General features: G+C 43.7%; 3 protein-coding genes across 3 annotated transcripts; 1 reads left to right on the top strand and 2 right to left on the bottom strand.

Annotated features, from left to right (window-relative positions):
* Nucleotides 1-31313: 31313 nt before the first annotated feature.
* LOC123104062 (uncharacterized) lies at nt 31314-35209 on the top strand. The gene is made up of 5 exons (XM_044525780.1): nt 31314-31420; nt 31496-31626; nt 33116-33219; nt 34601-34655; nt 34730-35209. The coding sequence occupies exons 2-5, from the start codon at nt 31580-31582 to the stop codon at nt 34944-34946; spliced, it is 423 nt and encodes a 140-aa protein (XP_044381715.1). The 5' UTR covers nt 31314-31420; nt 31496-31579; the 3' UTR covers nt 34947-35209.
* A 6837-nt stretch (nt 35210-42046) lies between these two features.
* On the bottom strand, nt 42047-46232 carry LOC123104061 (transcription factor bHLH49). Its single transcript, XM_044525779.1, has 8 exons — nt 46133-46232; nt 44296-46053; nt 43984-44208; nt 43807-43872; nt 43641-43709; nt 43252-43323; nt 42963-43145; nt 42047-42524 (listed from the first exon to the last, which is right to left on the bottom strand). Exons 2-8 carry the CDS (start codon nt 44827-44829, stop codon nt 42396-42398), a joined length of 1278 nt encoding a protein of 425 aa, XP_044381714.1. The 5' UTR covers nt 44830-46053; nt 46133-46232; the 3' UTR covers nt 42047-42395.
* A 9636-nt stretch (nt 46233-55868) lies between these two features.
* Nucleotides 55869-57914, bottom strand: LOC123104060 (pentatricopeptide repeat-containing protein At5g48910). The gene has a single exon (XM_044525778.1). It carries the CDS (start codon nt 57754-57756, stop codon nt 56002-56004), a length of 1755 nt encoding a protein of 584 aa, XP_044381713.1. The 5' UTR covers nt 57757-57914; the 3' UTR covers nt 55869-56001.
* Between the last annotated feature and the right edge of the window lie 14175 nt (nt 57915-72089).

The following is a 72089-nucleotide window of genomic DNA, read 5'->3' as shown; positions in this document are numbered from 1 at the left end:
TGTCGGTTCCCCTTTTGTCACTAGGATCGAGCACCACAAGATGAACCCAAAGCTAAAGACTTCTACCATCGCAAGAAAAACCAATCTAGTTGGCTAAACCAAATCGATAGTTCAAAGAGACTTGCAAAGATATCAAATCATGCATATAAGAATTCAGAGGAGATTCAAATAATATTCATAGATAAGCTGATCATAAATCCATAATTCATCGGATCTCGGCAAACACACCACAAAAGAGTATTACATCCAATAGATCTCCAAGAACATCGAGGAGAACATGGTATTGACAATCAAAGAGAGAGAATAAGCCATCTAGCTACTAGCTATGGACCCGTAGGTCTGTGGTAAACCACTCATGCTTCATCAGAGAGGCAATGGTGTTGATGTAAAAGCCCTCCGTGATCGAATCCCCCTCTAGTAGGATGCTGGAAAAGGCCCCTATATGGGATCTCATGGGTACAGAAGGTTGTGGCAGTGGAAACGTGGTTTCGTGGATCCCCAGGAAGTTTTCGAGGCATATGAGAATATATAGGAGGAAGATCTAGGTCAGGGGGTCACCGAGGGGCCCACAAGGTCGGGGGCCGCGCCCTCCACCCTTGTGGCCACCTCGTGGCTCTTCTGACTTGCACTCCAAGTCTCATGGGTGTCTTCTGGTCCAAGAAAAATCATCGCGGAAGTTTTATTTCGTTTGGACTCCGTTTGGTATTCCTTTTCTGCCAAACTCTAAAAGAAGGGGAAAAGAGAAACTGGCACTGGGCTCTAGGTTAATAGGCTAGTCCCGAAAATCATATAAAATAGCATATTAATGCATATAAAACATCCAAAACCGATAATATAATAGCATGGAACAATCAAAAATTATAGATACGTTGGAGACGTATCACACAGCCGGCCACTAGAGGCAAGAGTAGGCGGTCCAGTCGGCGCTAGTTTGGGCAGCTAGTGCAAGAAGATCAGATATTGAAGAAGCAGCAGGACCGTTCGATTAAAATCCAACGGTCAGTGCTGCTAGAATTGTTTGTTGACTAAGTTGACAAAGCCCTATGTACACGTCAACTTAGTAGGCCCACAGGTCAGCCTCCGGCATATACCTCCACATCGGAGTAGCCCAGATTTGGAGGGGAAGGGCCCGGCGGAGGAGCATCACATGGACGACATCCATCACAGCGTATCAACCACGACCTTGAGCTTACATTGGAGTACCCCCACATCCTTCTGATCCCCTTGGTTGAGACCTTGTCGGTCCAGGAGTACAGCCTCTTCGATGGCTCCACGGAAATGACCGAGACCTCCTCCGGGTTCCTGGATGGTCGGCCACATAAAACCACTCTTATTGCCAAAGTTTCACTATCTCGATGAAAGTGCCCTTTGGCCAGGTAACTTCGAGGATCTTGCTTATCATGGTGCTGCCACAATCAGCAAGCTTGGAGCCGCTGCTGTGCGGCTTAATATCGAACACCTTCAGCCACAGCCTGAAGTGAGGCTCGGCATGGAGAAAGGCTTCGCAGAATGTTATGAAGGAGGCGATGTGGAGAATAGAATTTGGGGAGATATGATGGAAGTCAAGCCCATAGAAAATAGTAGACCCCTGGCGAAGGGGTGGAAAGGGAAGCCCAGACCTCGGATGAGGTGGGAGATGAAGACAACACATTGCCCATTTCTAGGCATAGGGATGGCGGCAGCTGAGTAGACCTCTCGGTGCCCATGGGAGATCGACATTTTGCCCTTACGAGAAGATACCCATCAACCTAGATCTCGGTTATCATGCCGGTGGTGACATTGGAGGGCAACCACTGCCCCCTCATGCTGGCAGCCTCGGATGATGGAGCGGCAACACCCTTTCCCTTGCCGGCCATCTCTTGTGGTGGAGGAAGGAAGTGGGGAGGAGCAGGAGTGAAAAGCATATCTCAGAAGCACTTGAGCTTGCATAGGTTCTTGGCGATGGAGCAAGGAATGAGAGTGTGGGTAAATTTTGATTTAGTGCTTCCCTTTTTATAGATCGGTAGAAAACCAAGGGTTGCAACATGCGCAGTAAAAAACACCAGTTCCCTATACAACTTGCAATGCGCGCAAGGATTAAAGCATTTTTGATGATGATATCGCTAAAAATCCAGAGCATGGTCTCTTTATTGATAAGACGTGCCAATGGAAAAGTCCTTGGGCCGCGATACGCCCAGTAATAATTGTTGACGAGACGATTCTACTCTGTGTTAAGAGGTGACGATTTGGTTTCTCGGTTGAAAGTTGTTAGGGTTTGACCCAGTTAGTTAACCGTTGTGCCCACATGGTGGCAAGCCTTCATGGCTAAGCTAAAGGGGACTTCAGACCGTTGAAAAATAAGTTATGCCAAAAAGGTTCTGGTTAAAAGATATCCCTTATAGCCTGCAGCAAATCATTATATAAACCCATGGTTGTGATCAAAGAGAATGCTAAAGAAGGCCTCGGATCCGAGTGTATCCTCAGATTCAGGAGCTGACGTAGAAGGTGGAACTCTCCTACGAAGCCGAGACCAAGATAATGAAGTTGTCCCGGGGAAGGAGCCAATTTCCTCGGCTTGAAGACTAGTTTAGGGCCTACTGATGGTGTCCTAGATTATATTAGGGGGTGCACACCATGCCAGCCTATTTTTCATGGGTTGGGCCGAGGACCCACCGACAACTGAAGAATGGGCCACACATTCCCTGGTTCTCGGCGTAATCAAGATGGAGTCCATCGAAGTCTTGGCATACACTTCGAGGCGTATTTGAATGACCGGCATGTTTATCCTTAGATTGTAATCAACCATGTGTAAACCCTAGATACCCTTGGTGCCTATATAAGCCAAGGGGTTTAGTCTGTAGAGGCACGATTTCAAGGTTTAGAGGTTAGAACTCATACATACAATCTTGAGGTAGATCATAAAGTAGTTTGTACCCCATCCACAATCAATATAATAAGAACACGGCATAGGGTTTTACCTCTTCAGAGGGCCCGAACCTAGGTAAATACCGTGTCCCTATTCTCCCTGTTACCATCATACCAAGATCACCAGTTCGGGACCCCCTACCCGAGATCCACTGGTTTTAGCATCGACACCGCCCACTTGTTTGCTCGTTATTCTTGGGGTTGGTTGGTCATTTGAGGTTGTTTTCCCTGTAGTTACCCGATTACAAAGGTTGTCTGTTCCTTGGAGCGGTTGTTGCCAGAGCGCTTGGTTGTTGCACACTGCTGGCACTAACCGGTTGGCATAGTTTGTTTTTTCCGAGTCCGTTGAGCGCTTTCTATTCGGCGGAGGGAAAACACACTTTTTGTCCTTTATCTTCTTCGTTCATGTCAGGAGGGAGGGGATGGAACATGTAACTTTCCTCTACCATCGTTGTTACCCCTCGGTGAACACCCTAAACCATCGGAGTCGGTCACATGAAACATCCAACCACTCAAAAGCATGCAACTGCCTGCAGTGTTGCATCTGTTCAGTCCCGATTCATATTCCTACATTGCTTATCCGGACGCCATTGTAAGACCCCATAGAGTGGTGCAACTGTCGATAACTTGCCGGCGTGTAAGGAGCGGTCAAGGTCGGAGAACCAAATTAAATGCTCAACCATACGAGTCGTCGCCCCAATCCTACCCTTATCTGTTTGCTCCGCAATGCCGTGTCCGACTAGTGTGAGTGGCCTCGGCTTTCCCTATTCAAAGTCCTGATAGTGAACGAGAATGATACATGTGGATAGCCAACATCGAACCTGTTGGGGAACGTAGCATGCAATTTCAAAAAAAATCCTACGATCACGCAAGATCTATCTAGGAGATGCATAGCAATGAGAGGGGGTGAGTGTGTCCACGTACCCTCGTAGATCAAAAGTGGAAGCGTTAGGTTAACACGGTTGATGTACTCGAACATCTTCGCGATCCAACCGATCAAGCACCGAACATACGACAACTCCGAGTTCAGCACACGTTCAGCTCGATGACGTCCCTCGAACTCTTGATCCAGCAAAGTGTCGAGGGAGAGTTTTGTCAGCACGACGGCATGGTGACGGTGTTGGTGATGTGATCCACGCGGGGCTTCACCTAAGCGCTACGACAATATGACCGGAGGAGTAAACTGTGGAGGGGGGCACCGCACACGGCTAAGAGAACAACTGATGTCCTTTGGGTGCCCCTGCCCCCGTATATAAAGGAGGAGAGGGAGGACGCCGACCAAAGGGGGCGCGCCATGGGGGGCGAATAGGAATCCTAGTCCTAGTCGGGCCCCCCTTCCTTTCTTTCGGAGGGGGGAAAGGGAAGGAGAGGGAGAGGCGGAAGGAAAAGGGGGGCCGTGCCCCCTCCCCTTGTCCAATTCAGACAGCCCATGGGGGTGCCGCCCTTGCGGGCTCCCCTCTCTCTACCCTATGGCCCATGTAGGCCCATTACTTCCTTGGGGGGTTCCGGTAACCTCCCGTTACTCCAAAAAATACCCGTAATATTCCGGAACCATTCCGGTGTCCGAATACTATTGTCCAATATATTAATCTTTACCTCTTGACTATTTCGAGACCCCTCATCATGTCCGTGATCTCATCCGGGACTCCGAACAAACTTCGGTCACAAAAACACATAACTCATAATACAAATCATCATCGAACGTTAAGCGTGCAGACCCTACGGGTTCGAGAACTATGTAGGCATGACTGAGACACATCTCCGGTCAATAACCAATAGCGGAACCTGGAAGCTCATATTGGTTCCTACATATTCTACAAAGATCTATATAGGTCAAACCGCAATAACAACATACGTTATTACCTTTGCCATCGGTATGTTACTTTCCCGAGATTCAATCATCGGTATCTTCATACCTAGTTCAATCTCGTTACCGGCAAGCCTATTTACTCATTCCGTGATGCATCATCCCGTAACTAACTCTTTAGTCACATTGCTTGCAAGGCTTATAATGATGTGCATTACCGAGAGGGCCCAGAGATACCTCTTCGATACTCGGAGTTACAAATCCTAATCTCGATCTATACCAACCCAACAAACACCTTCGGAGACACCTGTAGAGCATCTTTATAATCACCCAGTTACGTTGTGATGTTTTATAGCACACAAGGTGTTCCTCTTGTATTCGAGAGTTTCATAATCTCATTGTCGAAGGAATATGTATAAGTCATGAAGAAAGCAATAGCAATAAAAATTTAACGATCATTATGCTAAGCTAACGGATGGGTCTTGTCCATCACATCATTCTCCTAATGATGTGATCCTGTTCATCAAATGACAACACATGTCTATGGTCAGGAAACTTAACCATCTTTGATTAACGAGCTAGTCAAGTAGAGGCATACTAGGGACACTTTGTTTTGTCTATGTATTCACACGTGTATGAAGTTTCCGGTTAATACAATTCTAGCATGAATAATAAACAATTATCATTATATAAGGAAATATAAATAACAACTTTATCATTGCCTTTAGGGCATATTTCCTTCAGTCTCCGACTTGCACTAGATTCAATAATCTAGATCACATTGTAATGATTCTAACACCCATGGAGTCTTGGTGCTGATCATGTTTTGCTCATGGAAGAGGCTTTAGTCAACAGGTCTGCAACATTTAGATCCATGTGTATTTTGCAAATCTCTATGTCTCCCTCCTTGACTTGATCGCGGATGGAGTTGAAGCATCTCTTGATGTGTTTGGTTCTCTTGTGAAATCTGGATTCCTTCGCAAAGGCAATTGCTCCAGTATTGTCACAAAAGATTTTCATTGGACCCGATGCACTAGGTATTACACCTAGATCGGATATGAACTCCTTCATCCAGACTCTTTCATTCGCTGCTTCCGAAGTAGCTATGTACTCCGCTTCACACGTAGATCCCTCCATGACGCTCTACTTGGAACTGCACCAACTGACAGCTCCACCATTCAATATAAATACGTATCCGGTTTGCGACTTAGAGTCATCCAGATCAATGTCAAATCTAGCATCGACGTAACCATTTATGACAAGCTCTTTGTCACCTCCATAAATGAGAAACATATCCTTAGTACTTTTCAGGTATTTCAGGATGTTCTTGACCGCTGTCTAGTGATCCACTCTTGGATTACTTTGGTACCTCCCTGCTAAATTTATAGCAAGGCACACATCATGTCTGGTACACAGCATTGCATACATGATAGAGCCTATGGCTGAGGCATAGAGAATGACTTTCATTTTCTCTCTATCTTCTGTAGTGGTCGGGCATTGAGTCTGCCTCAACTTCACACCTTGTAACACAGGCAAAAACCTTTCTTTGACTGATCTATTTTGAACTTCTTCAAAACTTTATCAAGGTATGTGCTTTGTGAAAGTCAAATTAAGCGTCTTGATCTATCTCTATAGATCTTGATGCCCAATATATAAGCAGCTTCACCGAGGTCTTTTCATTGAAAAATTCTTATTCATGTATCCATTTATGCTATTCAGAAACTTTGTATTATTTCCAATCAACAATATGTCATCTACATATAATATTATAAATGCTACAGAGCTCCCACTCACTTTCTTGTAAATACAGGCTTCTCCAAAAGTCTGTATAAAACCATATGCTTTTATCACACTATCAAAGCGTATATTCCAACTCCGAGAGGCTTGCACCAGTCCATAAATGGATCGCTAGAGCTTGCACACTTTGTTAGCACATTTAGGATCGACAAAACCTTCTGGTTGCATCATATACAATTCTTCTTTAAGAAATCCATTAAGGAATGTAGTTTTGACATCCATTTGCCAAATTTCATAATCATAAAATGCGGCAATTGCTAACATGATTCGGACAGACTTAAGCATCGCTATGGGTGAGAAGGTCTCATCGTAGTCAACTCCTTGAACTTGTCGAAAACCTATTGCAACAAGTCGAGCTTGGTAGACAGTAACATTACCATCAGCGTCAGTCTTCTTCTTGAAGATCCATTTATTTACTATGGCTTGCTGATCATCGGGCAAGTCAACCAAAGTCCATACTTTCTTCTCATACATGGATCCCATCTCCGATTTCATGGCCTCAAGCCATTTCGTGGAATCTGGGCTCATCACCGCTTCATCATAGTTCGTAGGTTCATCATGGTCTAGTAACATGACTTCCAGAACAGGATTATCGTACCACTCTGGTGCAGAATGTAATCTGGTTGACCTATGAGATTCAGTAGTAACTTGATCTGAAGTTTCATGATCATCATCATTAACTTCCTCACTAATTGGTGTAGGCATCACTAGAACTGATTTCTACGATGAACTACTTTCGAATTCGAGAGACGGTACAACTACCTCATCAAGTTCTACTTTCCTCCCACTCACTTCTTTCGAGAGAAACCCCTTCTCTAGAAATGATTCATTCTTAGTAACAAATATCTTGCCTTCAGATCTGTGATAGAAAGTGTACCCAACAGTTTCTTTTCGGTATCCTATGAAGACACACTTCTTCGATTTGGGTTCGAACTTATCAGGCTGAAGCTTTTTCACATAAGCATCGCAACCCCAAACTTTAAGAAATGACAGCTTAGGTTTCTTGACAAACCATAGTTCATACAGTGTCGTCTCAACGGATTTAGATGGTGCCCTATTTAACGTGAATGCAGCTGTCTCTAATGCATAACCCCAAAATTGATAGTGGTAAATCGGTAAGAGACATCATAGATCGCACCATATCTAAAAAAGTACTGTTACAACGTTTGGACACACCATTACACTGTGGTATTCCAGGTGGCGTGAGTTGCGAAACTATTCCACATTGTTTTAAATGAAGACAAAATGCATAACCCAAATATTCGCCTCCGCGATCAAATCATAGAAACTTTATTTTCTTGTTACGATGATTTTCCACTTCACTCTGAAATTCTTTGAACTTTTCAAATGTTTTAGACTTATGTTTCATTAAGTAGATATACTCATATCTGCTCAAATCATTTGTGAAGGTCAGAAAATAATGATACCCACCGCGAGCCCCGACACTCATCGGACCGCATACATTAGTATGTATTATTTCCAATAAGTCAGTGGCTCGCTCCATTGTTCCGGAGAACGGAGTCTTAGTCATCTTGCCCATGAGGCATGGTTCGCAAGCATCAAGTGATTCCAAAAGCCCATCAGAATGGAGTTTCTTCATGCGCTTTACACCAATATGACCTAAACGGAAGTGCCACAAATAAGTTGCACTATCATTATCAACTTTGCATCTTTTGGCATCAATATTATGAATATGTGTATCACCACGATCGAGATTCAACAAAAATAGACCACTCATCAAGGGTGCATTAATACGTGTCCAATGTATCTATAATTTTTGATTGGTCCATGCTATATTATCTACTGTTTTGGACATTATTGGGCTTTATTATCCATTTTTATATTATTTTTGTGACTAACCTATTAAACGGAGGCCCAGCCCAGAATTGTTGTTTCTGCCTGTTTTACGGTTTCGAAGAAAAGGAATATCAAACGGAGTCCAAACGGAATGAAACCTTCGGGAACGTGATTTTCTCAACGAACAAGACCAGGGAGACTTGGACCCTACATCAAGAAAGGAAACAGGAGGCCATGAGGTAGGGGGGCGCGCCCACCCCCACCAGGCGCACCCTCCACCCTCGTGGGCCCCTTGTTGCTCCACTGACGTACTCCTTCCTCCTATATATATCCACATACCCCCAAACGATCAAATATGGAGCCAAAACCCTAATTCCACCGCCGTAACTTTCTATATCCACGAGATCCCATCTTGGGGCCTGCTTCGGAGCTCCGCCGGAGGGGGCATCGATCACGGAGGGCTTCTACATCAACACCATAGCCCCTCCGATGAAGTGTGAGTAGTTCACCTCAGACCTATGGGTCCATAGTTAGTAGCTAGATGGCTTCTTCTCTCTTTTTGGATCTCAATACAATGTTCTCCCCCTCTCTTGTGGAGAACTATTTGATGTAATCTTCTTTTTGCGGTGTGTTTGTTGAGAATGATGAATTGTGGGTTTATGATCAAGTCTATCTATGAATAATATTTGAATCTTCTCTGAATTCTATTATGTATGATTGGTTATCTTTGCAAGTCTCTTCAAATTATCAGTTTGGTTTGGCCTACTAGATTGATCTTTCTTGCAATGGGAGAAGTGCTTAGCTTTGGGTTCAATCTTGCGGTGTCCTTTCCCGGTGACAGTAAGGGCAGCAAGGCACGTATTGTATTGTTGCCATCGAGGATAACAAGATGGGGTTTTCTTCATATTGCAAGAGTCTATCCCTCTACATCATGTCATCTTGCTTAAGGCGTTACTCTGTTTTTAACTTAATACTCTAGATGCATGCTGGATAGCGGTCGATGAGTGGAGTAATAGTAGTAGATGTAGGCAAGAGTCGGTCTACTTGTTTCGGACGTGATGCCTATATACATGGTCATACCTAGATATTCTCATAACTATGCTCAATTCTGTCAATTGCTCAACAGTAATTTGTTCACCCACCATAGAATACTTATGCTCTTGAGAGAAGCCACTAGTGAAACCTATGGCCCCTGGGTCTATCGTTATCATATTGATCTCCTACTACTTAGTTATTTCCTTTGTTATTTACTTTACCTTTATTTTACTTTGCATCTTTTATCATAAAAATACCAAAAATATTATCTTATCATATCTATCAGATCTCACTCTCGTAAGTGGCCTTATAGGGATTGACAACCCCTATTTGCATTGGTTGCGAAGATTTATTTGTTTTGTGCAGGTGCGAGGGACTCGCGCGTAGCCTCCTACTGGATTGATACCTTGGTTCTCAAAAACTAAGGGAAATATGTATGCTACTTTGCTGCATCATCCCTTCCTCTTCGGGGAAAACCAACGTAGTGCTCAAGAGGTAGCAAGAAGGATTTCTGGCGCCGTTGCCGGGGAGGTCTACGCAAAAGTCAACATACCAAGTACCCATCACATACCCTTATCTCCCGCATTACATTATTTGCCATTTGCCTCTCGTTTTCCTCTCCCCCACTTCACCCTTGCTGTTTTATTTGCCCTCTCTCTCTATCCTCCCTCTCTTTCTCTATTTGCCTCTTTTCGCCCGCTTGCTTTTTGTTTGCTTGTGTGTTAGTTTGCTTGCTTGTCACGATGGCTCAAGATAATACTAAATTGTGTGACTTCACCAATACCAACAACAATGATTTTATTAGCACTCCGATTGCTCCTCTTACCGATGCTGAATCTTGTGAAATTAATGCTGCTTTGTTGAATCTTGTCATGAAAGATCCGTTTTCCGACCTTCCTAGTGAAGATGCCGCTACCCATCTAAATAGCTTCGTTGATTTTTGTGACATGCAAAAGAAGAAAGATGTGGATAATGATATTGTTAAATTGAAGATATTTCCTTTTTCGCTTAGAGATCGTGCTAAAGCTTGGTTTTCGTCTTTGCCTAAAAATAGTATTGATTCATGGAACAAGTGCAAAGATGCTTTTATCTCTAAGTATTTTCCTCCCGCAAAGATCATCTCTCTTAGAAACGATATTATGAATTTTAAGCAACTTGATCATGAACATGTTGCACAAGCTTGGGAGAGAATGAAATTAATGATATGTAATTGCCCTACTCATGGTTTAAATTTGTGGATGATTGTTCAAATTTTTATGCCGGATTGAATTTTGCTTCTAGAAATCTTTTAGATTCGGCCGCGGGAGGCACTTTTATGGAAATCACTTTAGGAGAAGCTACTAAACTCCTAGATAATATTATGGTTAATTATTCTCAATGGCATACTAAAAGATCTACTAATAAAAAGGTGCATGCGATAGAAGAAATTAATGTTTTCAGTGGAAAGATGGATGAACTTATGAAATTATTTGCTAATAAGAGTGTTTCTTCTGATCCTAATGATATGCCCTTGTCTACTTTGATTGAGAATAATAATGAATCTATGGATGTGAATTTTGTTGGTAGGAACAATTTTGGTAACAACGCGTATAGAGGAAATTTCAACCCTAGGCCTTATCCTAGTAATCCCTCTAATAATTATGGTAATTCCTACAACAATTCTTATGGAAATTATAATAAGATGCCCTCTTATTTTGAATCTAATATTAAAGAATTTATTACTTTGCAAAAGAATTTTAATGCTATGATTGAAGAAAAATTGCTTAAGATTGATGATTTGGCTAGGAACGTTGATAGAATTTCTCTTGATGTTGATTCTTTGAAACTTAGATCTATTCCACCTAAGCATGATATCAACGAGTCTCTCAAAGCCATGAGAATTTCCATTGATGAGTGCAAAGAAAGAACCGCTAGGATGCGTGCTAAGAAAGATGCCTTTATAAGAGCGTGTTCTTCTAGTTCCTATGAAAATAAAGATGAAGATCTAAAAGTTATTGATGTGTCCCCTATTAAATCTTTGTTTTGCAATATGAATCTTGATAATGATGGGACTGAATATGATCCACCTTTACCTAGAAGGCGTTCCAAGAATTCGGAATTTGTTGATCTTGATGCTAAATTTGATAAAAGTGGGATTGAAGAAATTAAAACCCTAGATGTTGCTAAACCCACTATTATGGATTTCAAGGAATTTAACTATGAAAATTTCTCTTTGATTGATTGTATTTCCTTGTTGCAATCCGTGCTAAATTCTCCTCATGCTTATAGTCAAAATAAAGCGTTTACTAAACATATCGTTGATGCCTTGATGCAATCTTATGAAGAAAAACTTGAATTGGAAGTTTCTATCCCTAGAAAACTTTATGATGAGTGGGAACCAACTATTAAAATTAAAATTAAAGATCATGAATGCTATGCTTTATGTGATTTGGGTGCTAGTGTTTCCACGATTCCAAAGACTTTGTGTGATTTGTTAGGTTTCCGTGATTTTGATGATTGCTCTCTAAACTTGCACCTTGCGGATTCCACTATTAAGAAACCTATGGGAAGAATTAATGATGTTCTTATTGTTGCAAATAGGAATTATGTGCCCGTAGATTTTATTGTTCTTGACATAGATTGCAATCCTTCATGTCCTATTATTCTTGGTAGACCTTTCCTTAGAACGATTGGTGCAATTATTGATATGAAGGAAGGAAATATTAGATTCCAATTTCCATTAAGGAAAGGCATGGAACACTTTCCTAGAAAGAAAATTAAATTACCTTATGAATCTATTATGAGAGCCACTTATGGATTGCCTACCAAAGATGGCAATACCTAGATCTATTCTTGCTTGTTATGCCTAGCTAGGGGCGTTAAACGATAGCGCTTGTTGGGAGGCAACCCAATTTTATTTTTATTCCTTGATTTTTGCTCCTGTTTAGTAATAAATAATTTATCTAGCCTCTGTTTTGGTTGTGTTTTTTGTGTTTAATTAGTGTGTGTGCCAAGTAGAACCGTTGGGAAGACTTGGGGAAAGTCTTGTTGAACTTGCTGTAAAAAACAGAAACTTTAGCGCTCACGAGAACTGCTGTCATTTTTATTTGGAAAGTGTTATTTAGTTAATTATTTTTGCATATGATTAATAGATAAATTACTCACGTCCAGAAGTTTATTTTAGAATTTTTGGGGTTCCAGATCTTGCGCTAGCTACAGATTACTACAGACTGTTCTGTTTTTGATAGAATCTATTTTTCGTGTGTTGTTTGCTTATTTTGATGAATCTATGGCTAGTAAAATAGTTTATAAACCATACAGAAGTTGTAATACAGTAGTTATAACACCAATAAAAATAAAGAATGAGTTCATTACAGTATATTGAAGTGATCTTTTATTTTCTTTTGCTAACGGAGCTCACGAGATTTTCTACTTTAAGTTTTGTGTTGTGAAGTTTTCAAGTTTTGGGTAAAGATTTGATGGATTATGGAACAAGGAGTGGCAAGAGCCTAAGCTTGGGGATGCCCATGGCACCCCCAAGATAATCTAAGGACACCTAAAAGCCAAAGCTTAGGGATGCCCCGGAAGGCATCCCCTCTTTCGTCTACTTCTATCGGTAACTTTACTTGGAGCTATATTTTTATTCGCCACATGATATGTGTTTTGCTTGGAGCGTCTTGTATTATTTGAGTCTTTGCTTTTAGTTTACCACAATCATCCTTGCTGTACACACCTTTTGAGAGAGCCATACATGATTTGGAATTTGTTAGAATACTCTATGTGCTTCGCTTATATCTTTTGAGTTATATAGTTTTGCTCTAGTACTTCACTTATATCTTTTAGAGCACGGTGGTGGATTTGTTTTATAGAAACTATTGATCTCTCATGCTTCACTTAGATTATTTTGAGAGTCTTTATAGCAAGGTAATTTGCTTAAAATCCTAATATGCTAGGTATTCAAGTTAGTAAAATTTTCTTAAGAGTGTTTTGAATACTAAGAGAAGTTTGATGCTTGATGATTGTTTTGAGATATGGAGGTAATAATATCAAAGTCGTGCTAGTTGAGTAGTTGTGAAATTGAGAAATACTTGTGTTGAAGTTTGCAAGTCCCGTAGCATGCACGTATGGTAAATGTTATGCAACAAATTTGAAACATGAGGTGTTATTTGATTGTCTTCCTTATGAGTGGCGGTCGGGGACGAGCGATGGTCTTTTCCTACCAATCTACGCCCCTAGGAGCATGCCGTAGTACCGAGGTTTTTGATGACTTGTAGATTTTTGCAATAAGTATGTGAGTTCTTTATGACTAATGTTGAGTCCATGGATTATACGCACTCTCACCCTTCCATCCTTGCTAGCCTCTTCGGTACCGTGCATTGCCCTTTCTCACATTGAGAGTTGGCGCAAACTTCGCCGGTGCATCCAAACCCCGTGATATGATACGCTCTTTCACACATAAACATCCTTATATCCTTCTCAAAACAGCCACCATACCTACCTATTATGGCATTTCCATAGCCATTCCGAGATATATTGCCATGCAACTTTCCATCATTCCGTTCATCATGACACATTCATCATTGTCATATTACTTAGCATGATCATGTAGTTGACATAGTATTTGTGGCAAAGCCACCATTCATAATTCTTTCATACATGTCACTCTTGGTCCATTGCATATCCCGGTACACCGCCGAAGGCATTCATATAGAGTCATCTTTTGTTCTAGTATCAAGTTGTAATCATTGAGTTGTAAATAAATAGAAGTGTGATGATCATCATTTTTAGAGCATTGTCCCAAGTGAGGAATAATAATAAAAAGAGAAAGGCCATAAAAAAGGGAAGGCCCAAAAAAAGAGAAAGGCCATAAAAAAGAGAAAAGGCCCAAAAAAGAAAAAAATGAGAGAAAAAGAGAGAAGGGACAATGTTACTATCCTTTGCCACACTTGTGCTTCAAAGTAGCACCATAATCTTCATGTTAGAGTGTCTCTTGTTTTGTCACTTTCATATACTAGTGGGAATTTTTCATTATAGAACTTGGCTTGTATATTCCAACAATGGGCCTCCTCAAGTGCCCTAGGTCTTCATGAGCAAGCAAGTTGGATGCACACCCACTAGTTTCTTTTGTTGAGCTTTCATACATTTATAGCTCTAGTGCATCCGTTGCATGGCAATCCCTACTCCTTGCATTAACATCAATAGGTGGGCATCTCCATAGCCCATTGATTAGCCTCGTTGATGTGAGACTTTCTCCTTTTTTGTCTTCTCCACATAACCCCCCTCATTATATTGTATTCCACCTATAGTGCTATGTCCATGGCTCGCGCTCATATATTGCGTGAAAGTTTATAGGTTTGAGATTACTAAAGTATGAAACAATTGCTTGGCTTGTCATCGGGGTTGTGCATGATGAGAGCATTCTTGTGTGACGAAAATGAAACATGACTAAACTATATGATTTTGTAGGGATGAACTTTCTTTGGCCATGTTATTTTGAGAAGACATAATTGCTTAGTTAGTATGCTTGAAGTATTATTATTTTTATGTCAATATGAACTTTTGTCTTGAATCTTTCGGATCTGAATATTCATACCACAATTAAGAAGAATTACATTAAAATTATGCCAAGTAGCACTCCGCATCAAAAATTCTGTTTTTATCATTTACCTACTCGAGGACGAGCAGGAATTAAGCTTGGGGATGCTTGATATGTCTCCAACGTATCTATAATTTTTGATTGCTCCATGCTATATTATCTACTGTTTTGGACATTATTGGGCTTTATTATCCACTTTTATATTATTTTTGGGACTAACCTACTAACCGGAGGCCCAACCCAGAATTGCTGTTTTTTGCCTGTTTTAGGGTTTCGAAGAAAAGGAATATCAAACGGAGTCCAAACGGAATGAAAACTTCGGGAACGTGATTTTCTCAACGAACAAGACCAGGGAGACTTGGACCCTACGTCAAGAAAGGAAACAGGAGGCCACGAGGTAGGGGGGCGCGCCCACCCCCACCAGGCGCGCCCTCCACCCTCGTGGGCCCTTGTTGCTCCACCGACGTACTCCTTCCTCCTATATATATCCACATACCCCCAAACAATCAGATACGGAGCCAAAACCCTAATTCCACCGCTGTAACTTTCTGTATCCACGAGATCCCATCTTGGGGCCTGTTCCGGAGCTTCGCCGGAGGGGGCATCAATCACGGAGGGCTTCTACATCAACACCATAGCCCCTCTGATGAAGTGTGAGTAGTTCACCTCAAACCTACTGGTCCATAGTTAGTAGCTAGATGGCTTCTTTTCTCTTTCTGGATCTCAATACAATGTTCTCCCCCTCTCTTGTGGAGAACTACTCGATGTGATCTTCTTTTTGCGGTGTGTTTGTTGAGACCGATGAATTATGGGTTTATGATCAAGTCTATCTATGAATAATATTTGAATCCTCTCTGAATTCTGTGTATGATTGGTTATCTTTGCAAGTCTCTTCGAATTATCAGTTTGGTTTGGCCTACTAGATTGATCTTTCTTGCAATGGGAGAAGTGCTTAGCTTTGGGTTCAATCTTGCGGTGTCCTTTCCCGGTGACAGTAAGGGCAGCAAGGCACGTATTGTATTGTTGCCATCGAGGATAACAAGATGGGGTTTTCTTCATATTGCATGAGTCTATCCCTCTACATCATGTCATCTTGCTTAAGGCGTTACTCTATTTTTAACTTAATACTCTAGATGCATGCTGGATAGCGGTCGATGAGTGGAGTAATAGTAGTAGATGCAGGCAAGAGTCGGTCTACTTGTTTCAGACGTGATGCCTATATACATGATCATACCTAGATATTCTCATAACTATGCTCAATTCTGTCAATTGCTCAACAGTAATTTGTTCACCCACCGTAGAATAACTATGCTCTTGAGAGAAGCCACTGGTGAAACCTATGGGCCCCGGGTCTATCTTTATCATATTGATCTCCTACTACTTAGTTATTTCCTTTGCTATTTACTTTGCCTTTATTTTACTTTGCATCTTTTATCATAAAAATACCAAAAATATTACCTTATCATATCTATCAGATCTCACTCTCGTAAGTGGCCTTATAGGGATTGACAACCCCTATATGCGTTGGTTGCGAGGATTTATTTGTTTTGTGCACGTGCGAGGGACTCGCGCGTAGCCTCCTACTGGATTGATACCTTGGTCTCAAAAACTGAGGGAAATACTTACGCTACTTTGCTGCATCATCCCTTCTTCTTCGGGGAAAACCAATGCAGTGCTCAAGAGGTAGCATGCATGACCATAAAAGATATTACTCATATAAATAGAACAACCATTATTCTCTTATTTCAATGAATAACCGTCTCGCATCAAACAAGATGCAGATATAATGTTCATGCTCAATGCTGGCACCAAATAACAATTATTCAGGTCGAAAACTAATCCCGAAGGTAGATGTAGAGGTAGCGTGCCGACGACGATCACATCGACCTTGGAACCATTCCCGGCGCGCATCGTCACCTCGTCCTTAGCCAATCTTTGTTTAATCCATAGCCCCTATTTCGAGTTGCAAATATGAGCAATAGAACCAATATCAAATACCCAGGCGCTACTATGAGCAGTAGTAAGGTACACATCAATAACATGTATATCAAATATACCTTTCACTTTGCCATCCTTCTTATCCACCAAATACTTGGAGCAGTTCCACTTCCAGTGACCAGTCCCTTTGTAGTAGAAGCACTCAGTTTCAGGGTTAGGTCCAGACTTGGGCTTCTTCCCGGGAGCAGCAACTTGCTTGCTATTCTTCTTGAAGTTCCCCTTCTTTCCTTTGCCCTTTTTCTTGGAACTAGTGGTATTGTTAACCATCAACACTTGATGCTCCTTCTTGATTTCTACCTCCGCAGCTTTGAGCATTGCGAAGAGCTCAGGAATAGTCTTTTCCATCCCTTGCATATTATAGTTCACAACGAAGCATTTATAGCTTGGTGGCAGTGATTGAAGAACTCTGTTAATGACACTATCATCCGGAAGATTAACTCCCAGCTGAGTCAAGTGGTTATGGTACCCAGACATTCTGAGTATGTGTTCACTGACAGAACTGTTCTCCTCCATCTTGCAGCTATAGAACTTGTTGGAGACTTCATATCTCTCAACTCGGGCATTTGCTTGAAATATTAGCTTCAACTCCTGGAACATCTCATATGGTCCATGATGTTCAAAACGTCTTTGAAGTCCCGATTCTAAGCTGTAAAGCATGGCACACTAAACTATCGAGTAGTCATCAGATTTACCTTGCCAGAAGTTCATAACGTCTGGAGTTGCTCCTGCAGCAGGCCTTGCACCTAGCGGTGCATCAAGGATGTAATTCTTTTGTGCAACAATGAGGATAATCCTCAAGTTACGGACCCAGTCCATGTAGTTGCTACCATCATCTTTCAACTTAGCTTTCTCTAGGAACGCATTAAAATTCAAGGGAACGGTAGCACGGGCCATTGATCTACAACATAGACATGCAAAAACTATCAGGACTAAGTTCATGATAAATTTAAGTTCAATTAATCATATTACTTAAGAACTCCCACTTAGATAGACATCCATCGAGTCATCTAAATGATCACATGATCCATATCAACTAAACCATGTCCGATCATCATGTGAGATGGGGTAGTTTTCAATGGTGAACATCTCTATGTTGATCATATCTACTAAATGATTCATGTTCGACCTTTCGGTCTCAGTGTTCCGAGGCCATGTCTGTACATGCTATGCTCGTCATGTTTAACCCGACTATTCTGCACATGCAAAACTGTCTTACACCCGTTGTATGTGAACGTAGAGCTTATCACACCTGATCATCACGTGGTGTCTCGGCACGACGAACTGTCGCAACGGTGCATACTCAAGGAGAACACTTATACCTTGAAATTTAGTGAGGGATTATCATATAATGCTACCGCCGTACTAAGCAAAATAAGATGCATAAAATATAAACATCACATGCAATCAAAATATGTGACATGATATGGCCATCATCATCTTGTGCATTTGATCTCCATCTCCAAAGCACCTGAAGGAAATATGCCCTAGAGGGAATAATAAAGTTATTATTTATTTCCTTATATCATGACAAATGTTTATTATTCATGCTAGAATTGTATTAATCAGAAACATAATATATGTGTGAATACATAGACAAACAGAGTGTCACTAGTATGCCTCTACTTGACTAGCTCGTTTATCAAAGATGGTTATGTTTCCTAGCCATAGACATGAGTTATCATTTGATTAACGGGATCACATCATTAGGAGAATGATGTGATTGACTTGACCCATTCCGTTAGCTTAGCACTTGATCGTTTTAGTATGTTGTTGTTGCTTTCTTCATGACTTATACATGTTCCTATGACTATGAGATTATGAAACTCCCGTTTACCGGAGGAACACTTTGTGTGCTACCAAATGTCACAACGTAACTGGGTGATTATAAAGGTGCTCTATAGGTGTCTCCGAAGGTACTTGTTGAGTTGGCGTATTTTGAGATTATGATTTGTCACTCCGATTGTCGGATAGGTATCTCTGGGCCCTCTCGGTAATGCACATCACTATAAGCCTTGCAAGCATTGTAACTAATGAGTTAGTTGCGGGAAGATGCATTACAGAACGAGTAAAGAGACTTGTCGGTAACGAGATTGAACTAGGTATTGAGATACCGGCGATCGAATCTCGGGCAAGTAACATACCGATGACAAAGGGAACAATGTATGTTATTATGCGGTTTGACCGATAAAGATCTTCGTAGAATATGTGGGAAGCAATATGAGCATCCAGGTTCCGCTATTGGTTATTGACCAGAGACGTGTCTCGGTCGTGTCTACATAGTTCTCGAACCCGTAGGGTCCGCACGCTTAAAGTTCGGTGACGATCGTATTATGAGTTTTTGTGTTTTGATGTACCGAAGGTAGTTCGGAGTCCCGGATATGATCATAGACATGACGAGGAGTCTCTAAATGGTCGAGACATAAAGATCGATATATTGAACGACTATATTTGGATACCGGAATGGTTCCGGGTGAGATCGGGAATATACCGGAGCACCGAGAGGTTATCGGAACCCCCCGGGAGGTATATGGGCCTTATTGGGCTTTAGTGGAAAGGAGGGGAAAGGAGCAAAGGAGGTGGCCCCCCCCAAGCCCAATCCGAATTGGGATGGGGGCCGACCCCCTCTTTCCTTCCTCCCTCCTTCCTCTTCCTTCCCTCTCCTACTCCAAGTTGGAAAGGAGGTAATCCTACTCCCGGTGGGAGTAGGACTTCCCATGGCACGCCCTAGAGAGGGTCGGCCCTCCCCTCCTCCACTCCTTTATATACGGGGGCAAGGGGCACCTCTAGACACACAAGTTGATCAGTTGATCTGTTCCAGCCGTGTGCGGTGCCCCCCTCCACCATATTCCACCTCGGTTATATCGTAGTGGTGCTTAGGCGAAGCCCTGCGTCGGTAGCATCATCATCACCTTCACCACGCCGTCGTGCTGACGAAACTCCCCTATGAAGCTTTGCTAGATCGGAGCTCACAGGACGTCATCGAGTTGAACGTGTGCAGAACTCGGAGGTGCTGTGCGTTGGTACTTGGATCGGTCGGATCGTGAAGACGTACGACTACATAAACCGCGTTGTGCTAGCGCTTCTACATTCGGTCTACGACGGTACGTGGACACACTCTCCCCTCTCGTTGCTATGCATCACCATGATCCTGTGTGTGCGTAGGAATTTTTTTTTCAATTACTACATTCCCCAACAATGGTATCAGAGCTTGGTTTTATGCGTAGATGTTATATGCACGAGTAGAACACAAGTGAGCTGTGGGAGATACAAGTCATACTGCTTACCAGCATGTCATACTTTGGTTCGGCGGTATTGTTGGATGAAGCGGCCTGGACCGACATTACGTGTACGCTTACGCGAGACTGGTTCTACCGACGTGCTTTGCACATAGGTGGCTGGCGGGTGTCAGTTTCTCCAACATTAGTTGAACCGAGTGTGGCTACGCCCGGTCCTTGAGAAGGTTAAAATAGCACTAACTTGACGAACTATCGTTGTGGTCTGGATGCGTAGGTAAGAATGGTTCTTGCTCAGCCCGTAGCAGCCACGTAAAACTTGCAACAACAAAGTAGATGACGTCTAACTTGTTTTTGCAGGGCATATTGTGATGTGATATGGTCAAGACATGATGCTATATTTTGTTGTATGAGGTGATCATGTTTTGTAACCGAGTTATCGGCAACTGGCAGGAGCCATATGGTTGTCGCTTTATTGTATGCAATGCAATCGCCCTGTAATTGCTTTATTTTATCACTAAGTGGTAGAGGTACTCGTAGAAGCAATAATTGGCGAGACGACAACGATGCTATGATGTAGATCAAGGTGTCGCGCCGGTGATGATGGTGATCATGACGGTGCTTCGGAGATGGAGATCACAAGCACAAGATGATGATGGCCATATCATATCACTTATATTGATTGCATGTGATGTTTATCTTTTATGCATCTTATTTTTGCTTTGATTGACGGTAGCATTATAAGATGATCGCTCACTAAATTTCAAGATAAAAGTGTTCTCCCTGAGTATGCACCGTTGCCAAAGTTTGTCGTGCCGAGACACCACGTGATGATCGGGTGTGATAGGCTCTATGTTCATATACAACGGGTGCAAGCCAGTTTTGCACACGCAGAATACTCAGGTTAAACTTGACGAGCCTAGCATATGCAGATATGGCCTCGGAACACTGAGACCGAAAGGTCGAGCGTGAATCATATAGTAGATATGATCAACATAGTGATGTTCACCATTGAAAACTACTCCATCTCACGTGATGATCAGACATGGTTTAGTTGATCTGGATCACATGGTCACTTAGATGATTAGAGGTATGTCTATCTAAGTGGGAGTTCTTAAGTAATATGATTAATTGAACTTAAATTTATCATGAACTTAGTACATGCAGATAGTATTTTGCTTGTCTATGTTGATTGTAGATAGATGGCCCATGTTGTTGTTCCGTTGAATTTTAATGCGTTCCTTGAGAAAGCAAGTTGAAAGATGATGGTAGCAATTACACAGACTGGGTCCGTAACTTGAGAATTATCCTCATTGCTGCACAGAAGAATTACGTCCTAGAAGCACCGCTGGGTGCCAGGCCTGCTGCAGATGCTGCTGATGACGTTAAGAACGCCTGGCAGAGTAAAGCTGATGACTACTCGATAGTTCAGTGTGCCATGCTTTACGGCTTAGAACCGGGACTTCAACGACGTTTTGAATGTCATGGAGCATATGAGATGTTCCAGGAGTTGAAGTTAATATTTCAAGCAAATGCCCGGATTGAGAGATGTGAAGTCTCCAATAAGTTCTATAGCTGCAAGATGGAGGAGAATAGTTCTGTCAGTGAACATATACTCAAAGTGTTTGGGTATCATAATCACTTGACTCAGCTGGGAGTTAATCTTCCTGTTGATAGTGTCATTGACAAAGTTCTTCAATCACTGCCACCAAGCTACAAAAGCTTCATGATGAACTATAATATGCAAGGGATGAACAAGACAATTCCCGAGCTCTTCGCAATGCTAAAGGTAGCGGAGGTAGAAATCAAGAAGGAGCATCAAGTGTTGATGGTCAACAAGACCACCAGTTTCAAGAAAAAGGGCAAAGGGAAGAAGAAGAAGGGGAACTTCAAGAAGAACAGCAAACAAGTTGCTGCTCAGGAGAAGAAACCCAAGTCTGGACCTAAGCCTGAGACTGAGTGCTTCTACTGCAAACAGATTGGTCACTGGAAGCGGAACTGCCCCAAGTATTTGGCGGATAAGAAGGATGGCAAGATGAACAAAGGTATATGTGATATACATGTTATTGATGTGTACCTTACCAGAGCTCATAGTAGCACCTGGGTATTTGATACTGGTTCTGTTGCTAATATTTGCAACTCCAAACAAGGACTATGGATTAAGCGAAGACTGGCTAAGGACGAGGTGACGATGCGCGTGGGAAATGGTTCCAAAGTCGATGTGATCACCGTTGGCACGCTACCTCTATATCTATCTTCGGGGATTAATTTTAGACCAAAATAATTGTTATTTGGTGCCAGCGTTAAGTATGAACATTATATCTGGATCTTGTTTGATGCGAGACAGTTATTCATTTAAAGTCAGAGAATAATTGTTGTTCTGTTTACATGAATAAAACCTTCAATGGTCATACACCCAAGGTGAATGGTTTATTGAATCTCGATCGTAGTGATACACATATTCATAATATTGAAGCCAGAAGATGCAAAGTTAATAATGATAGTGCAACTTATTTGTGGCACTGCCGTTTAGGTCATATTGGTGTAAAGCGCATGAAGAAAATCCATGCTGATGGGCTTTGGGATCACTTGATTATGAATCAGTTGATGCTTGCGAACCATGCCTCATAGGCAAGATGACTAAGACTCCACTCTCCGGAACAATGGAGCAAGCAACAGACTTATTGGAAATAATACATACTGATGTATGCAGTCCGATGAGTGTTGAGGCTCGCAGCAGGTATCGTTATTTTCTGACCTTCACAGATGATTTGAGTAAGATATGAGTATATCTTCTTGATGAGACATAAATCTGAAACATTTGAAAAGTTCAAAGAATTTCAGAGTGAAGTGGAAAATCATCGTAACAAGAAAATAAAGTTTCTACGATCTGATCGCGGAGGTGAATATTTGAGTTATGAGTTTGGTCTTCATTTGAAACAATGCGGAATAGTTTCGCAACTCACGCCACCTGGAACACCACAGCGTAATGGTGTGTCTGAACATCGTAACCGTACTTTATTAGATATGGTACAATCTATGATGTCTCTTATCGATTTACCACTATGGTTTTGAGGTTATGCATTAGAGACAGTTGCATTCACGTTAAATAGGGCACCATCTAAATCTGTTGAGATGACACCATATGAACTGTGGTTTGGCTAGAAACCTAAGATGTCGTTTCTTAAAGTTTGGGGCTGCGATGCTTATGTGAAAAAGTTTCAACTGATAAGCTCGAACCCAAATCGGAGAAATGTGTCTTCATAGAATACCCAAAGGAAAATGTTGGGTACACCTTCTATCACAGATCCAAAGGCAAGATCTTTGTTGCTAAAAGTGGATCCTTTCTAGAGAAGGAGTTTCTCTCGAAAGAAGTGAGTGGGAGGAATGTAGAACTTGATGAGGTAATTGTACCTTCTCCCAAATTGGAAAGTAGTTCATCACAGAAATCAGTTCTAGTGATCTCTACACCAATTAGTGAGGAAGCTAATGATGATGATCATGAAACTTTAGATCAAGTTACTACCAAAACTCGTAGGACAACCAGAGTATGGTCCGAACCAGAGCGGTATGGTAATCCTTTCTGGAAGTCATGTTACTAGACCATGACGAACCTACGAACTATGAGGAAGCGATGATGAGCCCAGATTCCGCGAAATGGCTTGAGGCCATGAAATCTGAGATGGGATCCATGTATGAGAACAAAGTATGGACTTTGGTTAACTTGCCCGATGATCAGTGAGTCATTAAGAATAAATGGATCTTCAAGAGGAAGACGGACGCTGATAGTATTGTTACTATCTACAAAGCTCAAATTGTCGCAATTTTTTTGACAAGTTCAAGGTGTTGACTACGATGAGATTTTCTCACTCGTATCGATGCTTAAAAGCATGTATGAATCATATTAGCAGTTGCCGTATTTTATGAAATCTGGCAAATGGATGACAAAACTGTATTCCTTCATGGATTTCTTAAAGAAGAGTTGTATATGATGCAACCAGAAGGTTTTGTCAATCCTAATGGTGCTAACAAAGTGAGCAAGCTCCAGCGATCCATCTATGGACTGGTGCAAGCATCTCGGAGTTGGAATATATGCTTTGATAAACTGATCAAAGCATATGGTTTTGTACAGACTTGCGGTGAAGCCTGTATTTATAAGAAAGTGAGTGGGAGCACTAAAGCATTTCTGATAAGTATATGTGAATGACATATTGTTGATCGGAAATAATGTAGAATTTTCTGGAAAGCATAAAGGAATGTTTGAAAAGAGTTTTTTTAAGAAAGACCTCAATGAAGCTACTTACACATTGAGCATCAAGATCTATAGAGATAGATCAAGACGCTTGATAAGTCTTTTCAATAAGTACATACCTTGACAAGATTTTGAAGTAGTTCAAAATGGAACAGTCAAAGAAGGAGATCTTGCCTGTGTTGCAAGGTGTGAAGTTGAGTAGAGACTCAAAACCCGACCACAGCAAAAAATAGAAAGAGAATTAAAAGTCATTCCCTATGCCTCAGTCATAGGTTCTATAAAGTATGCTATGTTGTTACCAGTCCTATTGTATACCTTAGCATGATTCTGGCAAAGGAGAACAATAGTGATCTAGGAGTAGATCACTGGACAGCGGTCAAAATTATCCTTAGAGGACTAAGGAAATATTTCTCGATTATGGAGGTGATAAAAGAGTTCGTCATAAAGAGTTACGTCGATGCAAACTTTTTACATCGATCTAGATGACTCTAAGTCTCGATCTGGATACATATTGAAAGTGGGAGCAATTAGCTAGAGTAGCTCTGTGCAGAGCATTGTAGACATAGAAATTTGCGAAATACATACGGATCTGAATGTTGCAGACCCGTAGACTAAACTTCTCTCACAAGAAAAACATGATCACTCTTTTGGTTCTAATCACATAGCGATGTGAACTAGATTATTGACTCTAGCAAACCCTTTGGGTGTTAGTCACATGGAGATGTGAACTAATCACATAAAGATGTGAACTATTGGTGTTAAATCACATGACGATGTGAACTAGATTATTGACTCTAGTGCAAGTGGGAGACTGAAGGAAATATGCCCTAGAGGCAATAATAAAGTTATTATTTGTTTACTTATATCATGATAAATGTTTATTATTCATGCTAGAATTGTATTAACCGGAAACACAATACATGTGTGAATACATAGAAAAACAGAGTGTCACTAGTATGCCTCTACTTGACTAGCTCATTGATCAAAGATGGTTATGTTTCCTAGCCATAGACATGAGTTGTCATTTGATTAACGGGATCACATCATTAGGAGAATGATGTGATTGACTTGACCCATTCCGTTAGCTTAGCACTTGATCGTTTTAGTATGTTGCTATTGCTTTCTTCATGACTTATACATGTTCCTATGACTATGAGATTGTGCAACTCCCGTTTACCGGAGGAACACTTTGTGTGCTACCAAACGTCACAACATAACTCGGTGATTATAAAGGTGCTCTACAGGTGTCTCCGAAGGTACTTGTTGAGTTGGCGTATTTTGAGATTAGGATTTGTCACTCCGATTGTCGGAGAGGTATCTCTGGGCCCTCTCGGTAATGCACATCACTATAAGCCTTGCAAGCATTGTAACTAATGAGTTAGTTGCGGGATGATGCATTACAGAATGAGTAAAGAGACTTGTCGGTAACGAGATTGAACTAGGTATTGAGATACCGGTGATCGAATCTCAGGCAAGTAACATACAGATGACAAAGGGAACAACGTATGTTGTTATGCGGTTTGACCGATAAAGATCTTCGTAGAATATGTGGGAACCAATATGAGCATCCAGGTTCCGCTATTGGCTATTGACCAGAGATGTGTCTCGGTCATGTCTACATAGTTCTCGAACCCGTATGGTCCGCATGCTTAAAGTTTGGTGACGATCGTATTATGAGTTTTTGTGTTTTAATGTACCGAAGGTAGTTCGGAGTCCCGGATATGATCACGGACATGACGAGGAGTCTCGAAATGGTCGAGACATAAAGATCGATATATTGGACGACTATATTTGGATACCGAAATGGTTCCGGGTGAGATCGGGAATATACCGGAGCACCGGGAGGTTATCGGAACCCCCCCGGGAGGTATATGGGCCTTATTGGGCTTTAGTGGAAAGGAGGGGAAAGGAGCAAGGGAGGTGGCGCCCCCCAAGCCCAATCCGAATTGGGAAGGGGCCGGACCCCCCTTTCCTTCCTCTTCCTTTCCTCTCCTACTCCAAGTTGGAAAGGGGGAATCCTACTCCGGTGGGAGTAGGACTCCCCATGGCGCACCCTAGAGAGGGCCGGCCCTCCCCTCCTCCACTCCTTTATATACGGGGGCAGGGGGCACCTCTAGACACACAAGTTGATCAGTTGATCTATTCCAGCCGTGTGCGGTGCCCCCCTCCACCATATTCCACCTCGATTATATCGTAGCGGTGCTTAGGCGAAGCCCTGCGTCAGTAGCATCATCATCACCGTCACCACGCCGTCGTGCTGACAAAGATCCCCTGTGAAGCTTTGCTGGATCGAAGCTCACGGGACGTCATCGAGTTGAACGTGTGCAGAACTCAGAGGTGCCGTGCATTCGGTACTTGGATCGGTCGTATCATGAAGACGTACGATCACATCAACCGCGTTGTGCTAACGCTTCCGCATTCGGTCTACGAGGGTACATGGACACACTCTCCCCTCTCGTTGCTATGCATCACCATGATCCTGTGTGTGTGTAGGAATTTTTTTGAAATTACTACGTTCCCCAACAGCACCGTCATGATCTCCATCGTCACTGGCTTGACACCTTGATCTCCATCGTTGTCGTCTCGCCAACTATTGCTACTACGACTATCGCTAACGCATAGTGATAAAGTAAAGCAATTACATGGCGATTGCATTTCATACAATAAAGCGACAACCATAAGGCTCCTGCTAGTTGCCGACAACTTTTACAAAACATGATCATCTCATACAAAAACTTATATTACATCATGTCTTGACCATATCACATCACAGCAAGCCCTGCAAAAACAAGTTAGACGTCCTCTACTTTGTTGTTGCAAGTTTTATGTGGCTGCTATGGGCTTCTAGTAAGAACCGTTCTTACCTACACATCAAAACCACAACAATTTTTCATCAATTGTGTTGTTTTAACCTTCAACAAGGACTGGCCGTAGTCAAATTCGATTCAACTAAAGTTGGAGAAACAGACACCCGCCAGCCACCCTTATGCAACAAGTTGCATGTCTGTCGATGGAACCGGTCTCATGAATGTGGTCATGTAAGGTTGGTCTGAGCTGCTTCATCCAACAACACTGCCGAATCAAAATAAGATGTTGGTGGTAAGCAATATGACTATGATCGCCCACAACTCTTTGTGTTCTACTCGTGCATATCATCTACGCATAAACCTGGCTCGGATGCCACTGTTGGGGAAGGTAGCATGCAATTTCAAAAAAATTCCTACGATCACGCAAGATCTATCTAGGAGATGCATAGCAACGAGAGCGGGAGAGTGTGTCCACGTACCCTAGTAGACAAAAAGAGGAAGCGTTAGGCTAACACGGTTGATGTAGTCGAACGTCTTCGCGATCCAACCGATCAAGCACCGAACGTACGGCACCTTCGAGTTTAGCACACATTCAGCTCGATGATTTCCCTCGAACTCTTGATCCAGAAAAGTGTCGAGGGAGAGTTTCGTCAGCACGACGGCGTGGTGACGGTGATGGTGATGTGATCCGCATAGGGCTTCGTCTAAGCACTACGACAATATGACCGGAGGAGTAAACTATGGAGGGGGGCACCGCACACGGCTAAGAGAACAACTGATGTCCTTTGGGGTGCCCCCTGCCCCCGTATATAAAGGAGGAGAGGGAGGAGGCCGGCCAAAGGGGGCGCGCCATGGGGGGGAAACCGACTAGGACTCCTAGTCCTAGTCACCCCCTTCCTTTCTTTCGGAGGGGGGAAAGGGAAGGAGAGGGAGAGGGGGAAGGAAAAGGGGGGCCACGCCCCCTCCCCTTGTCCAATTCGGACAACCCATATGAGGGGCGTGCGCCACCCCTTGAGGGCTCCCCTCTCTCTCCCCTATGGCCCATGTAGGCCCATTACTTCCCCGGGGGGTTCCGGTAACCTCCCGGTACTCCGAAAAATACCCGTAACATTCCGGAACCATTCTGGTGTCCGAATACTATCGTCCAATATATCAATCTTTACCTCTCGACTATTTCGAGACTCCTCGTCATGTCCGTGATCTCATCTGGGACTCCGAACAAACTTCGGTCACCAAAACACATAACTCATAATACAAATCGTCATCGAACGTTAAGCGTGCGGACCCTACGGGTTCGAGAACTATGTAGACATGACCGAGACACATCTCCAGTCAATAACCAACAGCGGAACCTGGATGCTCATATTGGTTCCTACATATTCTATGAAGATCTATATCGGTCAAACCGCAATGACAACATATGTTATTCCCTTTGCCATCGGTATGTTACTTGCCCAAGATTCGATCGTCGGTATCCTCATACCTAGTTCAATCTCGTTACTAGCAAGCCTCTTTACTCGTTCTGTGATGCATCATCCTGTAACTAACTCTTTAGTCACATTGCTTGCAAGGCTTATAATGATGTGCATTACCGAGAGGGCCCAGAGATACCTCTCCGATACTCAGAGTGACAGATCCTAATCTCAATCTATGCCAACCCAACAAACACCTTCGGAGACACCTATAGAGCATCTTTATAATCACCCAGTTACGTTGTGATGTTTGATAGAACACAAAGTGTTCCTCCGATATTCGGGAGTTGCATAATCTCATAGTCAAAGGAATATGTATAAGTCATGAAGAAAGCAATAGCAATAAAACTTTAACGATCATTATGCTAAGCTAACGGATGGGTCTTGTCCATCACATCATTCTCCTAATGATGTGATCCCGTTCATCAAAGGACAACACATGTCTATGGTCAGGAAACTTAACCATCTTTGATTGACGAGCTAGTCAAGTAGAGGCATATAGGGACACTCTGTTTTGTCTATGTATTCACACATGTATCAAGTTTCCGGTTAATACAATTCTAGCATGAATAATAAACATTTATCATAATATAAGGAAATATAAATAACAACTTTATTATTGCCTTAGGGCATATTTCCTTCAAAACCAAGACAAAATTACTTAAAAAGACGATCGCTAGCCCGGTGTGCACACTATGGGCAAGCAGTTGGCGTTCAACAGACGGGTGCAAATAAAGGAGGCGCTAAGAAGAGCCGCTATACATGGAAATCATATGATAGGTACATAAAAATAGGGCCGACCAGTTCGTGTGCGACAACCATGCATAGAGAAAGGAATAGAAGGAGCGCCAACTATCGAGTTCGTTTCGTCTCTCTTTTGAGTCGCTTGTGGTGAATAAGCTCGACCTGGGCCCTTCCGATCAAGCATTGTGGACATGCCCTTTGTTCGGTCGTATCATATGCGCAGTTAATAAAAGAAGATGACACAATGACCATCTAGGGAGCTGGGCTGCCGTCATCATGCTTTGCAGTGAAGGATGGTCATGTTGTTTCATGTGTCCCATGCATTAGCATTCCCGGGATGGGAAATTCCTCTCTGATTATGTATTTCATATTTTGTTTATCTGCGCTTCCGCTTTGTCGTCCTTAGATGACTCTTTTTCACGCAGCTTCTCCCCCTAATCCACTTTTAGGCCAACCGAACCCGACCACCTCCAATGGCATGTCTATGCGAAGGAAGGAGAGGTGTTGCTGCCTCCCACGTTGGTTTCATCGGCGATGAGGGGGGATGGCCAGGATACTTCGGTAGCTCGGTGGGAAAAATCCTTTGAAAGTTCCAATGTACTTTTTTGTCTTTTTCTTGCCAATCAAGCACTACTACCTTTATTTGCTCGCTTCCTGTGAGGTATCCAAATGATTCTTCTCAACAAATGATGTTTTTGTTTTTTGGTACAGTCTAGCATATTGACGTTTCGATATATCTTTTTCTGTTCCTATGTTTTCAAAATATTGGGTAGATATGAGTTCCTTCGTTACTCTTGGTCGCTCGTCTACTTGTGTTCGCCTCTTTGTGTCTCACACCCAAGAACGTTTGGAACGTGTTTGGTTCAAACTTTTGTTACCCAACATTCAATTACATTGTTACCTGATTCTCATAAACATGTTTGGTTATACTGGGCCATAAATGGGCACCGCACAAACTAGCACGACCCTACTCAAGCCCGGATTCCCCCACCCCTCACCGTAAATAGACCGCTTTACCGGACAAGGGTGAGAGCGAACCCGGGGCTGCTCGAGAAAACCCTCCACCGCCGACCCCGTCTTGCCTTGTCCCAGATCTTCTTCTTCGTCTAGGGGCTACTACTCGCCGAGGCCTCGATCTCCCACCCAAGTTTCTTCATGTCATGCCCACCTCGTCATGGGAAGAGCAACGACGGGGCGGGAAGAGCAACGGCGGCCGCCCTTCCCCTTCATAGACAGGTGGTGCTGGCGCTGGATGCCCCTGGAGCTCAGATCTCCCCCTACTCCACAAGCAACCCGCCGCGGAGGAGCAATGACGACGTTGCGCAAGTAGCGGCGGCGACGGCCGATTCCATCAGGTAGCTTTTTTTTTCGTGGATCCAAATTTCGATCTTCGTGATTTCTAATGCATGCGCGTAATATGCTTCAAATTCCGAATGTTGAGATTTCTTCTTAATGCTTGTAATTAAAAAAAACAAATCTGAAGATTTTTTTTTATGATTTTCAAAGTTTAACACACGTCTATTGTACAGCAGGGACGAAAGCTGTCAAAAGAACATTAATTGTATTCAATAACAAACTGCCAATTTAAACAAAATAGAATAAAGAATACGCGCATATACCCCGCTGTCACTTTACTATTTACCATTTATACTTACGTCGTTTCCTTTTATTTTTTACATTACCATTTACGAGTACGCCGCTGGAAACAGACAGAGACGCGACCTCGTCCCGGTGCTGCCAGTCAGACCAGAAGGGGCCACCAAAGTCGTGGAGGGTCAAGCGAGTTCCCAGTTGACTCCCAAACTTTTCCTTCACTCCCCTTCGGCCATCCCCACCGCCCACTTCGCCTCCCCTGCCCCCCCCCCCCCCCCCCCCCCCGCGCCAGCGCTCCCCTCATCTCCCTCCGCCGAAGCTCGCCACCCCAGAGAAATTTCTCCCCATCAGCCCCGCCGTCGGCTTCTTCTCCCCCGTCGCACTGGACTGGCGTGGAGTCGATTCGGTAGGTTTGCTGGCGACGAACCCTAACCGGCTCGCGTTCTGTTCGCGGTAATCCGAGTGTTCATTTTTCTCCAAGGCGTTCAGTTCAGTTTCTTGCGGGCTCGCGTGGCGGCTGACCTTCCAAGAGGTTCGGCGGCGTTCGGCTGGGCATTGAGGAACCATGCTCAACGTCAAGTCCGAACCTGCAACTGCAATGGATGCAGTGGGGTGAGTCGATTTTGCCTTTTATTGTCTGAAAGCCGCAATGTTCTTTGTGCACAACGGAAGGAGCACATCATACCATTCAGTTTTATGGTTTTACTCCAAATTTTCCTCTCCACTTCAGCATATGGAGTTCTCTAGAGAACGAGAAGGATGTCATTTTAGACTTCATGCCTATGCGCTTTATGTTTTGTTCAATTTTGATCCTTCAGATGTACATGTACATGAACCCATGCTGGATAAGTTAATTCTTACAATCTTGGCTAGGTAGGAGTAACATGGTGAGTGAGGGTAGAATACATTGCTGTCGGTTGTAACGAGTGTCTGTCAGCCGTTGGACACGGTTTCATTCGTGGCTGGTTGTTTCGGCCTACTCTTAGGCTTCTAATTTATATTCGTTCTATCAATGCATTGAGACGCAAGCTCTGCTTTTGCTCGGGAAGACGGTGAATTGTTTGCCTGACAATAAATTAGAATTCAGATGTACATAAACCCATGCTGGAGAAGTTAATTCAGATGTACAATTATACTCTCATGCTCCTCAATTTTGATCCTTCAGAATTCAGATGTACATAAACAATTGTACATAAACCCATGCTGGAGAAGTTAATTTTTACAATTTTGGCTAGGTAGTAGTAACATGGTGAATGAGGATAGAATACATTTCTGTCAGTTGTAACGAGTGTCTGTCAGCCGTTGGACGCCGTTTTATTCATGGCCGGTTATTCCGGCCTACTCTTAGGCTTGTAATTAATATTTGTTCTATCAATATATTGAGATGCAAGCTTTGTATTTTCTCGAGAGAGAAAAAAAAGAGTAATACAGTGAATTGTTTACCTGACATTAAATTGTAAGCGCAGATTATTTTGAACACTAATGATATAGTTGTGAAGTTGAATCTATCTTCTGAAAAAGGACAGCCTGCATTTTTGCTCACAGATACCATTCTGTAGGTCTGTGCTGGACTTAGTTTCAAGTCACTCAGGATGTTACGCTTTACTATCATTTGAAATGGCATGTCGTTTCTTTTTTGCGAGTGGAAGTGTCATACTACTTCTTTTACGAGAAGAAGTGGCATATAACTTTACTAGACCTAGGGCTAGAATAATAAGGCAAAACAATGACAAAATGAAGGAGGCTTTGGTTTTTATGTTTCCGACAGTCATGTACTTTCTTTATATCCTAATTAACCTGAATATGCCACCTCTATTCCATCTAATATTTTCTTTGCCATAAATATTTGAACCTTTTCTATCGGGAATCTTGTACCATTAAAAGTTTGAGACAAACTAAATACACATGGGCTTCGGAAAAGACAAATTGATACTTCCATGTCACCTCAGGACCAAAATGATCATGAATTTTGAACATCTAGATCTTAGCCCATCCTTGACAGAGCACAGTTACTCATTTGTTACAGACTTTATCTTCTGCTTGTTGTTGCTGTAAGAAATCATGAAATATGATAGTAAGTTCTTTGCCTACTCATGTGCAGTGAACCGGAAATTGAGGAGCATGAACAGAAGGTAAACAGATACCAAGCTGAACTTGCAGCCCGCATTAAGGCCAAATACTTCTCTAATAAGGCTTCAGACGGAGGTACTTCTTAAGTCTTCAGCTTCATGCATTAAATAGATTCACCTTAATAGATGTATATAATCACCTAGTATTCTGAACTTTCTAAAACTTGTTTTGATGTCAGATAGGTTGTTATTTTCGTCTGATATTGTAGCAGTTGTCATTTGTTCACAATGCATCAAATTGCTTTCAGAAAAACTGGATGAAATAAGCAAAAGGAATTAAACCTCGTACTTGTATTGTTTAAGTTTTCTTCAGTGTGGGTCAGGACAAATCCTACATATTAGTTGCTATCTTCTCCACAACTAAGTTAAGAGCAGAATTCTATTGCAAATTTTACTCAAGCCTTGTGAGAACAGAGCTCCATACAATTAAGCACACAACCTCTGCGTCAGGCATCGTATCTTGATAGTAGATCTCGAACTATGATGGTGTTTCTATTTATGTATTTTCTAATGTACGACTTCCAACTATGTAGAGGTAGGGTTGATTTAAGCTCATCTGATTTCGAGTGAGTTACTTGGTTCATATTGTAAATGAAAAAATATTGCCTGTCTTGTTGTTTATCTGCCTGGTAATAGGGAAATAACTTGCGCATTTTCATTCACAAGTCAGCCAGATATCGATAACTGAAAATCTAATGGGAGTACATGATTTTGAAATATCTCTATCTGAAGGTCATATTTTAATTGTTAAATTAGCTAACTTACTACCAGTAATCCTAAGTTTCAACAAGTCAAGAGCTATGGGTCCGTGGCTATGTTTTTTGCCAATGAATGATATCCCCCGCATGATATTTTGCATATATGGTATGAACTTTGATTGTAATTATTTATGCACAAGTACATGCTATATTTGATCTTCATGCCTAGTTTGTCAATCTATATTGACAATGATCCATTGTTTCTTAATATGGGGCCATGTGACTTAGCCAGCATTGTAGTCATGGTATATGGTCATTTGTAAATTGGCCCTTTTATATAACAAGTGATTTGATCAACATCTTGAAGCACTATGAATCTATGGTTATGGGAATATACTATTGAAAATTATTAACAATAGTTATGTACTTTATGTTCACATTTTTCTCAGCCATTTCCTTTTTGACTTTACATATACTTTACTAGTGTCTACTAGCAGACTCCTACTTAAATGAATTCTCAGGGGAAAATAGTATAGAAGTGACTTTATTGAATGGGACATCTCATTACTGAGGTGGTCTTTTAGGTCAATTTGCATGTTTGCATTTTTTTCAGAACTCGGTAGTGATCGCTAGTCTGCAAACTTGTGTAAATGACTGATAATTGTGTTCAAATTTTCTTATTATTATTAATTATATGCTGGTCCTTTTTGCTGTTAGACCGTGTCAATGTTCAGTTCCTCATATTTGTTTTGTTAATAGGAAAAATCTTTGAAGAAGAAACTATTGTTGAAGGCGAAACCATCCATTCAAGCAGGTGCGTTTCCTGTGTGCTTTTGTGTAAATGTCTCAAATTTGAATAAAACAATCATCTCCTTTTTTCGTTCTTAGGTGGCCATGCACAAGTTCGTATGCGAACCCGGTAAATTTTCTCCGAGAGAAGAACAACCATGAGAGGAGGGATTCTCCATCTTCAGCAGCAGATTCCTCTGCCAAGAACGATTCTCCATCTGTGGTAGCTGAAGCCTCGCCAAAGAATAATGCAGGTGTTCCGGCAACAGAAAACAATCTAACACCTGCCAAGAGACAGGCATCCAAGGAGACCTGATGGGATAACAGTAGGCTGGTGGGTCGTTGTACGTTCTCCAGTCTGAAGACGTGCAACAACCCGAAGCATGCAAGTATCATGAAATAAAAATCCGTCCAGCAGATGTATGTAGGCGATGCTTGATTCATTTCGTCGAACCGGTTTCAGCGTCTGTTGGGAACAGTTTTTTTGTCTTATGTCTCAAGGTATATGCTACCTGAAGCTTGTTTTTTTAATATAAAAAACTGCCCTGCTTGTTTGTAGGCGATGCTACATTCATTTCATTGAATCTGTTTCAGCATTACCTGTTGCGAAGAATTGTTGTATTTTGGATATGTTATTTGGTTGCTTAGTATTTGTGATAAAACATTAACCAGCTGCTACTCTGAGTATCAATATGCACTTTGAATTAAGTTTTGCGGGTATCATGCTGTGTTATCCCTCTGGCGGTGAGTGGGGAGAAACCCTAAAACCGCTGCCACCTTCCTTTTACGTCGGGCCAGCTCTAGGGAAGCCGGCGGCACAGTGTTCCCCTGTTGGTCGTTTTCTCCAACTAGCGTGGTGGCCTAGGACGCCCGAGGTCACGAAGTGGAGGTGCGCCTCCGGGCCGCGTCCTGGTTCAGCTCTCGGGGCAAGACTGCGGTGCTGTGGGTTGTGCTCCGACCAGGATGTGAGGAGCTCCAGGCTCCAGATATCTGATGGTGGGGTGCTTCCATTCCATGATGTTGTCTCGACTGTAGGTGTGCAGCTTCTTTAGACGGAAGTCCTACTCGTTGCTAGTGATGACAAGGCCCGTGGGTGTTATCATATTTCTTTGTTGAAGGTGTCATCAAGGAGATTCGCCCCCTCTCCCGTCCTCTAGTTCTAGTCTTTGGGTGAAAACCTAAATCTGCCTTGTCGAATTGGCTTTGGCTACACCCTTGACGTTGCTTCTTTGATATAGAAGCATCATTTTGGAGATTAAGGGTTAGTTTGGTTGCCTTCCTCACGATTTCGTGCCTGGCCACAAGTGTGCCTGAAACCTGCCTGAGACATGTTTGGATAGTGCCCTGAGCGTTTGACACAATGCCTGGCCTGAAAAAGCTGTCATGATCATTAGCTTGGGCAAATACAGGCACCACCATTAGCCTGGGGCCAGGCGAAGGATTCCAAACGCCTGGTGCATGCCTGGTAACATATTAGTGTTAAAATATTCTGTTGGTACAGTTGGCTCCACATCTGTACATACCTTTGACCCTATGAAATATTCCCTAATGTTTTTCAGGCCAGGACATCATCCAAACGTCCTCCCCTCAGGCCAGCCTGCCTAGGCATAGAACACATATGCTCCCAGGCGTATTCCAGGCACTGACTTTTTTCAGGCACGGTGCCCAGGACACAAACCAAACAAGCCCTAAACCTCTTGGCAGGAACACCTGGGTTGCGGCCAAAAGTGGTTGGTCAGGAGCTGGTGGTGATAAGGTGAGGGTGGTGTCTCCGGTGTTTGGGGCCGACCATTGGTTGTCAGTGTTGGGCAGAGAGCACACTTGACATGTATGCATCGTTAGACGAATCAGGTTGGCCGCCCTCTCAAGATCGGAGCGACACATGTCCACCTTCTATTGGCTATGTCTTCTCTCTCTGGTGTCGATGAGGTCGTTGAACATGATTGCGGAGGTCTTGTCCTTTGCGATAGGGGCGGTGCTCTTCGGTGAAGTTGCAACGAAGTTGAAGCCGTCAGGGCCTAGACCCGGTTGTTAATTATTGACCGGAAGGTGTTACACGCCATATTCGCATATTATCAAACCGACTGGGTCACATGCTTAATGGTTAGTGGTTTGATAAAGTACTTGGAGATCATAGGAGAACGAGAGAAAGGCACTGAAAGTGTTATGAATGTTTTTGAAAATGTTATGGGAGTGTTTCGAAAGGCCCTAGAAGGTCTGAGAATATTCTGAAAGGGCATGTAACTTTCTCAAAGGTTCTAGAAGGTCCCTAGGAGGGGACCGCCCCTCCTCCAAGTCGCTCCCCTGTCCATCTATAAATAGAGAGGAGGGGCGGTCCCGAAAGACACATAATTCCAATGTTGCGCCTCTCTCCTTTGTGCAATCTTTCTCTCACGCCGGATGACAAAGTGTTGCCGTATCACTGATATGGTACACTTGGATAACAGAGGGGTCGTATGTTCGATTCTCGATTGGGGAAAATTCTCGCAGCTAGGAGGTAATACCTAGTTGCTGGAATCTGCAAATCTTTATCAACATCTACTTCATCTTTGTTGAGTTGTGTTGGTGAGACTGATCTATCCATACATCTTTATAGTGTTCCTGGGTGCGTTTGTACGGATTGTATTTTTTTAATTTTGTACTATGTTCCCAATAAAATGGTATATTCCCCTTTTTATTTTTATTTTTTTGTTTCCCATGCACCGTAAAAAGGTGGGAATACAAGTTGCAGCATGATGCGCAGGGTGTGCTCCATGACGCATCACATGCGTGCCCCGTTGTGCATCACAAGGGAGTACATGTTGCACTACTCGGGTGCACATGGGAGAACAAGGTGCACCCCGCATGAAGCACAAGTTGGACCCAGAGTACACATTACATTGTGCAGGAGGTACATGTTGTGTCGAGGAGTACAAGTTGTATTGTAATAGAAACACAAGTTGCAGTACTCGGGGAGCACCACTTGTAGTACATGGGAGTACAATTTGTTGCGGCATGAAGCACAAGCACATTACTTTGAAAGTGCAAGTTACACTACTCTGAAAGCATAACTTGCAGCAAATGGGACTACATTGCCCGTGGGGGAGTACCACTTTGTTGCAGCATGAAGCACAAGTACATTACAATGGGGCCACAAATTAGTTTTCGATGGGAGCGCATAACGTCTAGAAAAGAGTTCATCAAAGCTTGTCAATATGGGATCTAATTTCGGAGGTCTCGATGTGAGGAATGCAACTATGAGAATAGTTTGAAAGCTCAGTTTAAGAGACATTTCATTTTAAAAATCAGATCTCACAAAAAAACGTGCACGACACCCTCCCATCCTCCCATGGTGAAAAAAATCCAACAAAACTCTCTCATAGCGACAACCAATGCAAATGTGCAACGTCACTTGCCATTATCAGAGTAATTTATGGGTAACCATTTTTATGGTGACTCTGGAGGTAAACCTTTGCAAGGTACCCCATAATTGAGGGTTTTTTTGACAATTTTGTTTAGTGAAAGAGAGGTCACACCCTATGATTTCATATAGTAAAACCAAATGGTTCAGGTGACAAACTACAGACATGCAGGACCACAAAGGAAACCAACCTAATTACAATCATTTAGATATGAGGGTCTAGATATATATAGCAAAAAGACCAGGCATGAACAACTCCAAGTCTCAAGCCAAGATAGGCTGGATCCCAGACTCTAAACCACCAAGGATTACACTAAACAAGTATGGTAGAAGATAAAGCGAACTAAAACATGCATGAAGAGACATCATATATTCGAAGCAACAAGAGGCACCCTAAAAGGGAAGCACCACTGGAGATCAGCCACCAATCCTCAGAACTCCTGGCCGCAACCAGTGCGAAGCATGATACACCTCATTTGCTACTCGCTTGACGAGTTTTGCCCCAAGCGGCATCTCCCTTTCTCCTTCCATCTTTATGTGCAAAATGGACCAATCTGCAATCCAATGACAAATCAGGTTTACGACTGTCATAGATCACTAATCAGTTTCCTCTGAAATACAATGTCATTTCTACATCTATATATAGTACATAACATTGTTGGCAGAATTACCCTAGTGCAGGCTTGTTTAACTAATATTGCTCTTTTCATGATGTTTTTCAATCCCGTACTTGTTGGGGTTAGAAAAAGCATCGTTCAGCAGCCTCCCTTGCCAACATCAGCATCTACTCATTTTTTATTTATTCCTAACATTAGACTGACGTAAGCCTAAATATTTCACATGAACGGAACCCAACTCGCAAGTAAAAAAATCTTGATACAGATCAGATTTTTCAACGGTACCCTGTATAGTCAAAACTAGACATTTGATCAAAAGTTTTTTTACAGCTATGGTCGAGTAGATCATTATGAATGCCCACAGCTGCGCAAGCGGCCCAAAGGGCCACAACCTAGCAAGAAACAGTTGCTCCCCCCATCTCCCAGCGCTGTTCGACCCGCCCACCGAAATCACTAATTAAGGAGTACTCGTTGCAAAGAGCACTCCACTTTCCCAGGTCGCGACAAGTGGCGCACATGCAGCGCGCCACTTGTCGCAACCTGGGAGCTTTCCCTTTTTTCATAGATCCGTTTATTCAAAACGTTTTATCTCTTAAACCGTGCGTCCAAATCTCGAACCGTTTTCACCGTTGGATTCCTCGCGTCGAGATCTTTAAAATTAGATCCCATGTTGATAGGTTTTGACGAATTTTTTTTCACAAAAAAACCAGACGAAAAAAACCGGGCGAAAAAACCGGACCGGGAGCATGGTTTTTTCCCTTTTCGAAAGAGGCACGCCTCTCGCGAAATCACAATCGTGCCTCTCGTGGAAGCAAAACCGTGACTCTCGTGGAAGGAAAAAAAACAGAAAACGCGTTTTTTTTCGTTTCCGAGAGGCACGGCCGTGACTCTCGCGAAAGCACAACCGTGCCTCTCGCGAAAGCAAAACCGTGACTCTCGCGAAAGAAAAAAAAACAGAAAACGCGTATTTTTTCCCTTTTTGAGAGGCACGGCCGTGACTTTCGAGAAAGCACAACCGTGTCTCTCGCGGAAGCAAAAGCGTGACTCTCCCGGAAAAAAAAAAATAGAAAACGCGTTTTGTTTTCCCCTTTCCGAGAGGCATGGCCGTGACTCTCACGAAAGCACAACCATGCCTCTCGCGGAAGCAAAACCATGACTCTCATGAAAGAAAAAAAAAAACAGAAAACGCGTTTTTTTTCGCTTTCGAAAGGCACGGCCGTGACTCTCGCTAAAGCACAACCGTGCCTCTCGCGGAAGAAAAACCGTGACTTCCGCGAAAGGAAAAAAAAAAGAAAACGCGTTTTTTCGCGCAAAAAAAATCAGAATTTTTTTATTGAAAAGCTAAAAAAGACAGGGGGAAAACCAAAACGTCGAAAAAAACAAAAAAAAACCGTTTAAAAAGCCGAAAACATGTGCGAAAAAATAAAAAAACAAAATCCGAAGAAAGCGTCCAGAGCGCGACACGTGGCAAATGGCTGAGAGCGCGCCAAGTGGCCCTGATCGTTGCGAGGCCCCCGAAGGAGCGCTCGTTAACTAGTTGCTCCCCGCCCACCCCTGCAAACCACATAGACAGCCCGCCAGGGCACCCGATTCCTAATAGCAATCGCCTACGTGCGACAATAGCAGGCCGGCCCATTTTACCGCGCGTAGGTTCGCTTGTTCCGGCTCATAGCGGTCATTGTAGGTCTGGTTTACTACTTTTTTATTTTTTTTCTTTCGTGTTATTTGTCCTTTCACCGGTTTTCCTTTTTTTCATTTTGTTTTGGTTTTCTTTGTTATGTCATTGGTTTTTTATTTCTTTTGTTATAATTTGGTTTTTTTGTTTCTTTCTTGTTTTTATTCATTTTTTGTTGTTCCTTTTGTTTCTTTGTCGGTTTTATTGGATCCCCCGCCCACCACACACACACAATTCTTCCTTTTACTCAATACATAATGTACATTTGTAGAGCACATGTGAAACATTTTTATGAAACAGTTTGGAAATTTTTTCAAATACATTATGTACATTTTTTAATAGACAGTAGCATTTTTTCCAAATACATGTTCTATATTTTTTTAAAAAAAATAAAAAAAATTAACAAACAAGTACAAATTTTACATTGTACAAACATTTGTAAAAATGTCAAAACATTCTTCTTTGAATCGACAAATTGTTTCTGTAAACTGTCACGTACATTTTTTAATCATGCAATTTTTCTACATTCTTTTTTTAATGTCATAAAAAAAACTCTTGAACATTTTTTAAAATGGTTTGCACAATTTTTTAATGTACAAAACACTTTTTTAATTAGTCAAATATTTTTTGTACATTGTATAAACATTTTTTAAAATGGGCCAAACATTTTCCGTACACATGATTAACTTTTTTGCATACATGTTTAAAAAACTCAAATGCATGATTAACATTTTTGAAAAAAATGTGCACACCATTTTAAAAGGAAAATATAAGGAAAAAAGTTAAGCAAAACCGGAAACAAAAATATGAAATAGAACCGAAAAACAGGGTGACGGCGGCAGGGGGGGGTCACTGGGCGAAAACTTACGTGTCTCTACGGCCAACAAGAACACAAGACGACGGTGGAAATGCGCGAGGAGCAGAGCGCATGCACGGCGAGAAGATTGTCCGATTCGCCGTCGCCTTCGCTGGGGGTTTGCGATCGTACCGCCAACCGGGATCGAAATATAAATCGCTGCACGAACGGCCCAACCTCCAACAGTCGAGTTAAAGAAAAGGCGTCCACGGGACCGCCTTGCGCCAATGTTTTCGACGTGTGCAGGCTGCAGGCACAGATGTATGTAATCGTGTAAATGGGATGCAGCGCCCCCTCTCGTTGGAGGAATCTGATCATGAACGTGCCAAAACCCCTTGTCCTGGCAGGCAGGAAACCCCTAGCGACGACACGACACCGGCAGAGCAGAATACACGCACCCCCAAAGATCGACCTGCTTTTAGTAGCAATGTGCTGTGGCTTGTGCGCGCCCGTGCGCGTAGCATTGTCCGCTTCGGCGTCAGCTACATGCGCTGGGCGCCGTACGACCGTGCATGCGAGTGGATCAACGAACACGCTACGCTGCGCATAGGAGGACGAGGTAACTCGATGGCTAACATTTTTGCTCGCCAGGAGCACCGAGCTAATCAGCGGAGACGTTTCATCATTTTACCATTCTTCCGTATACAGGTGGAGGTTTCCGTCCAACGTTTGAACACCACCCGCCCCCCAAGTTCTAGGACTGATCCTGAGCATCGAAACGGAGCAACACAAGTCACACGGAACAAATTCTACCCAACACAAACCCCCCGCATTGCATCATGAGACGAGATATCCTGCAGCAGCAGCAGCAATTCATCAGCTGCTGCCACCGCCTCGTGCGCCACACATAAATGCAGACAGAGCACAATTCCCATCCATTCCACGCCACAGGATTTCATTTCTCCCCGTGGGGCTGCTCGGCCCCCTTTTTCCAGTTCCAGCCCCGAATACAACAAGAACACGCCCGATCCATCCATGGATCGATTTACACACGGCCACGCACGCACGGCGCAGTTAAAGGCTCCAGCTGTGCACTGCACGCACGCACGCACGGGCGGCAGCAGCTTCAGTGGTCATATTGCTCGTGCATGTGGCCTCTGCTCTGCTGCCCGTCCCGTTGGCGGTCAGATGATTGATGGCTAGGCCTAGGCCAGCTAGCTGGACAAACAAACTCGGGCCGGGTGGCTCTTCAGGAGGCTGGCTGGCGATGGCATCAATCACATTTGGTAGGCGTCCTGGGACGGCCTGATGCTGAGGTCCTGCGAGTGCGAGTGCGAGGAGCCCATGGACGGGTACGCCATCTGCGCAACGTGATCGCTGAACGGGCCATTCAATGCGTGGGCCATCTGCGCGATCCAAACAACAAAACCAAACGGAAACATTATCAGCAAGCAACCAAGCTATAGCTTCAACGTGTTAGTAATTCATCATCCACATGTTGTTTATGCATGAGGCTGCCGCACACGTTAGCTATGTAAGCATGCATGCACGTACATGTTCAAATTATTCATTTCATACTCCTACTGGCCAGGCCAGGCCAGGTGAATGGATCTAATAGGCTGCTAGCTGCTAGCCTACAGGCATAGGTCTCGGTCACACTATGGTCTATCTAGCACATTGGTAGGCTGTGGATCTTTGGGAGCTGTTGACTGCCGAGGTACTATAGTTTTGGGGGCAAATTAAATTGTTTATCTTAATGAGGTGTGTCATCCTCTACCTCGTTGCTGGAGTAACTAAACACGGTATGTATACCAGTATATGTCAGTCGTTGAAGAGACGCTAACCTGTGAATGGGATCCATCTTTTGCTCCTAGTTGCGCTTGCATGATTCTTCTGAACACGTCCGAGTTCGCCATGGCGGCGGCGCCTCCCTGCATCAGCCCCGGCTGCGACAGCTGCAGCTGCGGGTGCATCATCTCCGGGGAGAATCCCATCGACGAGGAGGACACCCCAGGGAAGCGAAGAAGCTGTTGTTGACAAGGGACCGTTGGGCATGCATGGTTAGTTCGACACTCCTTGAAAGCAGGCAACTGGTTGTGGAGGGAATTCATATATAAGCGATGATGCTCTTACATCCTTTGAGAGAAGCCCTTCTATGTTGAGGTCAAGCCTCGGGTTTACTGTCGCCAGCTTCATCGATAAGAACTGCAGATTGCAAAGGGAGTGAGTGTCAAAACTCTGCGGTGGTTTACCATCACTGACGTGCCAGTTACTAGAACACACTACTGATCAGTTATCTGTATCCACTGATCACTGAAATGCTAGTTACTAGAGCAAAGTACTCAGTTATCTGTACCCAGTGATCACTGACATGCTAGTTACTAGAGCAAAGTATTCAGTTATCTGTACCCAGTGGTTGTACTTCTTCCCTTGCACCTGACACGCAGTATGTTCAAAGCTAAAATCCTACTAGTATGCTCAGGTTGCCTAGATAGATTCTCAGACGAATTGTTGGTCGTTACCTCGACTTGTCTTTGCAGGGACTGAACATAGTTGATGATCTCGTCGAGCATCACCGCCTTCCCGGTGACCTGAATTCAGTCCAAGACACAGAACATCCTTTACATTTGCTACGAAATACCAGCACTGATCGGAAACACCAACTTCTTTCGGTGGAAAAAGGAGTACCTTGCTGCAGCCGGGAACAAGGTCCTGTAGAAGCTTCATCCTCTCACTGATCTTCTCCCTTCTTAGCTGCGCAAAGGATAAAAACATCCATGGTTTCAACACCACTCGCGTGCTCAAATGCATACATACTGCATCCATGCTAATCAAACGAGGAAGCGGTGAGCAAAATCTGTGTACCCTTTCAGCGAGGCTGTGGCTGTTGGTTGCCTGCCCGCGCCGGGCTCGGACATGGATGTAGTCCTCCTTCTCGGAGCTCTCCTTGGCACCCTTCCCCTTGGACTTGCCGCCGGTCGTCGTCCCCGTCGCCGGGCTGCTCTCCTCGCCTTTATCTTTGCTCTGGGCGCTCTCGTTTGCGGAGTCAGCGGCCACGTTGGAAGACTGAACCTGATCACCTCCCATCACCTGAATGAAGCACAGGCTCGTTCTTGAACACCTGACAAAAGTACTGAACTGAAGCTGGAAACACGATGAACAACAGGCAGTATATACCTCGCTGGGCCTTCTCCTCTTCTTGGAGTCGGACCCTTTGGACGAGCAGTCTCCGCCGGCTGCCTCCGAGCTCGGCACGCCGCCGCTCCCGGCGAGCTCCGGCTCGGCCTTGTCCCCGCCTTCCTTCCTACGGTGATCCAAGTACCCCTCCCCGAAAGCGCTGCCCATGTGCTGATCGCCCGCGCCGCCAAAAGCGCCAGCGCCCATCATCCCGCCACCGGAGCCAGGACCGACGAAGCACGACGATCGCGCGGCCCGCTCGATGAAGCCCGAGTCCACCGGGAAATGGCCCCCGAGGCCAGGCGGCGGGAGGAAGCCGGGCACCGGCGCCAGGAACCCCGCGCCGTGCTGCGAGGCCGCCGGCCACATGCCGGACGCGAAGGAGTCCATCATATGAGGATGCTGCTGGTGATGGTGCGCCGAGAAGCCGCCGCCGCCGCTGAATTGGCTCTGCCACTCCACGGGGATGCCGCCGCCGGGGCCAGAGGACCCATTGCCCTCCATCCCTTTCTCGCTGCTCTCGTTCATGTCCATGGCTCCTACCTAGCTGCCTGCTCCAACAACAAGCGTAGCAAATGGATTCCTCCGCTGGCCGAAAGAACCCGAGAGGCAGACGAGAGGGAAGACGAAGTGCTCTGGTCGGGCAGGGCCGTATGGGCAATGCGATGGGCAAAAGCTCTTAAGGCAGCGAGGCTATGGACAGAAACGGCAAGAAAAGGAGAGGCGGCCGCTGCAGATTGTGGCGCTAGGTGTGCCGGCGAGAGGCGTAGGAAGAAGATGAGCTAGGAAAAGAGGGAGACGCGTAGACCATGCTTACATAGCTAGAGGGAGAGTGTGGAGGCAAAGGCTTGTGGCATTTGTAGGACTACACTGCTAGTACTACTACTAGTTCTTCTTGACCACCACCACCACGAGAGGCCCTACTAGTTTCTGTGCATGGTTAACAAACCGCTTTAGCCCTCTGCTCCTCCTCCTCCTACTCCTAGTCACAAACTGGGCACCACCGCCATCCACGGCCAGTTTTTTGTTTTGTTTAACAAGCTTTAAAATGTGTTAGGGCACCTTAACCGTCCCCGCTTTACCTTTCCTTTGTTAACAGCCCTTTAATCATGGTGTTTACCTTTGCTTTCCTTCAGTTACGACCCGCTCCGCCTGGGTTACTTACTTGCTCGGCATCGCACCGCACCGCACCGCTCATAGCATAGCAGGAGCAGAGGAGAGGAGCAGGCGTAAAGAGGCATCCCTGACATTGCCAACCCTCGCAGGCATTAGTTTATGCTCGCTTTCTCAAGGTGCCTGCCTGGCTGTAAAACTTGTGCACCCACCCCGCTCATCATTATTTGACTGTTTGCACTTCTTTAATCGGGTGGACACGGGCAATTATTTACACGCCCTCCATGATCGCCATCATTAGTTTTTTGCTCAAGGGAAAATTGGTGGTCAACATTAGGAGGGGCTGCGATCGAGGCCTCGCCGTTTTGCCCCCCACGGCAAAGCAACGCCGCTTTCGTTTCGTCCCATTTCATTTCACTTCATCATTGATAGGGTTTAGGTGAGATTTGTTTGGGCTTTCAGCGGCGTAGGAAACTCATACTAGGAATTGTACTAGTGTTTCTTTTTCTTGCGAAATTCGGAGATGAAAATAATGAAACCTTTGCTTGATTGATTAGAGGAGGAGTCGCGGTCTGCCCCGGCTGCTGGAGATGCTTTTTCTCGCAGGGCAGAGTTGAGATTCTCCTAATCTCAATCTTTCTGTGGCTGCAGTAGGATAAAAACAATTCGTTAGCCTCGGGGTTAGCGAAGGCTCGAATCTAGCTTTAGATTAGTTAAAGCCTACCACCCATGCAATACTTTTATTCACTCCAAACACGCTTTTGCCCCCCCTCCCCTTCCCCTTCCCTCCTCCTTAAGCTTTCAAAATCCGGGCTTAAGAAAAGCTCAAAAGCATCAGCAAGGAAGGAAGCAGCAACCATCTGCGCTGATTGCAAGAAGTGAACTGCAAGTTATTCCCCTGCACTGCAGCTAAGCTTACCTCCTCCATTCCTCTTTATCTTTCTACTCAGCGCAGCAGCGTCCCTCCCTCGCTCCATGCCTTTCCCCTCCTCTTCTGCCTAACATTAGTGGAGCCATTAGTAAACTGTTCACCCCAAAGCGGGAATGAGAAGATAAAAAGAATTTAAAAAAAGCAAAGGCACGTACGTACGTATACGTAGCGAATCTTGAGAGAGAAATGCCGGGCGGGCCAAAGACTGGAAAGGATACGACTTCAAACTGCCCAGGGCATGGACCACGAGCTGCTGCTGCTGCTACGTAGTAGATAACAAGCCTCGATAGATAGATAGATAGATAGATAGATAGATAGATAGCTAGATTCCGAGACCAGTCCCCTCCCCAGCTTAGCTCTGCCTCCGCTTTTCTTTTTCCCCTCCTCATCTTATCTTTGAGAACGAGAAGGAGAGGAAGACCGTGAGGCAGCCTCGTATGGTAGACGGGGGTTGTATTTTGTTAGGGTAGCCCCTACACATGGCCTTCGCCGTCCACGACCCGGTGTCCGCCCACACGCGCTTTGCCAGTCCTGTGCGCGGCAGCGCTGGCCGGGCTCGGCACAAGGCATTTACCCGTGCCATGCCATGCCACCCCCGTCGTGCACCGCAGTCATTGAGGAATGGAACTGGACCCGACCGCCCACCAGATTATCTTCTCCTGCATCATTATGCTCGCCAGAAAGGTTGCCGCAGATCTATGTCTCCCTTCTCCAATCATTGCCGCACAAATTCATGTGTTGCAGTACCATCCGTCCGTCCGTCCGTCCGTGCTCTCTCGCGCCAATGCGAGTGCGCCTGCATCGCATCACGGACGGACAGCGCGCGAGAGCAGCCTATCGACGGACGACGCGGAAGGGGCTTGCTGTCAGCAGGCACGGAGGATGAGCTGAAAACAAGAGCAGCGTTTTTGTCAACAGAAATAATTTAGAGCAAATAGGCGGTACTGATGTGATGAGAGTGACTACATACATGAGTTTAGGTCCTACATGTTGGCAGCAGGACAATCCATCCATCCGTCCGGTGTGAGTGAGAGCAGAGGATTGATTCCTGCAAACAAAAGAAGCTCCAACAAATAGCAGCCAAAGAGCTGTAAGTAAACAAATGGAATAATGTCTGCGCGAGATTAGCTGGCAATCGTCTCTTTAGCGGGTAAGTCTAAAGCTAAAATACACACCCCCTGCTAGAATGGGGTAAGAGTTTCGACATCGGATTCGTTCATCTCACAGAATCTGCTCCCTGTATTGACTATCCTGCTTAGCAAGTTCTGAACGGATGTCTTTAGAGAAGTACATATTACACCCCTCAACTCTAACCCTAGTCTAATATACAACCTCCAACTCCAAAACCGTCTAATCTGCAACCTCCAACTCTTAAAACCGGCCAAAATTCAACCCTCCTCTCCCCTTGACCGGGTCTGACCCATTGACTGATGAACAGTAAATTTGAAAAAAAATGGAAAATTCAGAAAAATAAAAATAAAAAAAATTGTAAATTCAAGAAATAGTTGGGAACAAAATTTTAAAAATAATTTCGACTTTTCCACCGTGCGAACAGTAATTCAAAAAAAGTTCAAACTTTTGGAACAAAAAAATTTCCCTCGGTCACTGTTCATGCAGTGAAAAAATGATTTTCCTGATTTTTTTTTACTTTTTTGAATACTGTTCATGCTGTTTACAGTAATTCAAAAAACAAATCCCGGTGAATTTTGTTTCCAATTTATTACCTCCGGGTACATGTAAAAAAACTGAATTTTTAATACTGTTCACCGGTGAAAAAGTCGAATTTATTTTTTAAAAATTCTGTTCCCAATTTTTTTTTGAAATACTGTTCATCCGGAGGCAAAAAATGCTTTCTAAAATTTTATTTTTCTGAATTTTCATTTTTTTTCCGAACTTACTGTTCATCAATCAATGGGTCAAAACCGGTCAAGGGGAGGGGAGGGTTGAATTTTGGCCGGTTTTAAGAGTTGGAGGTTGCAGATTAGACGGTTTTGGAGTTGGGGGTTGTATATTAGACTAGGGCTAGAGTTGAGGGGTGTAATATGCACTTCTCTCTTTCTTCCCAGGGAAAAAAATAATCACAGCTTTGCCTTTTGAAATTTGAGCATCATCAGAACAGCATACAGCAAATGATTTAGGTTTTTCATTAAGAGAAATTATCTATGATCCACAACAAATCTACTACTACTATAAAAGAAAGAAAGGGGCAGATCCAAACAATCATATTCATTCATTATCGAAATCTAATGGTTCTTAATTCTCCGATGTTTAACGCTGCAAGCCACGCATCAAGCCACTAACCCATCGACCGCTAACCCTCGCCGTTGCTAAAAAGACACTGCGAACACGACCTTTCGCCCCAACGGACGCCACAGCACGGCCGCACGACCTCTCCCCCAACTGACGCAACAGCACGGCCGCAGGCCGCACGACCTCTCGCCGCTGGAGAGAGCCGCCGCGCCCCCCACCCCCCGCCGTTCGTCGTCTCGCCGCGGGAGGGAGCCGCCGCCCACTCGCCATTCCTCCCTTCACCGCGGGAGGGAGCCGCCGCCCACCCGCCGTTTCTCCCTTCGCCGCGGGAGGGAGCCGCCGTCCCCCCGCCATTCCTCCCTTCGCCACGGGAGAGAGCCGCCCCCGCCGTTCCTCCTCTCGCCGCGGGATAGAGCCGCCGCCCCCTGCCGTTCCTCCCTTCGCCGCGGGAGAGAGCCGTCGCGCCCTTCGCCGCGGGAGTTGAGCTTCAGCTTGGCCTCCGCACCGATGTTCCTCTTCTGCTTCCCATCGGCCACAAGTAAGTTTCTTGTACACTGAAGCTCAACTGTTCCTAATCTGTAGACTACAGACTACCTACCTTTTTCTGTTCTGATGAATTTTGGCCCTCTTAGACTTTGTTTCACATTTGCCTTGCGTTTCAACCAAAGGGATTGTGAGTTGCCTTTCAACCAAAGGAATTGATACAAATGCATTGTGAACAGCTAGGTGGTAACAAAGGGATTGATACAAATGCATTGTGAATAGCTAGGTGGTAACAGAACATCAATTGAAGTGGAAAGATGGGGCAGCGGCAGCGTGCCAGACTGTCTTGGGCTCCCGTCCCCTGTCGTAATCAAATCACAACCATTGTTGGTGAGGCTTCAGTTAACATTCCCATCTTCCTAGCCACTACAACGATAATCTGGTAACTATGAGTCATCAAACTGAAGTTGGCTTCTTCATCTGTATTTCTTAGATGTGTGACGAGATAGTAGCGAGGCTTTGTTCTTATTTCTAAATTCTAATAATTAGATGCAGATATTTAGACATTTGCTTCGGTGATTACAAACTGAAGAATGTGGACTGATTTGTTAATTTAATTGTCAAATTTGGTGTTGTCGGATTTCTATTTGCAGATTAATATTCAGTGCATGAGAAGCATGTATTGTGTCATTTTCTTCTGTCAATATTCAGTTTGAACCAATTAGGCGAACAATTCGTGCTAATTTCTATTCAGACGTGGTCTGTGTGTATAGAGGCTCCAAGAAAGAAAGATGGGTGTGTAATACGTAGTCATGTATTGGTTCATTCTTTTCCACTTACTAATGTTTTAAGAAATCAATTAGCCTGCTTCAAAGCTGGGGACCCATGAGTGTTATTGTGCAATTCCAGCTTCCAGATTATAATGAGGATCATGGAGCTGTAGGTAGAATGCAATGACTTGCAGTAATGTCTACTGACTTGGCAAGAGGTTTCTTATCAAACTATTCACATCTTATTTATATTGTCCATGCTATTTGAAGGTGAATAACTATCTTTCAGAAATGTGTACATTTGGTAAATTATTGTCTCCCCTACGTAGCAACTTTCAGTTTATATAGAGAAATTATTTTATGACACTACATGATTCAGGGAGAACATACATACGATTGGGAAAAAAGCATGGGGTGACGACAAATGGGTGCCTCTCTCAGAAGGGATCAGGTGGAGGCTCACTGGCTGCAGCGATGGCCACTAGCGTGAGCTGTGAAGCGTGTGGAGGCGAGAGCCTCATGGCCTGTTGATACGGCGCATAATTGCAACCCTCCAATTCATGTAAGTTTGTGGATTGTGTTCTCAGTTGTCTAAGTTGTTATAGACGCGGATAGTGTGCAAAATGGTGGAATGGAAAGACCGATATTATGACAGTGTGTGAGAGATATATACTGATACTGAATTGCTAGCTGCTTGCCGATGGGAAGCTAGCATTGATAGAGCATTCAGCTGGGGGCTCACGCTCACGCAAGTACATGGAGGAATTCGAGACGTCCGACATAAGTTTACTACTCCCTCCACTTAAATGAATAAGGCGCACACACATTTCAAAATCCAACTTTGACCATCAATTTAACAGCCGGGGGTATTCCTCCTTTTCGTAAAAAAATCAATTTAACAAACCAAATGTGGGTTATACCTAATAAAAGTTATACTGTTGAGCTCATATTTGAGAAAAAGTTAGTACTGCCTTCGTGCGGAAATACTTATCGCTAAAATGGATGTATCTAAACATATTTCAGTTCTAGATACATCCGTTCGAGTGACAAGAATTTCCGGACGAAGGGAGTAGTATAATTTTCAAGTCACATAAGTTGCACTCTGGGAAAGGATAAAATAAGCAGGCTTGATCTCTCTCTACTCCACGTTAAAGAATTCTGATTTAGCCAATTCCCCTGCTGAATGCTTGTGTTTCGTACTTTCATTTAAGTTGCCTCTTTCTTCATAAAAATAAGTGTACTGTCTTTTGTGTTCCACATATCACATTTGATTTGATCTCTGTGGGGCAGAATAAATAGTGTATGTTTTACATGTGGGTTGATGCACAGAAGTCATTTTCTGCACGTCTTTATTCCTACAAGCTTTACTATTATAACTTGATAGCATGTGGAATTTTGGATAATTGCAGCGCCTCACCCCGCTCCACTCCATGCCAGCCCCATAGTCATGTTATTGAACATTGGAGAGAAACCGAACACCACATTTCACTTGAATTAGAAACACCAAAGGTTTGGGATTATGCTCATGACGACTATGTCCATCATGTATTGTGTCCAAAGCAGATGGTATGTGTTCATATGTAATGGTGGTGCAGTAATGGATGAAGCTCTATTGAACAGGAAAGTTAAGCTTTAATCTATGGTATGTTTCTGTGTATTTTCTTTTACAAATGTGCTACTTCTCTTCTTTTAGATTGTTGGATAGTACAATGATGTGGTCGACGTTTATTACCAGCTTATAAGTTCATTGTGACTCTGGTTTTGTGCTAATGTAGTACCGATATAAGTCACTTCTTCTAGAAATCAAAGAGAATTAAATATAAGTTTCTGCTACTGCATGATACCTCCAAACGTTACACACAAAGCTTGATAAGTGCACTGAAGAGAAACATTTTCTTGATGAAGTTGTTCCGGGTTGTAACTTTTGTAGGCATAAACAAAATCTGGACACTTTGGTTTAGCGGTGGAGTTGTTTCATACCATTGTAATTTATAGTGGTTTTGAAAAAACAAAGTTGCATGTGCTGGATAATTCTGCATGTGTGTATTTTCTTGTAAATTCTATGCCTTTCTTTTTTGCTCTTTTAGGAAAATCATACGATGATTTTGATGATGCTTTTATAAGTAAAAAACAGATTATATCCTTCAAATCCATTCATTTTATGTGGTGTCTTTGTGTGGGTTTCGAAGGCAAAGAGTTGTGTGGTACACATGATGAGACCGAATGCTGCCATATGTTTTTAATTGAAGTCCCTAAAGCTTCTTAGGGTCTCTTTGATTCACATGATTATCTGATTATCAAAATACGGGATTAAGAAAAACCTAGGTACCATATAATTGTGTTTTACCTATCCTTGTTAAGCCTAAAAACTTGGATAGTCTCTCTTCAGTTCTCTCTCCCCCTCATTTTAGGCATATGTAACAATTTTAACAGATGAAATCATAACTAGAGGTCTGAGAGGATGGATTTTTTCTCCAATAGAGTACAAAGAATACTTCAGAAAAAGGTCCTTGGGCTTCATATCCATAGAAAATCCTATGGAACTCTTGAGAACCGAAGGATCCCTGTATATATCTAACTATGTAGTAATTGATATATTGTTCTTTTGAGAGACATTCCAAAATGGAGTACAAAGAATCCTTCGGGAAAATATCAAACCATCTCCATAGGGAAAAGATCCTTAAGATTCGTATCCTTGAAAAATCGAATGAATCGAAGGAACCCTACCTAACTTTGTTTATCAGTTGTTCTTATAAGAGACATCATACATATGTAGGTCATTAGATTGTTTATTAGCACATTGCTAGAGAATCTTAAAATGGTGTCCTCATATTGTTAGATATGCTAAAGAAGTGAATAATTGCGTATCAGCACATTCCAAAATCTTGATTCTTTTGCTTTTAGTTTTATGCACTCATGGTACGGGGAAGAACTAAATCAACCAATTTGCAGGGTCAATATTCATTGTTTCATGATTTTACATTCTACTAAGCGAAAATTCCCAAGATAATGACTTTTATTCTCATTCACGATGTTTGCCAGCTAAGGAAGCAATTTGCGGTGCACCATACTTAGCTTCATCGACAATGAAGTTGCACACAAAATTTCTGTTGTTGTACGAGAACTAATTACATGTATTAAGAAATAATGAGATATTTATGTTTTTTTGGCTTTGTGCATAGCTTGCCATGTTAAAGTGTTTTCTTGATTTTTAGTACTTTTTAATGCGATCAAAATGCCTTTGTATGCATGTTAATTCTGACATATCTTTGTAATATTAGTCGAGACGTGCATTTGCACGTACAAGCTTACTAGTATAAAGGAAACAATCCACCATGCCTATCATAGTTTGTGCTAGAACATGCTACAAAAGTTTGTGCAGACACTTGCTATAAAGGGATTTGATTCGAACATGCTAAGCTTCCTCAAAGTAAAAGAAAAAAGAAAACGACCAAACAATCCACCATACCTATCATAGTTTGTACTACATGCTACAAAAGTTTGTGCAAACACTTACTACCAAGATGTATCGAGAAGCAAAGAGCACAAAAGCAGTCTTAACGGGATCATTACCAAGGATGAATGATTTGAGTTGAACATGGATGATTCGATTACAGGGCAAGTTGGCCCATAGTATCTCCACATTGTGAGTACACCTCTGTGTTAATTCAGCATTTGTTCCCATGTGCTAGGATACAGGATCTCTAATTGTGCTTAGGAAAGCGTATGTTACACCTTTCTGTAAACCATAAACAAAGCACAGTCCATGGCAAAGCCAGCTGCACGCGAGATGCAAGTGAGTATATTTTTGGTAAAGGTCGATGTTAGGTGAAACCTTCCTTGTGGGCTATGATTCATACAAAGCGGTAAATATTACCGATTATTCTAAACCCTAATTATGCATTATGGCGTACGCTAATGGTCTTATTATACTCTAGAGCAGTGATTAGAGCTACAAACTAGGGCTTAGGGTGCAAAATACAAAATGCATATCTGGGGAACACTAAAGAACTTCCCCCAAGAGGAAAATAAACTAATAGTGTTGATAAGGGCAGCAGGCTGTTTATTACGGCCAACCTGTTAATGATTGGCGTGGAGCTAGGGCATTCTACACTATCATATAACATTATGTGCGTGTGCGTATGTGCATGCATGCGTGTGTATGTTGCCTTGTGTGAAGAGAGAGAAAAAAATCAATTTGTAATCATAATGTACCACATCTGGTCGCTTACTAATGCCGTGTAGAACTTTCTGGTGCCTAAGGGAACATATAATAGTATAAGCAATAGTTATTTCTAATACCCCTCAACATAATCTTGGATGAATGCAAAACACACTGCTCAATTGTAGAGAAAATGTTATCCATAAATTGTCGAAATAATGGCTCAAACACTCCACACCAAAGTGGTAGTTTGCATGAAAGACAGCTTGGTTTGTCTTTGGAGTTCTGTCCCCTTTGCCTCACCCAAAATCAGATGCAGCAAGGCTTTGAGATAACCAGCGTCACACTATTGGAGATTCACGTTCGATTATCAATCAACTAACATGTAAACTACCCATTCGAATGATAATTCACATAGAAGATAGAGCTACCCAGCTCTGTTCCTCTTAAGAATTCAGTTTCTTACAAATGTTAGAATGTCCCGTTTTACATGGGACAAGGTTGATTAGATTAACTGTTGTCCAGTCTCTCTAAGTCTGGTGTTATCTATAAAGCAATGGCATACATCATATGATGTGAAGAGTGAAGATGTATGATGCTTTACATCCTTCCTCTTGAGAATTAAGATGTCCTTGCAAAATATCACATACAGATGCAAATGTTAATAAAATTGCAGAGATAAGAGTAAACATTAAATTTTGACATCTAAGAATTAAACTTTAAGGTTAGTGGCTTTGATGCAAACATGCAAAGTTTCGCTAGCAAAGATAACAACACCTTCAAGAATGTGATACTTACACCTAGGAAGCCTTCCTGTCAGACAGCACCCATGCTATAATGCCAAATAGGCATGCGTTTGCATCATCCACTGTCCTTCCGTTCAAAAGCAAAGCTCCTACATCCACCAGATCACCAGGTAGTAATAACAAGAGCACGGTGGAAGTGATTACTTATATCCAATAGTGTTGATCTTTGTCCTCGTTACCAATCTCACTCTTTAGATGGTTCATAAAGTTAATAATTACTATCACTTGTGCAGAACGCTTCATGTCTCTTCTGAAATCAACAACAGATAGCAAGGGAGATAATAATACTATCACAAAAGTGGTAGTAGGTAACTCCTATCCCAGGAGTTAAAAAATTTAGTACATGAGTTTCTGATGCCCTCAAGGGCAGTTACTGAACGAAGGACACAACAGCAAGTTAAATCCATCAAGCTCAGCCTTCACAAAAGAATGTGCAATCAAATGGCTTATGGAAAATATGGAAATCTAGATGTACCTACACCTACAACGTAGACGTATCTATCATGTGCAAAATAATATAGCATAAAGGCTAATACAAGGGGCTGCATGCATCTCTCTGATGTAGAGGCCGGGGTAATCCTCCTTTTCTAAATAAATAAATAAAATAAAGGCTAATACATGGTGTGAGATGAAGAAAAAAAATGTATGGACAAGGTCTCAGTTCACAGGCCAAAACCAAAAGTAAGGCTACTTCCTCGCAGGAAAAGCAAAAGGCCTAGTTGGTTCTGTGGCTTAATTTCTCATTCAAATGTGCGTTTATGTGAAGCAGTCATCCTCAACTGTATGATGACAGTAATGAAATTTGGAAAACAGCATTAAGTATGTATCAGGTAATTAATGATTTCTAGTCCCTACCATTTGAAAGGATGTATAATTATCAGAATTTAATGGCACTTTTGCGTAGGGCATACATCTCAGATTCATGTTCAGTACTGAATCATGGGGACTGAAAAGTACAATAATTAGGTTTCAAGTTGCTGAGACACAAGAGGGTGGTCATCATGGTGTTGGTTTATGGGTAGCTTAGCATTTAAGAGACATGAAATCGAGTCAAGAGCTTCATGGCACATCTAAAAATCTTTCTCAAATGGACAAGTATAGTCATTGCCAGAACATTTCTAGCATGCTATATATTTCTGTGTAACAAGAAAACTAAACGGAACTGAACTGCACTGCAGCTCATCTGAAAGGTTACCAGTAATCTCCGCAAGAACAAGACCCTTCTCTGAAACGATGAAATCGATTCGCATCCCTAACAATAATGCACCTTCCATAAATCTTGCTTAGCAGTTTTATCGCATTATGACAGTCTCCACAGACCCGGAGGTTCTTTACAATCCTAATAGGTGTCCCAGGTGCAGTGCTAATCAGCCCAAAGGCAAGTGCAAGCTTCTCGCTGTGAAGAGCAAGTGAACTCTCTTTCACATCCTCATCATCAATATCTAGCAGCACTTGGGAAGTGTCTGGAGCATATCCCGCAATTTTCAACTGCTGGCATATCTCGCTTAGCATCTCATATACATCTCTCTTCCTTGAGTGGCTTTTATCTCCAGATATGAACTCATGAATAACACCATCAAGCTCTATTGAGCTGCTCCCAGGTACCTTCTGCACTCCACAATCCAACATCAGCTTCCTCACCTTATGCACTCCTTTCCAGTTGCCATCCAGCGCATAAATGTTGGATAGTAACACATACCCTGCATGATCATCCGGTGCAGCCTCAATAAGCCTGTGGCCTGCCTTCTTTCCCAACTCGAAGTTGTTGTAAGTTCTACAAGCACCAACTACGGCCTTCCACACAGCAGCATCTGGCTCCATTGGCATCATCTGAATCATCTCCTCTGCCTTCTCAAATAGCCCCGCGCGGCAAAACAGATCCACCATACAACCATAGTGGGCAATGTCGGGATCAATACTATACGAATTTGTCATTCTCTCAAAATAACTAATACCTTCCTCAACAAACCCTCCATGGCTGCAAGCATTCAGTAAACTGTTAAACGTAATTTTGTTAGGAACAAACCCAGATGACTCCATTCTAGTAAAAAGCTCCAAAGCTCTTTCCCTGCAGCCACTTGCTGTGAAACCAGCTAGCATCGCATTCCACGTATCCACGTTCCTCAGTGCACACGAATTTTCAAACACATAAACTGCACCCTCAATGAAACCACACTTGGAGTACATGTTTATTAGAGCTGAGCTCAACTTCTCATCGACCTCAATCTCTTTCCTGCAAACATATGCATGTGCCCACAGCCCCTGCGCAAGTGCTCCCAAGTACGCAATTGCGGAGATTACGCTCACCAATGTCACCCTATCAGGCTGGCACTCATTGCTCGCCAGCATCTCCCGGAACACCGCAACTGCCTCCTCGTGCTCCCCATTCGCAGCACACCATGCAATGACCGTGTTCCAAGAGACCGAGTCTCGGGCTGGCATCCGCGCGAAGAACTCCCGGAGTGCTCCTGCGTCCCTGCCCTGCGCGTACCCTCGCAACAGGCAGTTCCAGGCGATCATGTCCACCTCGGGCCCATAGTCGAACACCTTGCGCGCGTCGTGGAGCATCCCGCAGACGGAGTAGGCGTGGATGAGCCCGTTGCGCACGCGGCGGTGCGAAGCGGCCCCGCGCTTGGCGGCGTGCCCGTGGAGCTGCGCGGCGGCGGGGTGGGCCCGCTCCCGCGCGCAGCGGGCCAGGGCGAGCGCGTACGCTATGGGGTCCGGGTCGGCGCCGGAGCGGAGCAGGTGGTCGAACAGGCGGAGCGCGAGGTGCGGGTTAAGCCGCATGCGCGCGGTGTACGACGCGGCGAGGGCGTCGGCTGGGGTTTGGGCGCCGCATGAAGGCGGCTGCGGTTGCGATTGCGCCGGTAGCTGCTGCCGTTGCGGTTTCGCGGCGGTGGCGAGCGTGGTGGAGGTGAGGAAGAAGGGGACGGTGGGAGGAGGCATCGCTTGTGGCAGCGAGCGTGGAGGAGGAACGAGCGGCGTGCAGCGAGCGTGTCACGGCCGGCGAGGGCAGTGAAGTGTCGTGCGCCGGAGGCGCGGCGGGTGCGTCGCGTCGTGGATGAGGTCGAAATGGGATTCCGGCCCGTGCAATCCCTTTTTCGGCTGTACAATTATATTGGGCCATACAGTAGCTGGATCTCTCACTCGTCGTACTACTGGGCTTAGGCTTTACTGGATTGGTACAGCGGGTAGGCCCAAAGGTAGCAGATGTGTGTAGTACTTTCAAATTGGGTCATACTGGTAAAAAAAAGTGTCTACCGCTAAAAAAAAGTGTCTAAAAAAACTGGTTAGTTTAAAAAAAAACTCTGATAAAAAAAGGGAGGTCTTATTGGTCATCCATCACGGTAACATGGTTCTCAAGGTGAAGAAAAAACATGTCGGAAAATATTTTTTTGCTGAAGACAAATGGAGTTCTTCCCCTAAAAAGGAAACATGGGATTTGACTCTAGCAGGTTGTGCATCTTGTTTGTAGTATGTATTTTTTTTAAATATTGTAATGATTCTTTGTGAGGCAATGAGATGTTACAACACACTAGACTTTAGTTTTTGGTGTGTACCAAATTTTATATCTATAAATAGAATAAAAAAGATGATTTATAAATTTTGCCTGCTTTCCCGCAACTAAAAAGCACTCGTTGAGAGCTTGCAAGCATCTCTAGCCCTTCTGCTGAACTTTAACTCCTCAACAACCTTCTGAGGCGGAACTTGGCGCATGTGTGGAGGGTATTTCTCTTGCAATACAAAGGTTGGACCTGCCGATACTCATGGAAATGGACTCAACAGTGACAGTGACATGATTAATAGCCATAACATAGATAGGTCTTTTTTTCCACTTCCCTGGTGGCCGAGATCAAGCATTTGGTGTCAATTCGCACAACTAGAGTTTATTATGTCACTCGCAGCCAGAATGTGTTTAGCAATTTTTTAGCAAAATTCGCATGAACTAAGGATAGAACAGTTGTTCGGTTCGGCTCTGGCCCTCGGAGGCAGTGGACTTGTGTAAGTTGGATTGTGATCCTCTGAATCCTTGATTAGTACAAGTCTTACCCGTAAAAAAAACTTAACTCCTCAATTTTTTTAGAAGTTAACTTTTGTTGCGTCTACCCCTTCCCTCGAAACTAACTTCAAATACACTCGGATTTCACTTGAAAGTCTCCCCCCTCCCCTCTTCTTTATTCCCCAAACTAAGATCCTCATCACCTCGTCAGCTTCTGCATCAAGGGCGTCACCGTGCGGGGCCCTTTTCGGTATCCACTATGCTAGGAATACGTCGCCAACATCAAGATGTCCCACCTTGCGACAATGATATTTTTCTATTATTGGTTCTTTGTCATGTATCGAGAATTGGAGATGACGCAACCACACATTTCATATAAAAAATCTTAAAGACGATTATTACCCCTATCCCAAGGCGATCTAGGTTCCACCTCCGCCGTCATTCTCATCCATCGATACATCACCCACCTCCTCCTATGCTGGCTCTGCCGATGGCGATGCGCTGGGAGGGGGGGGGGGGGTCTATTGGTGGGAGCCATAATTTCCCCCTTGGGGGCATTAGGTAGGTCTCCGTTCGACACTGGTGGGATGATGGTTTCGTCATCAGCATGGAATAAGTTCTTCCAGCCTCGCCCTCATTTCGATGATGCTTCCATATATCGTCGAGAGGCATCTAGAAGATGGTCTATAATTAGATCTGATTCTTCAGGTCAGGCATTTTTTTCCTACGGGTTTGTCTTGGTCGTGTTGTCTTGCAGAGCAAGCAACATGGTCGTACGTCTTGGTCCTTTCGCTCCAGTTCTGCCCGATGAAAGTTGGCCAGTCTTAGATTCATCGGAGAATGTGCGAGGTTTGTGTCCCTCAATTTCGTCATGCCAAAACTTGGGCATTCTACAAGCCCTATCGGTGTTTTCTTCTCGAGGGCGGCAGCCGCCGACGTCTTCTAGTCTATGTCGACGACTTCTCGACTACTGCTTCTACAATCTCTTGGGTTTAAACAAGTTTTCTCCGTTGAGATGGAGACCTAGAGGCGGCAACGAACTTTGCTCACAGCACGCCGTGATGCAGGAGGAAGAAGACTTCGACACCCCAAAGAATTTGATATGTTTTCTTGTAAGGGCTTGTGTGCCTTTGATCTTTTACATAAAAAAAGATGATACAGCCACAAAAGAGTTTGGCTTCCGTGCGTTCCAAGTTTTCTGCTGATAAATATATGATGACTCTATCGTATAGTGCTACCTACTATCGCATAATTATTTCTAAAAAAACTATCGCATAATTCCAACGGTAGACATTTGCCATGGGAAGATACCGCCATATTGGCAACAAGCTAGTACTCGACCTAGGAGGAGGAAATGCATGGGCATTTGTCGACGAATTTTGAAGGATTTGAGTGCATGAGGTGCGTGCCAAATTTTAAAGCATTTGAATATCCGAGTAGCTCTAAGGAAAAAAATAAAACCAGGGCTGAACAGTGCACAGACAATAAACTTTTTCAAAGACCCCAAATTTGTCTTTTTTACTGAGAACTATCTGACATCCAAATGCTCTGAAATTTATCACGAACATGACGCACTCAGTCATCTTTCTCCACATAGAAATTCAGACTTTTTAAATCCTATTTAGTATTTTTAATGATTTATTTGTTCACTCCCGGGCTCTTCTGAGCCCAGGAGCCAAAACACCATGTGCAATCATATATCTTTTTTATTGTTTATTTGTCATGTAGCAAGAAGGTGCGGCTACAAAAGATTTTGCCCATCGTGTGTCCCAAGTTTTCTGACTATAAATAGAATAAAAATGATTTGTAAAGTTCACCTGCTAAGTTGTTGACTCTACCGTATACTGCTAACTACTACTCCCTTCGTCCGAAAAAAACTTGTCCTAAGCTTATCTCTCAAATAGACGTATCTAGCATTAACTTGATGCTAGATACATTCATGTGAGGGACAAATTTTTTCGGACGGAGGGAGTATCACATAATTCCAACCGTAGATACCCACGATGTTTGCAACAAGCTACTACTCCCTCCGTTCACAAATATAAAATGTTTTGGATATTTTAATATAGACTATATAAGAACTGAAATGAAGTGAGCAAACGCAGTAAAATGTGTCTATATACACCTGATTCAGAAACAACATCTTATATTCGTGAACGGAGGGAGTAGTAGCTAGGAGGAGGAAAGCTATGGGCATTTGTCACATTTCGACACATGTCCCTCTTCCCACGCAAACGGCGAAGCTGAGATCAAGCCATGGTGTTTTACATGGGGCCATCATCAGGCGCCTTTGATTCCTCGCCTAGTGTTGTAATATTGCCCTGGCACTACTTTGCTAGTGTTGGGCAGGCACTTTGTTTTACTTTCGTGTCACACCCTCGTATGCCTCCGAACACAACAAAAAATAGGAGTAGATCAGGCCAGCATAAAACAACTCGGTGTAGGGCTGCAGGCCGTGCAGCCCGCCAAAAGCTCACCCAAACCACGCACCCAAAACGGGAAACGCATATGATAACCGGAACCACCGGAGAAGAAAGGATACCAGCATTGCGGGCGACGGAAGAAGAGGCGTCTCGGGGTCGAGACGTGGCTCGTTGCGCGACACCTGAGAAGCACGCACCATCGTCACGCGCGCGGCGAGATGCGGGGCCGTGCGTCAGCCCGACGGCGACCCCCGCCCACGGCTGTTCCCCGCGCCGTCCCGTGTCGCCGCCGCATAGGCCCGTGCCTCCCGGCCCGCCCGCCGGCGACCCGGCCGTCGATTTTCGCCTTAGTTGCGTCGACGCCATGGAGCTTAATTAGCTCGACGGCGACGGGGGCTAGTGTTAGCTTAATATAATCGCGATGTGACGTGTGCAGTAGGAGTAGTAGCACCCCTGATCATTGATCAGTGCTGCTAATGGCCTTCGTTATCCGGCCACATCGAGCGCTGCGCTGGTGCGCTGACGAACTTAGTTTGGTTTCGCCGAGCAAACTACCGCAAAGCGGGTACGTACGTACGCAGACTTTTGCGTGCGTGCCAAAGCTCGTTTGCGTCACCACGGGCGACCAACTTGCACGCCTTTGTTTTTTCTATTACGTGCATCAGAGGCTTTTGTTATTCTTAATGCCAATTTGATAGTGCGTCAAAGTTAACTGTCAGATTTAGCCGAACATTCTCGAAGATTTGGAGATCTACTAGCTAGCTTAGCTTAGTGCGCCCACCTTTGTGTTGTGTTGCTACAGCTTAGAGGGGTTGGGCATTATTGGAGTTAACTGAGATGCGTATAGTTAAGGAAGAGCATGGTTAGGGCTTATCCATATCGGCCCAATCAGGGAAGAGGGTTCTTTTGCGGAAAATGTGCATGCATGTACATCTTAAACTGGTAAATTATTAAGCTGGTGTTTGCTTTATACCAAGAGTGGTGGTTGTGCGCCCGCAAGATGCAACGTATCTCAAAAGGTGGGATGTTTAAACAGGGTTTTAATTCATTCGGGAGAAAATTCGACTTGCGTACCTCTCAAGATGTTACTACTATCGACATGGCTGGTATGAAACCTCTGTCGCGACTATGGAAATGCGCCAGAGTCTAGTAGATTTTCCTTGGCAATCAAGAATGTAAAGTGCACTCCGGTAGCTCCAAATACAACAATCAACTCTTTTTTTAGAAGATCGCTTATACCCTCTCACGAACCTGATGAATCGATCTCGGCTTAGGCATGTCCTTGATTTGGCTCATGCAGACAAACATATGGTTCAACAAGCAAGTTTGGAGGCTAAGCAAGCTTGGCATGAATGTTTCCTTCTCAATTACACTATCTTGGATACCAAGATTCGAGGAGTTAAGATAAATATGCTTGACCAGCTAGTCAAGTAAAGTCTATCTATTAAGCTCTCAAAGCTAGACAAGTTGTTTGTCCTTTAAAAGATATTTGGTGTGTTAAAATTTCCCTCAAGGTTAAAGAATTTCTATGGTTAGCTAGTAAAAATAGTGTGCTGACAAAAGATGTACGTACTTATTCATAAAGGTTGGCGGTGTGAGGCTAAATGTATGTTTATTAGCATAAATGAAAGTTTAGATCACCTGTTTTTCACTTGTCATGTGACTAGCTATACTTGGAATTAATGTGATAAAATGTGCTTTTGGACAGCGTGAAACTCCAAACTCACTTAGTAACATTGCTAGTTGGTCAATGATTTTTCTGATAATATTGCATGAGTAATTGCTAGTGGTATATCGGCAATTCTCTGGGTGTTGTGGAAAACCAGGAATAAGGCATGTTTTAATGGTGTTATTCCTTTTTTTAAGAGAGCACCCTCTCTGATTTCCATTAACAGAAACCACAATGTCTTGATTACAACTACTCAAAAGAAAAAACAACAACAAAGAACGACAAACGAAGAGATGAACATCTTCAGATTGGCGCCCTGTAGAAAGCCTTGGAGATCAGCCGCCATGATCCTGCCAGCTCCAGCTCACCACCCATGCGCCGCTTTGAAGACTTCTCCTGCTACCTGTTCAACCTGCCTCACGTCCGCCGTTATTCGCCTTATTTTTTTTGGTTTGTCTGCAAGATATTCCATTCATGTAACCATTTTAGAATCATATTCACTGGAACACAGGGATCAGTGACCCTGTTGTTACAAAAACGACCCTATTTCTAAACTTCCATAAAGTCCAAAAGATAGTAGAGATCCAACCACCACTAAATCTATATCATTCTTATTGTTTTTTTCACCCAAGAATTGAACAAATCATGAACAGTGGCAGGTATATCAAACATGTCAAAAACACATTTCATAATGTTCCATAACAATTGTGCAACAGAACAATGGAAAAACAGGTGATTAACAGTTTCTTCTCTCCCACAAAAAGAACACTTACTATCACCAATCCACCCCCGATGCGACAAATTATCTTTGGTAAGAATGCAATTTCTCAGAGCCAGCCAAATAAAAACTTTGACTCGTGGAGGCATTTGAACTTTCCACAAAAAAATATGTGTTTATTTAGAGCCAGTTTGAATCATAAATCTATAATAAGGTTTCTCCATGTACACCCCATTGCCGATCAAAGCCCACTTAATCACATATTTTTATTCATTCAAAACCACAGAAGCACAAACTTCTTTAATGTGATCCCATAGCTCCAATAACTCACCATACAATGTTCTTCTAAAACTAACATTATCCAAACCTTTACCAAACATCTCCGCTACACATTTGTTTTTATCAAAACAAACATTATTCAGACTAGGAAAACTGTCTTTAAGAGATTTTGGTCCAACCCACCAATCCTCCCAAAATCTAACATTTTCCCCACATCCAACTATAAATTTGCACAAAGAGAAGAAATGTTGTTTTGTGTTTGAAAATATCTGACCATAACTGAGAATCACTCTACTTAGGTTTGATTCTATTTAGACATGCATTTTTCTTGCATTTCTTCAGAATTACGCTTTTCCAAAGACCCTCAGTATTATATAACTTTCACCACCACTTGCACAACAAAGCTTTATTCATTAAAGCTAAACTTTTTATACCTAATCCCCCCATGTCTTTTGGTCTGCACATCTCAAACAATTTAATCAAATGATATTTTTTTTTCTTATTCAATTTTTCCTACCACAGCAATCTAGTCCTAAAGAAATCCATTCTCTTGTTAACCCCTGCAGGCAGCCCATAAAAGGACATCAAAAATAGGGAATGCTAGTCAATGAAGACTGAATCAGAGTGATTCGGCCTGCACTAGCCATCAGCCTCCCGACGTTATTCCTTTAGATCATACTGGTATAGTTATCCTGAGCTCATTAGCTTATGTACTGGTCTGGACTGGAGAGACCAAAGGAACAAAAGTGTTGTCGCAACGCGGCAAACTTACTGGTGGCGCGTGATTTCTTTAACATGAGGAAAGGATGGGTACATATACATGTGTGGTGTTTCCTGTAGCTGGTTTATGTGTGCGAAGAGCACAATTTCCCAGTGATGTTTCTCGTGGACTCTGGCTGGGAACATCTGCTACTTCGCTCCCCCAAAAAACCAGCCAGTCAAGTAGGTTTGTTAATCACGAAATCAAGCAATGATCTTGTGATACAAGATTGCTTGTGAAGTACTCCCTCCGTTCCAAAATAGATGACCCAACTTTATACTAACTTAGTACAAAGTTGGGTCATCTATTTTGAAACGGAGGGAGTAAGATATTAGATGCATAGAGACATGCATACAAATACCCCAAGTGTCGAGGAGCTTTAGAGTTTCTCTCCCCAAATTTGGTGTTCGTCGTCCTGATGTTTGTTGTTCTGGTGTCAATGTCTGCACAATGAGTTCATAGATGGTCAAACCTAGTAATGTCAATTTGATGTTTTAGATACAAATACCTTTTATTTATAGATTGTCAAACTCAAAAATGTCTAACTGATAAAAGAGCGAGAATTAACTATCGGTTTGATAGGTGGTGTGCCATTTGTACTCCTAGCACACCAGCATGAAATGATGTTCCCGCCATGATATCTTCGTTAATTCAAAAGATTAGAGTATTTGATCATCAACATACTTTGTGCGAACCCATGTGCAGGTGTATGTGTGCGACGATATAATATGAGACCATAATACAGGACCGTCTCTATGTGAGTCTGAAAATTTTATTTTGGATAAAACGATTTTTGGGGTATTAATTTAAAATCCAACTGTCATCTTTCTTTCTTCTTCCTCCAACTGTTTCTTTTCTCACGAAACTGACTTATCCAAATTCTAAATTCGGTCAACTTACAGATAGATGTTGTCATGTACTCCCTCTGTCCGAAAATACTTGTCGAAGAGATGAATACAAATAGATGTATCTAGAACTAAAATACATATAGATACATCCATTCCCGGGACAAGTATTTCGGGACGGAGGAAGTAATAAAATTAGCACTCGTGTTTGAAAAACTGCATTTCAAATCATGGAGGATCTGAGCACGCGTGCGTGATTCAACAAATAAAGGAAAATGCCGTTTACTATTCGCGCCGGGTCTGCCCGGTGGAAAGGCAAGCAACGAGCCAAACGGAAGTGACCGGCCGCCTCGCGTCGCCACTGGCCGGGTGCCCGGGTGGATGAGTGGGCGCGCGAGGCGCAGATATTTGCGCGCGCGCCGCGACGTTACGCGCCGTGGTTGGCCGACGACGCCGCGACGCGGGGTGCGTGGGGCTAGCTCCTTGTCTTGTCTCCCCGGTCTCCGGTGCCTCGCCCTCCTCCTCCTTCGCGCTCCTCCTCCTCGCCGTGGCCGGCAGCGGGGCTCCGTCACGCGACCCCGGCATCCGCCGGACGCGACGCCCCGTCCTCTCACACTTCATTCCGGCGCGTCCTCGCCCGCACTAGCGCCCATGCCAGGCGTGTGCCCTCGGCTGGTGACCACCGGACGGGACGCGCCGGACGTGACCTGCGTGCCACGAGTACATGCGTGGACATATTCCCTCCGATCGTGCGTGCGCCAGTGCCACGGCCACGAACTTTCCTGGCCCCACGACCTGGAATTGGATGACGGACGCACCGGCGCCGGCACCGGTGCTCGCGCGCACGATGCCGTACGGCGACTCTGGCTGCGCATGTCCTGTCTGAATTAAGTACGCACCATCTTTTCTTCCCCTCCTCTCTCGCTCGGAGCTGAAATGTGCACTATCTAGACATGATTAGAGGAGTATTATTCGAGTGTGTTATTATAATAATAGAGATACATGGACGGAGCTGCACCACACAAAAAAAGACGGACCGGCTCGCCACGATTGCTTGCTCCTGTGATTTGACCACCCTCTTAATCGCTTTGCATCATATCCTGCTCAGTTTAGGTCATGCTACTAGATCACGCCGCTGTTTTTTGCACACTATTTTCCTTTTTTTCTTCCTGATCAAAAATAGTCCAGCGTGCATGCACGCACGCACGCACGCATGTGGACTGAACATGTGGCTGATTAGTTTTGGCCTTGGTGCATCGGATGGAGAATATTATACACCGGCACGCACGAGCTTATCCTAGCCTTAAATAGTTAAAAAAAAAAGCAGCCGCCAGAGCACTATTTCTTGTGCCTATGAGCAGCCAAGAACACGCGTGTGCTTCCAACTCGGATTAGTGGTGTATCGCCACGTTTTCAACGGGTGCCTGTAATGTTGTGGTTCATGTTCAGGCATTTTTAGAACGAATGAAAGCACAGAAAGTAGCTGTACCCCCAAACTCCATTTTCGTAATGAAAATGAGGGCCGTGTGGCCCCTTTGCTCGAAAAAAATTTAGAGCGAATGAAAGCACAGAAAATCCGAAAATATCATGAACAAAAAAACTTTTTCCAAGCGATCAATTACACGAACAGGATTTTTTTTCTTTTCTTAAGCGATCAATATCGTGAGCAGGAAACTTTTTCTTATCATATCCCCAAAGGGAGAAAACAAAAGCGGACCTTTTTTTTACAAGAATGAAAGCACAAGGGACCGGCCTAGCTTGTGCACCACACTATTTTGTTTTTCGTCCTGATCATAACAGTCCAGCGGCCGATCCGTCTTCTATGTAATCAACTGTTATCTGGTCCTGCGTCCGTGCACGAAGCAGTGCTGTAATTAAATCCGCACCGCAGACAGCGACACATGCATGCATGCATGTGGATTGAACATGTACTTCTACCCTTAACCAGTGAAAAGAATGCATCCAGCCGCCAGGGAACTGTTTCTAGTGTCTATATATGAGCAGCCAAGAACACGCATGCATGCATTTGGATAGAACACACTGGGATTTTTTCTATTTTTGACAATCAGAACGTACTGTGATTTAATTTAGCAAAGGGCATGCACGAGCTAATTCTAGCTTTAATTAGTGCATCTGATGGAGAATATTATACACGGGCATGAGCTAGTCCTAGCCTTAGTTAGTGAAGCGAATGCAGCCGCCAGGGCACTCACTATTTCTAGTGTCTATGATCAGCCAAGAACATTGTTTAGTCCGGAGCAGAGGAGGGTTTTGCCGCGTTTTCAATGGGTGTCTGCGGGGTTAAGAAACCCAGCCCTCTAGCTCACGCCTCCACTTTATGAGATCAACTTCGTGAACAGAAAACTTTATTTCTTTCCAATCGATCGGTTTCGTGAAAAGGATGCCTTTTTCAATCAAAGGGAAGAACGAGCGAAAGCAGACATATATAGGAGACCGGCCGTATGATGCAGCGTTTTCAACCTGGCCAGCCCTAACAGTGGCGGGCAAAGGCAGCCAATGGAACCAACCGCAAATGTGGCAACACGAGTGCTTACCGCGACCCGATCGGCATCTCGCCCGGCATATCGTCGTCTGCCTGATGGGGAGCCCTCTTTTCCTTCCCTTCACTCATGGCCTCTGCAGCTTTGCCTTGAAGTAGACCGTGCCGTCTGTCGGTCTCCTCCAAGAACGAAATTGCACAAATACACAAATATTTGAAGCTGAGGTAACGACAACCCTCGACTCTAGGGATAGTCACTAACGGAAACATAAGTTGCTCTGATTAGTCACTTGATGAGAAGTATGACATGCGGGTCCCTTGCGTTAAGCTCTTTGGGAAATTTGAAATCTTCAAAAATTTATAAAAAGAACTGATTATTTTAAAACAATTCAAAAAAAATCTGAAAATTAAAAAAAACATGAAATACATTCCAGTAATTCAATCCATCTTTAGTGATCAATCTGAAAGATTTTCAGCCTATTTTCTTTAACATTTTAAATTCTGGGCAATGTTTGCAAGTCAACTCATACATGCACGGGTTGTAAAAAAATGATGGAATTTTAAGACCGCTAGAAAAAATAGACTAATCAAACATGGACTAAACTACAAGACTTTTTCGAATTTTTTTATGAAAATTCTAAAAAATCAGATTTCATGAAACTTTGAAAAAATATCATATTTCTCATTAAGTGACTTATTAGATCAATATGCTGTTTTTTTTCTTGATGGTTAGTTAGAGCTTAATTTTTTGTTAAAATCCCCTAGAGTTGTGGTTATTTGTTACCTCGGCCCCAACAGTTGTGTATTTGTGCAATTTCCTCTATTTTTTGTAGAGGAAGTCATGATGGCAGTTTTTATTCATTTGGTGGCTTTCGCGAGGCATGGCTTGTGATAGAGGCCTCTTTGTCGGTGGGCAAGGGCGGCGGTGGTTGGTGGGCTTGTCGGCACCAGTGCAGGTTGATGTGTGCCCGTGGTTATGTCGGAAGCTTGGGTGAAGACCATATCTTGACTTGGTGTCGTGACCAGTGATGACGGCAACTACAATCGTCATTCACCTTCCTGAAGTCATCGCTACACTGTTGTCGCACCCCTACCGCGTGTATCCGGTCACACTGCAGCTTCGAGGGGGGCTCTTGATCTTGTTTGATCGAACGATGACGGCGCTTTGGTGCCGTTTTCCCCTTGGGGTCTTCGTCTTTGGAGTTGGGCATCAGTGGGCGGGACCTGTGAAAGGTGACGGTGTTTGCGTCTAGGCTTATGTGGCAATGATGATGGGGGGAGTGTTTTCGAAGACACGGCTATAGTTGAGGTAGTCGGCTCTTCTCCGACGTGTCCGTGTGATCGCCTTAGCTTGTTTGTTGCTACGAAGTCAAAACTGCAGTGGCGGGGTCCCAATGACGTGCGATGACGGGTTCATGGGCAGCATGTGGTCCGTTGGGTGATCTTCCACATCGCCAATGGTGCCTAGTTCTCCTTCATAGTTCTCCGTCAAAGTCAGAGTTAGCGGTCTGGTTGTGGATGACTGAGTTCTGACGCGGATCTTCATATAGCTCCACACTCTCTCTATAGTGTGTGTTGGGTCGACGATTGCCTATGCGAAGTCGGAGTCATTTGCTCAAGGTTTAAGGATGGGCCTGCAAGGGGAGGAGTGATGACGATGTCACATGCGTATTGTCTCAAAATATGATTCATTGTGTTTGATTATTGTATAATTATATTTTCAATTAAATATAAATAACATAATAAAATAGAAATTCTCATGCATGTTTGCATGCTGAGGTGAACCTTTTTCGGGTGAGGCTCACATGCAGAGCTTCCATCAGGAATTATTGTGCAGGGTCAGTAAATGGGTGACATGTGTCCTCGCAGGTCAACACCTCACCATTTAGGTTAGATTTTTATCATGGGAGAGGAGAAGATGCACGGCCGAATTTTCTTTCTTTCTTTCTTGGAGTTGACTCGCACAAAAATGCCAGGCCTAAAAATGTGGCGGCAACTAATGGGTGTCCCACAATCAGAAAGTGATGCTACATTATTGTACCTACCACAATTCTTTCTCTGCACCACTTTTGCAAGTGCAGGCGCAGTTCATCTGCATTTCACGGCTCGTTCGTTTGCAGGGTCCAATCGGGATGACATGAGCGTTATCCATCCACCCCCCAGACACGGCACGGCATCCGGTTCTCCGGCTGCTCGATTGGAATCCCGTTTCTTCGGGGCTTCCCAGATATGCTAAGGCCAGACGGGACCTATATCTGGCAAGCAAAACCACATACAACGACCGAGCCAGGTGACCCGGCAGGCGATCCTGTCTCACACTCACCCTCGGCGCGCATATATTCTTGTTTCACCGCCTCGTGTTGGGTCAAGACTTGACGTTGCTGCATTGCATGGAAGTTGTGAGAATTGGCGTACGTGTTTACGGGTGGTTGCAGAGAAGAAGCGGACAAAGCAGAGCAGGCATAAGGCTGCAACCAGCCAACCAGGCAAAAAGCAAAAAAAAAAAAAACAAAAAAAACAGAAGCATGCACAGAAGCATTTTAACAACTGGCAAAGTGGCTCCTCTATTTTATTTTATTTTAATTCAATTTCCTAGTAGGCAACTAGAGCCAAATTGCTTGGAACCTTCTCTGTTCTTTCGCCAGGAACGCTCAAAACCAAGGCTTACTACGTGTCGCTGCATCGCCATTGTGTTGTGCTGGTGCAAAAATGGTCCCTGCTTTCTCATTCTAGATAGGCAAGCTCATATTTTAATTACCCCGTTAACCCACCTTTTGAACCATATGATGGCCGTTGGCTCCAGATCCTTATCTCAGTTTTGAGGCTTTGATGCTCCGTTTCTTCTTTATTTATACTAATAACTAGCACCACGAAACGAACTTAGCCACTGTTCGGGCTCGCAAAAGCCAGATCCTTGTTTATTTATTTACCGAAAATTCACGAAAAGCCAGATCTTTGAGCCGCATAACTAAAACGTACGCGCGCACGCAGGCGGAGATACACAAGAAATCATAAAGGAAAAGAAACAAAAGAAAGGCGAAAACGACGCATTCGGCAAGCGCATCCCGGGGATGCGAGTGCACAAACCGCTTTACGTATTATTCGTGGCGATCGATGGTGCGTGGTTAAGTGTCGTACTACTAGCAGCAGCACTAGTGGCCCTCCCTCTCGATCCATGAACGGAGTGCTGTGCTGCGGCCAGGGCCGGGCTGCCACTCGATCTGCCAGGAACGGGAGCCCAACGGCTGTCCGCCTGCCTCCATCGGCGTCGCCTCAATCATCCAAACTCCTCTGCTTTCCACAAAGCGATCGCCGGGTTCCGTTCGTTCGTATGGCGTCACCTTTCCGACCACCCAAAGCCGGTCGATGAGATGCTGCTGCCACAAATCTAGAGCAACAGTGTTTCCGGGTCTGTGGACAACGCAGAGATAGAGATGCGTGCCATTTGCTTTTGGGTACATGCCCGGCTGCATGGCATGGGTATCTGAAACCTGGGTCTGGTTGTAGTACTAACGAATACTCCCTCCGCATCTAAATATAATTTTTTTCTAGAGATTTTAATATGAAGTACATACGGATGTATATAAACATATTTTTGAGTGCGGATTCACTCATTTTGCTCCGTATGTAGTCTGTATTAAAATCTCTAAAAAGACTTATATTTAGGAACAACTCCCTCCGCAAACTAATATAAGATTTTTTAGATCACCATATGTGCGTAAACTTGTTAGATAGTACATGATATTTCATATTTGAAAGTTGAAACAAATTTTGGTTGTACCAACAAATGTAATATAATACTAATATAATATACTACTCCTTCCGTAAAGAAATATAAGAGCATTTGTTTACGGAGGGAGTACATGTCTAGAGTTGAATCATTTGACAATGATTTTGCTATTTTTCCATGCCGACCGAGAAATAACTATTTCTGAGTTACCCCGAGAACCAAGTGCAAAAGGAAGAGAAGATATTGATCAGACTTCTCTAAGTCGACGGAGCCATAATAATTTTATTTTGAAAACCCCCATGAGTCTATTTTCTTGATTTGGTTGCCATGTCGTTATTATTTTCATTTTATTTCT

The sequence above is a fragment of the Triticum aestivum genome, chromosome 5A (genome assembly GCF_018294505.1).
Source record: "Triticum aestivum cultivar Chinese Spring chromosome 5A, IWGSC CS RefSeq v2.1, whole genome shotgun sequence".
Lineage (NCBI taxonomy): Eukaryota > Viridiplantae > Streptophyta > Magnoliopsida > Poales > Poaceae > Triticum > Triticum aestivum.
This window is presented reverse-complemented; position numbering and strand designations above follow the sequence as displayed.

Excerpts from the sequence above, each read along its gene's own strand:
- LOC123104062 (XM_044525780.1), top strand. The coding sequence starts at position 31,580 with ATGCTCAACGTCAAGTCCGAACCTGCAACTGCAATGGATGCAGTGGG. Across the intron at positions 33,220-34,600 it reads TAATAAGGCTTCAGACGGAG|GAAAAATCTTTGAAGAAGAA; the intron begins GTACTTCTTAAG and ends TTTTGTTAATAG. Across the intron at positions 34,656-34,729 it reads GAAACCATCCATTCAAGCAG|GTGGCCATGCACAAGTTCGT; the intron begins GTGCGTTTCCTG and ends TTTCGTTCTTAG.
- LOC123104061 (XM_044525779.1), bottom strand. The coding sequence starts at position 44,829 with ATGGACATGAACGAGAGCAGCGAGAAAGGGATGGAGGGCAATGGGTCC. Across the intron at positions 43,873-43,983 it reads GCCACAGCCTCGCTGAAAGG|CTAAGAAGGGAGAAGATCAG; the intron begins GTACACAGATTT and ends TCCTTTGCGCAG. Across the intron at positions 43,146-43,251 it reads AAGGGCTTCTCTCAAAGGAT|CTTCTTCGCTTCCCTGGGGT; the intron begins GTAAGAGCATCA and ends TGTCAACAACAG.
- LOC123104060 (XM_044525778.1), bottom strand. The coding sequence starts at position 57,756 with ATGCCTCCTCCCACCGTCCCCTTCTTCCTCACCTCCACCACGCTCGCC.